The sequence below is a fragment of the Rhamphochromis sp. 'chilingali' genome (assembly GCF_963969265.1).
Source record: "Rhamphochromis sp. 'chilingali' genome assembly, chromosome: 5".
NCBI classification, from domain to species: Eukaryota; Metazoa; Chordata; class Actinopteri; order Cichliformes; family Cichlidae; genus Rhamphochromis; species Rhamphochromis sp. 'chilingali'.
In genome coordinates this window covers 32,150,077-32,222,165 of record NC_137932.1, presented here as the reverse complement: position 1 = coordinate 32,222,165, position 72,089 = coordinate 32,150,077, and the positions used below count along the sequence as shown (strand labels likewise).

General features: G+C 41.3%; 2 protein-coding genes across 2 annotated transcripts; both read right to left on the bottom strand.

Annotated features, from left to right (window-relative positions):
• Positions 1 to 25,257: 25,257 nt before the first annotated feature.
• slc5a6a (solute carrier family 5 member 6a) lies at positions 25,258 to 49,576 on the bottom strand. The gene is made up of 18 exons (XM_080882269.1): positions 49,470 to 49,576; positions 42,251 to 42,352; positions 40,611 to 40,853; positions 40,281 to 40,502; positions 39,581 to 39,646; positions 38,516 to 38,567; positions 38,348 to 38,415; positions 37,953 to 38,107; positions 37,498 to 37,638; positions 37,262 to 37,391; positions 37,053 to 37,141; positions 33,973 to 34,085; positions 33,190 to 33,257; positions 32,847 to 32,933; positions 32,462 to 32,631; positions 32,193 to 32,296; positions 30,409 to 30,530; positions 25,258 to 30,323 (listed from the first exon to the last, which is right to left on the bottom strand). The coding sequence occupies exons 3-18, from the start codon at positions 40,734 to 40,736 to the stop codon at positions 30,114 to 30,116; spliced, it is 1,923 nt and encodes a 640-aa protein (XP_080738395.1). The 5' UTR covers positions 40,737 to 40,853; positions 42,251 to 42,352; positions 49,470 to 49,576; the 3' UTR covers positions 25,258 to 30,113.
• Positions 49,577 to 52,796: 3,220 nt separating this feature from the next.
• Positions 52,797 to 56,783, bottom strand: rpl7l1 (ribosomal protein L7-like 1). The gene is made up of 6 exons (XM_080882040.1): positions 56,521 to 56,783; positions 55,801 to 55,909; positions 55,507 to 55,667; positions 55,292 to 55,429; positions 55,092 to 55,201; positions 52,797 to 53,442 (listed from the first exon to the last, which is right to left on the bottom strand). The coding sequence occupies exons 1-6, from the start codon at positions 56,643 to 56,645 to the stop codon at positions 53,234 to 53,236; spliced, it is 852 nt and encodes a 283-aa protein (XP_080738166.1). The 5' UTR covers positions 56,646 to 56,783; the 3' UTR covers positions 52,797 to 53,233.
• Positions 56,784 to 72,089: the final 15,306 nt, after the last annotated feature.

Genomic DNA, 72,089 nt, shown 5'->3' with positions numbered 1-72,089 from the left:
CACATGTGTGCCAAATTTCATACATGTAGCCCAAACGATGTGGTCGTAGGGCTGCATTTAACAAGGCATAGGTGGCGCTCTAGAGCCATTTCCCAGTGCTCATATGTAAAACCATTAAAAAACAAAATTTTTCACCAGACCTGGCATGTGTGCAAAATTTCATGAGTTTTTGAGCATGTTTAGGCCCTCAAAAAGGCCCTTGTTTGGGGTGAATAATAATAATAAAAAGAAACGGAGCAGATACAATAGGGCCTTCGCACTCTCAGTGCTCGGGCCCTAATAATAATAATAATAATAATAATAATAAACAGAGCAATTACAATAGGGCCTTCGCACTATCAGTGCTCGGGCCCTAATTAAAGCTGCAAGCAGCGTTATGAGGGCCCTCGCACCCCCGGCGCGTCGAGCCACGCCCAACACCTAAAACCAGCACCTCCGATCTGATGTCACATTGATGGAATTCATGCATTTAACCACCAGCTAACAATTCATCTCATTCAATCATGATTATAGTTGTCCCACTAGGTGGAGCTCTAACCATTACTGACAAATGGCATAACAAACATTTCCTAGCTCGAGTCTCATCACACCTGAGACGTTTGGGAGAGATTGGACATTGTGTTTTTGAGTGACAGCAGATTACTGCTTTTTGGCGAGTGATTCAAACTCTAAGTGCCACCATAACCACCCCGTTTCACTGAACGTAAAAAGCTTCGCAATTTAACATCACAAAGGTGTTTAGATTCCACACACTGGAGATTGGTTCAATATGATGAAATCCCTTGGAGGAGTTCGTCAAAGAACGGTGCCTGGAAAGAGGGGAAAATGTTGCCAAAATTACACATTAATTTTAAAATGGATGACTTCCTGTTGGATTTGGGATATTGCACCAAGAGACTTTTTTGTACATCTTGCTATCTCCTATAAGCTTACCAGGTTTCAGAATCATACATAGAACACAGAGCAGGGGCTGTGGTTTTGAAATTTTGTAGGGGGCGCTGTGGAGCAATTTTGCGCTATTCAATGAAAATGATCACATGCCAACAAAGCCTTCATCCATTTGGAGGTGTGTGCCAAATTTCAAGCCTCTATAAACTTGCCAAGACCCTCAAAAGCCACTTCATCTTTCATGTTGAACAGCGTTGCCACCAGGGTGCGCCGTTCAGTTTAAAGTCACAATTTTTGCACTGAAGCATCACGAGGGACTGATGGTGATATTCACCGCTTTTGAGGTGGCCAAGATGAACCTGTGAAAATCAGTACAACAAAATTAAAGCCATGACATTTCCTGTTGCCACTAGGTGGCGCTGTCCGTATTTCCGACAATGGGCACATCAATCTGTTCAGGGCGGGTCTGACATCATGCCTGTAAAGTCTGGTACTGATCAGACTGGATTTCATTGAGTTATACTAATTTGTTTCTTCATGGCGTGACATCAAAGTTCGCCACGCCGCTGGGGTCACACCCTTTTGCGAAAAGTCACAGTTTTCACTGTAACCCAAGACCAACTCCTTAAGGCTTTCCTGGAGAAATTTGAGGCTGCAGATGTCACCCATCACTATACTGTACCCCAAAGTGTAAAACATGACATTTCCTGTTCCCACTAGGTGGCGCTGTCCTTGATGTCAAATATGGCAGTTGAAATATGTTCAAGGGTGGAGCCTTATCATATGTGTGCTCTTTGGTCCAGATCGGAACATGTATGACAGAATGAGAGGCAATAAGATTTTCATGGCGAGTCATCAAAATTCGCCATGGCGCCACGGCCTCATACTATTGTGAAAACTCAAAAGCTCCGCAATTTAACATGGCACAAGGGTGTAGTTGACACTGTCCAAATTTGAAGTTTATAGGACCAAATCCCAAGGAGGAGTTCGTTAAAGTACAAGGCATGGAAACGGTAAAATCAGAGCCAAAATGTCACCTTCAATCCAAAATGGCGGACTTCCTGTTGGGTTTAGGACATTGCCATAATAGACTTTTTTGTTCGACTCTGAACGTTATATAGGTGTACCGACTTTCAAACATGTAGGTCATACCCATACCGGGGGCTCGCGTTTTTCATTTTTCTAGGTGGCGCTACTGAGCTAATTTTCCCTGGCCATGTCTGAGAACATTAAAATACGTAAATTTTCACCAGACCTGACGCGTGTGCAAAATTTCATGAGTTTTCGAGCATGTTTAGGCCCTCAAACGGCCAATTCATTTGCCGGAATAATAATAATAATAATAATAATAATAATTAAAGCTGCAAGCAGCGTTATGAGGGCCCTCGCACCCTGGCGTGTCAAGCCACGCCCAACACCTAAAACCAGCACGTCCGATGTGATGTCACATTGATGGAATTCATGCATTTAACCACCAGCTAACATTTCATTTGGTTCAACCATGAGTATAGTCGTCCCACTAGGTGGCGCTCTAACCATTATAGACAAAGGGCATAACAAACATTTCCGAGCTCGAGTCTCATCACGCCTGCGACCTTTGGGAGAGATTGGACTTTGTGTCTTTGAGTGACAGCATATTACTGCTTTTTGGCCAGTGATTGAAACTCCACGTGCCGCCATGACCACCCCGTTTCCTTGAACGTAAAAAGCTTCGCAATTTAACATCACAAAGGTCTTTAGATTCCACACACTGGAGAATGGTTCAATATGATGAAATCCCTTGGAGGAGTTCGTCAAAGTATGAAGCCTGAAAAGAGGGGAAAATGTCGCCAAAATTGCACATTAATTTTAAAATGGCTGACTTCCTGTTGGATTTGGGATATTGCTCCAAGAGACTTTTTTGTACATCTTGATATTTTCCATAAGCTTACCAGGTTTCAGACTCATAGATGAAACACAGAGCAGGGGCTGTTGTTTTGAAATTTTGTAGGGGGCGCTGTGGAGCAATTTCGCGCTATTCAATGAAAATGATCACATGACAACAAAGCCTTCATCCATTTGGAGGTGTGTGCCAAATTTCAAGCCTCTATAAACTTGCAAGCCCCTCAAAAGCCACTTCATCTTTCATGTTGAACAGCGTTGCCACCAGGGTGCGCCGTTCAGTTTAAAGTCACAATTTTTGCACTGAAGCATCACGAGGGACTGATGTTGATATTCACCGCTTTTGAGGTGGCCACGATGAACCTGTGAAAATCAGTACAACAAAATCAAAGCCATGACATTTCCTGTTGCCACTAGGTGGCGCTGTACGTATTCCCGACAATGGGCACATCAATCTGTTCAGGGCGGGTCTGACATCATGCCTGTAAAGTCTGGTACTGAACAGACTGGATTTCATTGAGTTATACTAATTTGTTTCTTCATGGCGTGACATCAAAGTTCGCCATGCTGCTGGGGTCACACCCTTTTGCGAAAAGTCACAGTTTTCACTGTAACCCAAGACCAACTCCTTAAGGCTTTCCTGGAGAAATTTGAGGCTGCAGGTGTCACCCATCACTATACTGTACCCCAAAGTGTAAAACATGACATTTCCTGTTCCCACTAGGTGGCGCTGTCCCTGGTGTCAAATATGGCAGTTGAAATATGTTCAGGGGTGGAGCCTTATCATATGTGTTCACTTTGGTCAAGGTCAGAAAATGTATGACAAAATGAGAGGCAATAAGATTTTCATGGCGAGTCATCGAAATTCGCCATGGCGCCACGGCCTCATAGTATTGTGAAAACTCAAAAGCTCCGCAATTTAACATGGCACAAGGGTGTAGTTGACACTGTCCAAATTTGAAGTTTATAGGACCAAATCCCAAGGAGGAGTTCGTTAAAGTACAAGGCATGGAAACGGTAAAATCAGAGCCAAAATGTCACCTTCAATCCAAAATGGCGGACTTCCTGTTGGGTTTAGGACATTGCCATAATAGACTTTTTTGTTCGACTCTGAACGTTATAACGGTGTACCGACTTTCAAACTTGTAGGCCATACCCATACCGGGGGCTCGCGTTTTTCAATTTTCTAGGTGGCGCTACTGAGCTAATTTTCCCTGGCCATGTCTGACAACATTAAAATACGTAAATTTTCACCAGACCTGACGCGTGTGCAAAATTTCATGAGTTTTCGAGCATGTTTAGGCCCTCAAACGGCCAATTCATTTGCCGAAATAATAATAATAATAATAATAATAATAATAATAATTAAAGCTGCAAGCAGCGTTATGAGGGCCCTCGCACCCCCGGCGCGTCGAACCACGCCCAACACCTAAAACCAGCACCTCCGATCTGATGTCACGTTGATGGAATTCATGCATTTAACCACCAGCTAATAATTCATCTCATTCAATCATGATTATAGTTGTCCCACTAGGTGGTGCTCTAACCATTACTGACAAATGGCATAACAAACATTTCCTAGCTCGAGTCTCATCACGCCTATGAGCTTTGGGAGAGATTGGACATTGTGTTTTTGAGTGACAGCAGATTACTGCTTTTTGGCGAGTGATTCAAACTCTAAGTGCCACCATAACCACCCCGTTTCACTGAACGTAAAAAGCTTCGCAATTTAACATCACAAAGGTCTTTAGATTCCACACACTGGAGATTGGTTCAATATGATGAAATCCCTTGGAGGAGTTCGTCAAAGAACGGTGCCTGGAAAGAGGGGAAAATGTTGCCAAAATTACACATTAATTTTAAAATGGCTGACTTCCTGTTGGATTTGGGATATTGCACCAAGAGACTTTTTTGTACATCTTGATATCTCCTATAAGCTTACCAGGTTTCAGAATCATACATAGAACACAGAGCAGGGGCTGTGGTTTTGAAATTTTGTAGGGGGCGCTGTGGAGCCACTTCGCGCTATTCAATGAAAATGATCACATGCCAACAAAGCGTTCATCCATTTGGAGGTGTGTGCCAAATTTCAAGCCTCTATAAACTTGCCAAGACCCTCAAAAGCCACTTCATCTTTCATGTTGAACAGCGTTGCCACCAGGGTGCGCCGTTCAGTTTAAAGTCACAATTTTTGCACTGAAGCATCACGAGGGACTGATGGTGATATTCACCGCTTTTGAGGTGGCCAAGATGAACCTGTGAAAATCAGTACAACAAAATTAAAGCCATGACATTTCCTGTTGCCACTAGGTGGCGCTGTCCGTATTTCCGACAATGGGCACATCAATCTGTTCAGGGCGGGTCTGACATCATGCCTGTAAAGTCTGGTACTGATCAGACTGGATTTCATTGAGTTATACTAATTTGTTTCTTCATGGCGTGACATCAAAGTTCGCCATGCCGCTGGTGTCACACCCTTTCGCGAAAACTCACAGTTTTCACTGTAACCCAAGACCAACTCCTTAAGGCTTTCCTGGAGAAATTTGAGGCTGCAGATGTCACCCATCACAATACTGTACCCCAAAGTGTAAAACATGACATTTCCTGTTCCCACTAGGTGGCGCTGTCCCTGATGTAAAATATGGCAGTTGAAATATGTTCAGGGATGGAGCCTTATCATATGTGTTCACTTTGGTCAAGGTCAGAAAATCTATGACAGAATGAGAGGCAATAAGATTTTCATGGCGAGTCATCGAAATTCGCCATGGCGCCACGGCCTCATAGTATTGTGAAAACTCAAAAGCTCCGCAATTTAACATGGCATAAGGGTGTAGTTGGCACTGACCAAATATGAAGGTTATGAAATCAAACCCCAAGGAGGAGTTCGTCAAAGTTCGAGGCATGGAAATGGTAAAATCAGAGCCAAAATGTCACCTTCAATCCAAAATGGCGGACTTCCTGTTGGGTTTAGGACATTGCCATAATAGACTTTTTTGTTCGACTCTGAACATTATATAGGTGTACCGACTTTCAAACATGTAGGTCATACCCATACCGGGGGCTCGCGTTTTTCATTTTTCTAGGTGGCGCTACTGAGCTAATTTTCCCTGGCCATGTCTGAGAACATTAAAATACGTAAATTTTCACCAGACCTGACGCGTGTGCAAAATTTCATGAGTTTTCGAGCATGTTTAGGCCCTCAAACGGCCAATTCATTTGCCGAAATAATAATAATAATAATAATAATAATAATAATAAACAGAGCAATTACAATAGGGCCTTCGCACTGTCAGTGCTCGGGCCCTAATAATAATAATAAACAGAGCAATTACAATAGGGCCTTCGCACTGTCAGTGCTCGGGCCCTAATTAAAGCTGCAAGCAGCGTTATGAGGGCCCTCGCACCCCCGGCGCGTCGAGCCACGCCCAACACCTAAAACCAGCACGTCCGATCTCATATCACATTGATGGAATTCATGCATTTAACCACCAGCTAACATTTCAACTCATTCATTCATGATTAGTTAGTCGTTCCACTAGGTGGCGCTCTAACCCTTATGCACAAATGACATAACAAACATTTCCGAGCTCGAGTCTCATCACGCCTATGAGCTTTGGGAGAGATTGGACATTGTGTTTTTGAGTGACAGCAGATTACTGCTTTTTGGCGAGTGATTCAAACTCCACGTGCCGCCATGACCACCCCGTTTCACTGAACGTAAAAAGCTTCGCAATTTAACATCACAAAGGTCTTTAGATTCCACACACTGGAGATTGGTTCAATATGATGAAATCCCTTGGAGGAGTTTGTCAAAGAACGGTGCCTGGAAAGAGGGGAAAATGTTGCCAAAATTGCACATTAATTTTAAAATGGCTGACTTCCTGTTGGATTTTGGATATTGCTCCAAGAGACTTTTTTGTACATCTTGATATCTCCTATAAGCTTACCAGGTTTCAGACTCATACATAAAACACAGAGCTGGGGCTGTGGTTTTGAAATTTTGTAGGGGGCGCTGTGGAGCCATTTCGCGCTATTCAATAAAAATGATCACATGACAACAAAGCCTTCATCCATTTGGAGGGGTGTGCTAAATTTAAAGCCTCTATATACTATCCAAGCCCCTCAAAAGCCACTTCATCTTTCATGGTGGACCGCGTTGCCACCAGGGTGCGCCGTTCAGTTTAAAGTCACAATTTTTGCACTGAAGCATCACGAGGGACTGATGTTGATATTCACCGCTTTTGAGGTGGCCACGATGAACCTGTGAAAATCAGTACAACAAAATTAAAGCCATGACATTTCCTGTTGCCACTAGGTGGCGCTGTACGTATTCCCGACAATGGGCACATCAATCTGTTCAGGGCGGGTCTGACATCATGCCTGTAAAGTCTGGTACTGATCAGACTGGATTTCATTGAGTTATACTAATTTGTTTCTTCATGGCGTGACATCAAAGTTCGCCATGCTGCTGGGGTCACACCCTTTTGCGAAAACTCACAGTTTTCACTGTAACCCAAGACCAACTCCTTAAGGCTTTCCTGGAGAAATTTGAGGCTGCAGGTGTCACCCATCACTATACTGTACCCCAAAGTGTAAAACATGACATTTCCTGTTCCCACTAGGTGGCGCTGTCCCTGGTGTCAAATATGGCAGTTGAAATATGTTCAGGGGTGGAGCCTTATCATATGTGTGCTCTTTGGTCCAGATCGGAACATGTATGACAAAATGAGAGGCAATAAGATTTTCATGGCGAGTCATCGAAATTCGCCATGGCGCCACGGCCTCATAGTATTGTGAAAACTCAAAAGCTCCGCAATTTAACATGGCACAAGGGTGTAGTTGGCACTGACCAAATATGAAGGTTATGAAATCAAACCCCAAGGAGGAGTTCGTCAAAGTTCGAGGCATGGAAATGGTAAAATCAGAGCCAAAATGTCACCTTCAATCCAAAATGGCGGACTTCCTGTTGGGTTTAGGACATTGCCATAATAGACTTTTTTGTTCGACTCTGAACATTATATAGGTGTACCGACTTTCAAACATGTAGGTCATACCCATACCGGGGGCTCGCGTTTTTCATTTTTCTAGGTGGCGCTACTGAGCTAATTTTCCCTGGCCATGTCTGAGAACATTAAAATACGTAAATTTTCACCAGACCTGACGCGTGTGCAAAATTTCATGAGTTTTCGAGCATGTTTAGGCCCTCAAACGGCCAATTCATTTGCCGAAATAATAATAATAATAATAATTAAAGCTGCAAGCAGCGTTATGAGGGCCCTCGCACCCCCGGCGCGTCGAGCCACGCCCAACACCTAAAACCAGCACGTCCGATCTGATGTCACATTGATGGAATTCATGCATTTAACCACCAGCTAACATTTCAACTCATTCATTCATGATTAGTTAGTCGTTCCACTAGGTGGCGCTCTAACCATTATGTACAAATGGCATAACAAACACTTCCAAGCTCGAGTCTCATCACACCTGAGACGTTTGGGAGAGATTGGACATGGTGTTTTTGAGTGACAGCAGATTACTGCGTTTTGGCGAGTGATTCAAACTCTAAGTGCCGCCATAACCACCCCGTTTCCCTGGACGTAAAAAGCTTCGCAATTTAACATCACAAAGGTCTTTAGATTCCACAAACTTCAGATCGGTCCAATCTGATGAAATCTCTTGGAGGAGTTCGTCAAAGTATGAAGCCTGAAAAGAGGGGAAAATGTCGCCAAAATTACACATTAATTTTAAAATGGCTGACTTCCTGTTGGATTTGGGATATTGCTCCAAGAGACTTTTTTGTACATCTTAATATCTTCCATGAGCTTACCAAGTTTCAGACTCATAGATAAAACACAGAGCAGGGGCTGATATTTTGGAATTTTGTAGGGGGCGCTGTGGAGCCATTTTGCGCTATTCAAGGAAAATGGTCACATAACTAGAAAGCCTTCATCACATTGGGAGGTGTGGGCCAAATTTAAAGCCTCTATAAACTTTCCAAGCCCCTCAAAAGCCACTTCATCTTTCATGGTGAACAGCGTTGCCACCAGGGTGCGCCGTTCAGTTTAAAGTCACAATTTTTTCACTGAAGCATCACGAGGTACTGATGGTGATATTCACCGCTTTTGAGGTGGCCACGATGAACCTGTGAAAATCAGTACAACAAAATTAAAGCCATGACATTTCCTGTTGCCACTAGGTGGCGCTGTCCGTATTCCCGACAATGGGCACATCAATCTGTTCAGGGCGGGTCTGACATCATGCCTGTAAAGTCTGGTACTGTTCAGACTGGATTTCATTGAGTTATACTAATTTGTTTCTTCATGGCGAGACATCAAAGTTCGCCATGCTGCTGGGGTCACACCCTTTGGCGAAAAGTCACAGTTTTCACTGTAACCCAAGACCAACTCCTTAAGGCTTTCCTGGAGAAATTTGAGGCTGCAGATGTCACCCATCACAATACTGTACCCCAAAGTGTAAAACATGACATTTCCTGTTCCCACTAGGTGGCGCTGTCGCTGATGTCAAATATGGCAGTTGAAATATGTTCAGGGGTGGAGCCTTATCATATGTGTTCACTTTGGTCAAGGTCAGAAAATGTATGACAAAATGAGAGGCAATAAGATTTTCATGGCGAGTCATCGAAATTCGCCATGGCGCCACGGCCTCACCGTATTGTGAAAACTCAAAAGCTCCGCAATTTAACATGGCATAAGGGTGTAGTTGGCACTGACCAAATATGAAGGTTATGAAATCAAACCCCAAGGAGGAGTTCGTCAAAGTTCGAGGCATGGAAATGGTAAAATCAGAGCCAAAATGTCACCTTCAATCCAAAATGGCGGACTTCCTGTTGGGTTTAGGACATTGCCATAATAGACTTTTTTGTTCGACTCTGAACATTATATAGGTGTACCGACTTTCAAACATGTAGGTCATACCCATACCGGGGGCTCGCGTTTTTCATTTTTCTAGGTGGCGCTACTGAGCTAATTTTCCCTGGCCATGTCTGAGAACATTAAAATACGTAAATTTTCACCAGACCTGACGCGTGTGCAAAATTTCATGAGTTTTCGAGCATGTTTAGGCTCTCAAACGGCCAATTCATTTGCCGAAATAATAATAATAATAATAATAATAATAATAATAATAATAAACAGAGCAATTACAATAGGGCCTTCGCACTGTCAGTGCTCGGGCCCTAATAATAATAATTAAAGCTGCAAGCAGCGTTATGAGGGCCCTCGCACCCCCGGCGCGTCGAGCCACGCCCAACACCTAAAACCAGCACGTCCGATCTGATGTCACATTGATGGAATTCATGCATTTAACCACCAGCTAACATTTCAACTCATTCATTCATGATTAGTTAGTCGTTCCACTAGGTGGCGCTCTAACCATTATGTACAAATTGCATAACAAACACTTCCAAGCTCGAGTCTCATCACACCTGAGACGTTTGGGAGAGATTGGACATTGTGTTTTTGAGTGACAGCAGATTACTGCTTTTTGGCCAGTGATTGAAACTCCACGTGCCGCCATAACCACCCCGTTTCCTTGAACGTAAAAAGCTTCGCAATTTAACATCACAAAGGTCTTTAGATTCCACACACTGGAGATTGGTTCAATATGATGAAATCCCTTGGAGGAGTTCGTCAAAGAACGGTGCCTGGAAAGAGGGGAAAATGTTGCCAAAATTACACATTAATATTAAAATGGCTGACTTCCTGTTGGATTTGGGATATTGCACCAGGAGACTTTTTTGTACATCTTGATATCTCCTATAAGCTTACCAGGTTTCAGAATCATACATAGAACACAGAGCAGGGGCTGTGGTTTTGAAATTTTGTAGGGGGCGCTGTGGAGCAATTTCGCGCTATTCAATGAAAATGATCACATGCCAACAAAGCCTTCATCCATTTGGAGGTGTGTGCCAAATTTCAAGCCTCTATAAACTTGCCAAGACCCTCAAAAGCCACTTCATCTTTCATGTTGAACAGCGTTGCCACCAGGGTGCGCCGTTCAGTTTAAACTCACAATTTTTGCACTGAAGCATCACGAGGGACTGATGGTGATATTCACCGCTTTTGAGGTGACCAAGATGAACCTGGAAAAATCAGTACAACAAAATTAAAGCCATGACATTTCCTGTTGCCACTAGGTGGCGCTGTCCGTATTTCCGACAATGGGCACATCAATCTGTTCAGGGCGGGTCTGACATCATGCCTGTAAAGTCTGGTACTGATCAGACTGGATTTCATTGAGTTATACTAATTTGTTTCTTCATGGCGTGACATCAAAGTTCGCCACGCCGCTGGGGTCACACCCTTTTGCGAAAAGTCACAGTTTTCACTGTAACCCAAGACCAACTCCTTAAGGCTTTCCTGGAGAAATTTGAGGCTGCAGATGTCACCCATCACTATACTGTACCCCAAAGTGTAAAACATGACATTTCCTGTTCCCACTAGGTGGCGCTGTCCTTGATGTCAAATATGGCAGTTGAAATATGTTCAGGGGTGGAGCCTTATCATATGTGTGCTCTTTGGTCCAGATCGGAACATGTATGACAGAATGAGAGGCAATAAGATTTTCATGGCGAGTCATCAAAATTCGCCATGGCGCCACGGCCTCATACTATTGTGAAAACTCAAAAGCTCCGCAATTTAACATGGCACAAGGGTGTAGTTGACACTGTCCAAATTTGAAGTTTATAGGACCAAATCCCAAGGAGGAGTTCGTTAAAGTACAAGGCATGGAAACGGTAAAATCAGACCCAAAATGTCACCTTCAATCCAAAATGGCGGACTTCCTGTTGGGTTTAGGACATTGCCATAATAGACTTTTTTGTTCGACTCTGTACGTTATATAGGTGTACCGACTTTCAAACATGTAGGTCATACCCATACCGGGGGCTCGCGTTTTTCATTTTTCTAGGTGGCGCTACTGAGCTAATTTTCCCTGGCCATGTCTGAGAACATTAAAATACGTAAATTTTCACCAGACCTGACGCGTGTGCAAAATTTCATGAGTTTTCGAGCATGTTTAGGCCCTCAAACGGCCAATTCATTTGCCGAAATAATAATAATTAAAGCTGCAAGCAGCGTTATGAGGGCCCTCGCACCCCCGGCGCGTCGAGCCACGCCCAACACCTACAACCAGCACCTCCAATCTGATGTCACATTGATGAAATTCATGCATTTAACCACCAGCTAACATTTCAACTCATTCATTCATGATTAGCTAGTCGTTCCACTAGGTGGCACTCTAACCATTATGTACAAATGGCATAACAAACACTTCCGAACTCGAGTCTCATTATGCCTGCGACCTTTGGGTGAGATTGGACATTGTGTTTTTGAGTAACAGCAGATTATTGCGTTTTGGCGAGTGATTGAGAGTCTACGTGCCGCCATAACCACCCCGTTTCCTTGAACGTAAAAAGCTTCGCAATTTAACATCACAAAGGTCTTTAGATTCCACACACTGGAGAATGGTTCAATATGATGAAATCCCTTGGAGGAGTTCGTCAAAGTATGAAGCCTGAAAAGAGGGGAAAATGTCGCCAAAATTACACATTAATTTTAAAATGGCTGACTTCCTGTTGGATTTGGGATATTGCTCCAAGAGACTTTTTTGTACATCTTGATATTTTCCATAAGCTTACCAGGTTTCAGACTCATAGATGAAACACAGAGCTGGGGCTGACTTTTTGAAATTTTGTAGGGGGCGCTGTGGAGCAATTTCGCGCTATTCAATGAAAATGATCACATAACAACAAAGCCTACATCCATTTGGAGGTGTGTGCCAAATTTCAAGCCTCTATAAACTTTCCAAGCCCCTCAAAAGCCACTTCATCTTTCATGGTGAACCGCGTTGCCACCAGGGTGCGCCGTTCAGTTTAAAGTCACAATTTTTGCACTGAAGCATCACGAGGGACTGATGTTGATATTCACCGCTTTTGAGGTGGCCACGATGAACCTGTGAAAATCAGTACAACAAAATTAAAGCCATGACATTTCCTGTTGCCACTAGGTGGCGCTGTCCGTATTTCCGACAATGGGCACATCAATCTGTTCAGGGCGGGTCTGACATCATGCCTGTAAAGTCTGGTACTGATCAGACTGGATTTCATTGAGTTATACTAATTTGTTTCTTCATGGCATGACATCAAAGTTCGCCATGCTGCTGGGGTCACACCCTTTCGCGAAAACTCACAGTTTTCACTGTAACCCAAGACCAACTCCTTAAGGCTTTCCTGGAGAAATTTGAGGCTGCAGATGTCACCCATCACTATACTGTACCCCAAAGTGTAAAACATGACATTTCCTGTTCCCACTAGGTGGCGCTGTCCTTGATGTTAAATATGGCAGTTGAAATATGTTCAGGGGTGGAGCCTTATCATATGTGTTCACTTTGGTCAAGGTCAGAAAATGTATGACAAAATGAGAGGCAATAAGATTTTCATGGCGAGTCATCGAAATTCGCCGTGGCGCCACGGCCTCATGGTATTGTGAAAACTCAAAAGCTCCGCAATTTAACATGGCACAAGGGTGTAGTTGGCACTGACCAAATATGAAGGTTATGAAATCAAACCCCAAGGAGGAGTTCGTTAAAGTTCGAGGCATGGAAACGGTAAAATCAGAGCCAAAATGTCACATTCAATCCAAAATGGCGGACTTCCTGTTGGGTTTAGGACATTGCCATAATAGACTTTTTTGTTCGACTCTGAACGTTATATAGGTGTACCGACTTTCAAACATGTAGGTCATACCCATATCGGGGGCTCGCGTTTTTCATTTTTCTAGGTGGCGCTACTGAGCTAATTTTCCCTGGCCATGTCTGGGAACATTAAAATACGTAAATTTTCACCAGACCTGACGCGTGTGCAAAATTTCATGAGTTTTCGAGCATGTTTAGGCCCTCAAACGGCCAATTCATTTGCCGAAATAATAATAATAATAATAATAATAAACAGAGCAATTACAATAGGGCCTTCGCACTGTCAGTGCTCGGGCCCTAATAATAATAATTAAAGCTGCAAGCAGCGTTATGAGGGCCCTCGCACCCCCGGCGCGTCGAGCCACGCCCAACACCTAAAACCAGCACGTCCGATCTGATGTCACATTGATGGAATTCATGCATTTAACCACCAGCTAACATTTCAACTCATTCATGATTAGTTAGTCGTTCCACTAGGTGGCGCTCTAACCATTATGTACAAATGGCATAACAAACACTTCCAAGCTCGAGTCTCATCACACCTGAGACGTTTGGGAGAGATTGGACATTGTGTTTTTGAGTGACAGCAGATTACTGCTTTTTGGCGAGTGATTGAAACTCCACGTGCCGCCATAACCACCCCGTTTCCCTGGACGTAAAAAGCTTCGCAATTTAACATCACAAAGGTCTTTAGATTCCACAAACTGCAGATCGGTCCAATCTGATGAAATCCCTTGGAGGAGTTCGTCAAAGAACGATGCCTGAAAAGAGGGGAAAATGTTGCCAAAATTGCACATTAATTTTAAAATGGCTGACTTCCTGTTGGATTTGGGATATTGCTCCAAGAGACTTTTTTGTACATCTTGATATCTCCTATAAGCTTACCAGGTTTCAGACTCATACATAAAACACAGAGCAGGGGCTGTGATTTTGAAATTTTGTAGGGGGCGCTGTGGAGCCATTTTGGGATATTCAATGAAAATGATCACATAACAACAAAGCCTTAACCACATTGGAGGTGTGTGCCAAATTTCAAGACTTTTTAAACTTTCCAAGCCCCTCAAAAGCCACTTCATCTTTCACATGGTGAACCGCGTTGCCACCAGGGTGCGGCGTTCAGTTTAAAGTCACAATTTTTGCACTGAAGCATCACAAGGGACTGATGGTGATATTCACCGCTTTTGAGGTGGCCACAATGAACCTGTGAAAATCAGTACAACAAAATTAAAGCCATGACATTTCCTGTTCCCACTAGGTGGCGCTGTCCGTATTCCCGACAATGGGCACATCAATCTGTTCAGGGCGGGTCTGTCATCATGCCTGTAAAGTCTGGTACTGATCAGACTGGATTTCATTGAGTTATACTAATTTGTTTCTTCATGGCGTGACATCAAAGTTCGCCATGCTGCTGGGGTCACACCCTTTTGCGAAAAGTCACAGTTTTCACTGTAACCCAAGACCAACTCCTTAAGGCTTTTCTGGAGAAATTTGAGGCTGCAGATGTCACCCATCACTATACTGTACCCCAAAGTGTAAAACATGACATTTCCTGTTCCCACTAGGTGGCACTGTCCTTGATGTCAAATATGGCAGTTGAAATATGTTTAGGGGTGGAGCCTTATCATATGTGTTCACTTTGGTCAAGGTCAGAAAATGTATGACAAAATGAGAGGCAATAAGATTTTCATGGCGAGTCATCGAAATTCGCCATGGCGCCACGGCCTCATAGTATTGTGAAAACTCAAAAGCTCCGCAATTTAACATGGCACAAGGGTGTAGTTGACACTGACCAAATATGAAGGTTATGAAATCAAACCCCAAGGAGGAGTTCGCAAAAGTTCGAGGCATGGAAATGGCAAAATTAGAGCCAAAATGTCACATTCTCTTCCAAATGGCGGACTTCCTGTTGGGTTTGCGTCAATGGGCCCACAGACTTTTTTGTTCGTCTTGGCATGATACACATGTGTGCCAAATTTCATACATGTAGCTCAAACGATGTGGTCGTAGGGCTGCATTTAACAAGGCATAGGTGGCGCTCTAGAGCCATTTCCCAGTGCTCATATGTAAAACCATTAAAATACAAAATTTTTCACCAGACCTGGCATGTGTGCAAAATTTCATGAGTTTTTGAGCATGTTTAGGCCCTCAAAAAGGCCCTTGTTTCGCCTGAATAATAATAATAATAATAATAATAATAATAATAATAAGAAACGGAGCAGATACAATAGGGCCTTCGCACTCTCGGTGCTCGGGCCCTAATTAAAGCTGCAAGCAGCGTTATGAGGGCCCTCGCACCCCATCGCGTCGAGCTACGCCCAACACCTACAACCAGCACCTCCGATCTGATGTCACATTGATGAAATTCATGCATTCAACCACCAGCTAACATTTCATCTCATTCAATCATGATTATAGTCGTCCCACTAGGTGGCGCTCTAACCATTACTGACAAATGACATAACAAACATTTCCGAGCTCGAGTCTCATCACACCTGCGACCTTTGGGACATATTGGACATAAAACACAGAGCTGGGGCTGATGTTTTGAAATTTTGTAGGGGGCGCTGTGGAGCCATTTTGCGCTATTTAATGAAAATGATCACATAACAACAAAGCCTTCATCACAATGGAGGTGTGCGCCAAATTTCAAGCCTCTATAAACTTTCCAAGCCCCTCAAAAGCCACTTCATTTTTCATGGTGAACAGCGTTGCCACCAGGGTGCGCCGTTCAGTTTAAAGTCACAATTTTTGCACTAAAGCATCATCAAGGACTGATGGTGATATTCACCGCTTTTGAGGTGGCCACTATGAACCTGTGAAAATCAGTACAACAAAGTGTAAGACATGACATTTCCTGTTCCCACTAGGTGGCGCTCTTCATATTCCTGACAATGGGCACATCAATCTGTTCAGGGCGGGTGTGACATCATGCCTGTAAAGTCTGGTACTAATCAGACTGGATTTCATGGAGTTATACTAATTTGTTTCTTCATGGCGAGATATCAAAGTTCGCCATGCTGCTGAGGTCACACCCTTTCGTGAAAAGCCACAGTTTTCACTGTACCCCAAGACCAACTCCTTAAGGCTTTCCTGGAGAAATTTGAGGCTGCAGATGTCACTCATCACTATACTGTACCCCAAAGTGTAAAACATGACATTTCCTGTTCCCACTAGGTGGCGCTGTCCTTGATGTCAAATATGGCAGTTGAAGTATGTTCAGGGGTGGAGCCTTATCATATGTGTTCACTTTGGTCAAGGTCAGAAAATGTATGACAAAATGAGAGGCAATAAGATTTTCATGGCGAGTCATCGAAATTCGCCGTGGCGCCACGGCCTCATGGTATTGTGAAAACTCAAAAGCTCCGCAATTTAACATGGCACAAGGGTGTAGTTGGCATTGACCAAATATGAAGGTTATGAAATCAAACCCCAAGGAGGAGTTCGTTAAAGTTCGAGGCATGGAAACGGTAAAATCAGAGCCAAAATGTCACCTTCAATCCAAAATGGCGGACTTCCTGTTGGGTTTAGGACATTGCCATAATAGACTTTTTTGTTCGACTCTGAACGTTATATAGGTGTACCGACTTTCAAACATGTAGGTCATACCCATATCGGGGGCTCGCGTTTTTCATTTTTCTAGGTGGCGCTACTGAGCTAATTTTCCCTGGCCATGTCTGAGAACATTAAAATACGTAAATTTTCACCAGACCTGACGCGTGTGCAAAATTTCATGAGTTTTCGAGCATGTTTAGGCCCTCAAACGGCCAATTCATTTGCCGAAATAATAATAATAATAATAATAATAATTAAAGCTGCAAGCAGCGTTATGAGGGCCCTCGCACCCCATCGCGTCGAGCCACGCCCAACACCTACAACCAGCACCTCCGATCTGATGTCACATTGATGGAATTCATGCATTTAACCACCAGCTAACATTTCATCTCATTCAATCATCATTATAGTCGTCCCACTAGGTGGCGCTCTAACCATTACTGACAAATGGCATAACAAACATTTCCTAGCTCGAGTCTCATCACGCCTGTGACCTTTGGGAGAGTTTGGACATTTTGATTTTGAGTGACAGCAGATTACTGCTTTTTGGCGAGTGATTGAAACTCCACGTGCCGCCATGACAACCCCGTTTCCCTGAACGTAAAAAGCTTCGCAATTTAACATCACAAAGGTCTTTAGATTCCACACACTGGAGATTGGTTCAATATGATGAAATCCCTTGGAGGAGTTCGTCAAAGAACGGTGCCTGGAAAGAGGGGAAAATGTTGCCAAAATTGCACATTAATTTTAAAATGGCTGACTTCCTGTTGTATTTGGGATATTGCTCCAAGAGACTTTTTTGTACATCTTGATATCTCCTATAAGCTTACCAGGTTTCAGACTCATACATAAAACACAGAGCTGGGGCTGTGGTTTTGAAATTTTGTAGGGGGCGCTGTGGAGCCATTTTGGGATATTCAATGAAAATGATCACATAACAACAAAGCCTTAAGCGCATTGGAGGTGTGGGCCAAATTTCAAGACTTTTTAAACTTTCCAAGCCCCTCAAAAACCACTTCATTTTTCATGGTGAACAGCGTTGCCACCAGGGTGCACCGTTCAGTATAAAGTCACAATTTTCGCACTGCAGCATCATGAAGGACTGACGGTGACTTTCACCGCTTTTGAGGTATCCACAATGAACCTGTGAAAATCAGTACAACAAAGTGTAAGACATGACATTTCCTGTTCCCACTAGGTGGCGCTCTTCATATTCCTGACAATGGGCACATCAATTTGTTCAGGGCGGGTCTGATATCATGCCTGTAAAGTCTGGTACTAATCAGACTGGATTTCATGGAGTTATACTAATTTCTTTCTTCATGGCGAGATATCAAAGTTCGCCATGCTGCTGAAGTCACACCCTTTCGTGAAAAGTCACAGTTTTCACTGTACCCCAAGACCAACTCCTTACCCCTTTCCTGGAGAAATTTGAGGCTGCAGATGTCACCCATCACAATACTGTACCCCAAAGTGTAAAACATGACATTTCCTGTTCCCACTAGGTGGCGCTGTCGCTGACGTCAAATATGGCAGTTGAAATATGTTCAGGGCTGGAGCCTTATCATATGTGTGCTCTTTGGTCCAGATCGGACAATGTATGACAGAATGAGAGGCAATAAGATTTTCATGGCGAGTCATCGAAATTCGCCGTGGCGCCACGGCCTCATGGTATTGTGAAAACTCAAAAGCTCCGCAATTTAACATGGCACAAGGGTGTAGTTGGCACTGACCAAATATGAAGCTTATACGACCAATTTCCAAGGAGGAGTTCGTTAAAGTTCGAGGCATGGAAACGACAAAATTAGAGCCAAAATGTCACCTTCACTTCTAAATTGCGGACTTCCTGTTGGGTTTGCATCAATGGGCCCACTGACTTTTTTGTTTGGCTCGTCATGATACACATGTGTGCCAAATTTCATACATGTAGCTCAAACTATGTGGTCGTAGGGCTGCATTTAACAAGCCATAGGTGGCGCTCTAGAGCCATTTCCCAGTGCTCATAAGTAAAACCATTAAAATACAAAATTTTTCACCAGACCTGGCATGTCTGCAAAATTTCATGAGTTTTTGAGCATGTTTAGGCCCTCAAAAAGGCCCTTGTTTGGGGTGAATAATAATAATAATAAGAAACGGAGCAGATACAATAGGGCCTTCGCACAGTCAGTGCTCGGGCCCTAATTAAAGCTGCAAGCAGCGTTATGAGGGCCCTCGCACCCCCGGCGTGTCGAGCCATGCCCAACACCTGAAACCAGCATGTCCGATCTGATGTCACATTGATGGAATTCATGCATTTAACCACCAGTTAACATTTCATTTGGTTCAACCATGAGTATAGTCGTCCCACTAGGTGGCTCTCTAACCATTATAGACAAAGGGCATAACAAACATTTCCGAGCTCGAGTCTCATCACGCCTGTGACCTTTGGGAGAGATTGGACTTTGTGTCTTTGAGTGACAGCATATTACTGCTTTTTGGCGAGTGATTGAAACTCCACGTGCCGCCATGACCACCCCGTTTCCTTGAACGTAAAAAGCTTCGCAATTTAACATCACAAAGGTCTTTAGATTCCACACACTGGAGAATGGTTCAATATGATGAAATCCCTTGGAGGAGTTCGTCAAAGTATGAAGCCTGAAAAGAGGGGAAAATGTTGCCAAAATTACACATTAATTTTAAAATGGCTGACTTCCTGTTGGATTTGGGATATTGCTCCAAGAGACTTTTTTGTACATCTTGATATCTCCTATAAGCCTACCAGGTTTCAGATTCATACATAAAACACAGAGCAGGGGCTGTGGTTTTGAAATTTTGTAGGGGGCGCTGTGGAGCAATTTCGCGCTATTCAATGAAAATGATCACATGCCAACAAAGCCTTCATCCATTTGGAGGTGTGTGCCAAATTTCAAGCCTCTATAAACTTGCCAAGACCCTCAAAAGCCACTTCATCTTTCATGTTGAACAGCGTTGCCACCAGGGTGCGCCGTTCAGTTTAAACTCACAATTTTTGCACTGAAGCATCACGAGGGACTGATGGTGATATTCACCGCTTTTGAGGTGGCCAAGATGAACCTGTGAAAATCAGTACAACAAAATTAAAGCCATGACATTTCCTGTTGCCACTAGGTGGCGCTGTCCGTATTTCCGACAATGGGCACATCAATCTGTTCAGGGCGGGTCTGACATCATGCCTGTAAAGTCTGGTACTGATCAGACTGGATTTCATTGAGTTATACTAATTTGTTTCTTCATGGCGTGACATCAAAGTTCGCCATGCTGCTGGGGTCACACCCTTTCGCGAAAACTCACAGTTTTCACTGTTACCCAAGACCAACTCCTTAAGGCTTTCCTGGAGAAATTTGAGGCTGCAGATGTCACCCTTCACTATACTGTACCCCAAAGTGTAAAACATGACATTTCCTGTTCCCACTAGGTGGCGCTGTCCTTGAGGTCAAATATGGCAGTTGAAATATGTTCAGGGGTGGAGCCTTATCATATGTGTGCTCTTTGGTCCAGATTGGAACATGTATGACAGAATGAGAGGCAATAAGATTTTCATGGCGAGTCATCGAAATTCGCCATGGCGCCACGGCCTCATAGTATTGTGAAAACTCAAAAGCTCCGCAATTTAACATGGCACAAGGGTGTAGTTGACACTGTCCAAATTTGAAGCTTATACGACCAAATCCCAAGGAGGAGTTCGTTAAAGTACAAGGCATGGAAACGGTAAAATCAGAGCCAAAATGTCACCTTCAATCCAAAATGGCGGACTTCCTGTTGGGTTTGCGTCAATGGGCCCACAGACTTTTTTGTTCGTCTTGGCATGATACACATGTGTGCCAAATTTCATACATGTAGCTGAAACGATGTGGTCGTAGGGCTGCATTTAACAAGGCATAGGTGGCGCTCTAGAGCCATTTCCCAGTGCTCATATGTAAAACCATTAAAATACGTAAATTTTCACCAGACCTGACGCGTGCGCAAAATTTCCAGAGTTTTCGAGCATGTTTAGGCCCTCAAAAGGCCGATTCATTTGCCGAAATAATAATAATAATAATAATAAACAGAGCAATTACAATAGGGCCTTCGCACTGTCAGTGCTCGGGCCCTAATAATAAACAGAGCAATTACAATAGGGCCTTCGCACTGTCAGTGCTCGGGCCCTAATAATAATAATAAACAGAGCAATTACAATAGGGCCTTCGCACTGTCAGTGCTCGGGCCCTAATTAAAGCTGCAAGCAGCGTTATGAGGGCCCTCGCACCCCCGGCGCGTCGAGCCACGCCCAACACCTAAAACCAGCACGTCCGATCTGATGTCACATTGATGGAATTCATGCATTTAACCACCAGCTAACATTTCAACTCATTCATTCATGATTAGTTAGTCGTTCCACTAGGTGGCGCTCTAACCATTATGTACAAATGGCATAACAAACACTTCCAAGCTCGAGTCTCATCACACCTGAGACGTTTGGGAGAGATTGGACATTGTGTTTTTGAGTGACAGCAGATTACTGCTTTTTGGCGAGTGATTGAAACTCCACGTGCCGCCATAACCACCCCGTTTCCCTGGACGTAAAAAGCTTCGCAATTTAACATCACAAAGGTCTTTAGATTCCACAAACTGCAGATCGGTCCAATCTGATGAAATCCCTTGGAGGAGTTCGTCAAAGAACGATGCCTGAAAAGAGGGGAAAATGTTGCCAAAATTGCACATTAATTTTAAAATGGCTGACTTCCTGTTGGATTTGGGATATTGCTCCAAGAGACTTTTTTGTACATCTTGATATCTCCTATAAGCTTACCAGGTTTCAGACTCATACATAAAACACAGAGCAGGGGCTGTGATTTTGAAATTTTGTAGGGGGCGCTGTGGAGCCATTTTGGGATATTCAATGAAAATGATCACATAACAACAAAGCCTTAACCACATTGGAGGTGTGTGCCAAATTTCAAGACTTTTTAAACTTTCCAAGCCCCTCAAAAGCCACTTCATCTTTCATGGTGAACCGCGTTGCCACCAGGGTGCGGCGTTCAGTTTAAAGTCACAATTTTTGCACTGAAGCATCACAAGGGACTGATGGTGATATTCACCGCTTTTGAGGTGGCCACAATGAACCTGTGAAAATCAGTACAACAAAATTAAAGCCATGACATTTCCTGTTCCCACTAGGTGGCGCTGTCCGTATTCCCGACAATGGGCACATCAATCTGTTCAGGGCGGGTCTGTCATCATGCCTGTAAAGTCTGGTACTGATCAGACTGGATTTCATTGAGTTATACTAATTTGTTTCTTCATGGCGTGACATCAAAGTTCGCCATGCTGCTGGGGTCACACCCTTTTGCGAAAAGTCACAGTTTTCACTGTAACCCAAGACCAACTCCTTAAGGCTTTTCTGGAGAAATTTGAGGCTGCAGATGTCACCCATCACTATACTGTACCCCAAAGTGTAAAACATGACATTTCCTGTTCCCACTAGGTGGCGCTGTCCTTGATGTCAAATATGGCAGTTGAAATATGTTTAGGGGTGGAGCCTTATCATATGTGTTCACTTTGGTCAAGGTCAGAAAATGTATGACAAAATGAGAGGCAATAAGATTTTCATGGCGAGTCATCGAAATTCGCCATGGCGCCACGGCCTCATAGTATTGTGAAAACTCAAAAGCTCCGCAATTTAACATGGCACAAGGGTGTAGTTGACACTGACCAAATATGAAGGTTATGAAATCAAACCCCAAGGAGGAGTTCGCAAAAGTTCGAGGCATGGAAATGGCAAAATTAGAGCCAAAATGTCACATTCTCTTCCAAATGGCGGACTTCCTGTTGGGTTTGCGTCAATGGGCCCACAGACTTTTTTGTTCGTCTTGGCATGATACACATGTGTGCCAAATTTCATACATGTAGCTCAAACGATGTGGTCGTAGGGCTGCATTTAACAAGGCATAGGTGGCGCACTAGAGCCATTTCCCAGTGCTCATATGTAAAACCATTAAAATACAAAATTTTTCACCAGACCTGGCATGTGTGCAAAATTTCATGAGTTTTTGAGCATGTTTAGGCCCTCAAAAAGGCCCTTGTTTCGCCTGAATAATAATAATAATAATAATAATAATAATAATTAAAGCTGCAAGCAGCGTTATGAGGGCCCTCGCACCCCCGGCGCGTCGAGCCACGCCCAACACCTAAAACCAGCACGTCCGATCTGATGTCACATTGATGGAATTCATGCATTTAACCACCAGCTAACATTTCAACTCATTCATTCATGATTAGTTAGTCGTTCCACTAGGTGGCGCTCTAACCATTATGTACAAATGGCATAACAAACACTTCCAAGCTCGAGTCTCATCACACCTGAGACGTTTGGGAGAGATTGGACATTGTGTTTTTGAGTGACAGCAGATTACTGCTTTTTGGCGAGTGATTCAAACTCTAAGTGCCGCCATAACCACCCCGTTTCCCTGGACGTAAAAAGCTTCGCAATTTAACATCACAAAGGTCTTTAGATTCCACAAACTGCAGATCGGTCCAATCTGATGAAATCCCTTGGAGGAGTTCGTCAAAGTACGGTGCCTGAAAAGATGGGAAAATGTCGCCAAAATTACACATTAACTTTAAAATGGCTGACTTCCTGTTGGATTTGGGATATTGCTCCAAGAGACTTTTTTGTACATCTTGATATCTCCTATAAGCTTACCAGGTTTCAGAATCATACATAGAACACAGAGCAGGGGCTGTGGTTTTGAAATTTTGTAGGGGGCGCTGTGGAGCAATTTCGCGCTATTCAATGAAAATGATCACATGCCAACAAAGCCTTCGTCACATTGGAGGTGTGTGCCAAATTTCAAGCCTCTATAAACTTGCCAAGCCCCTCAAAAGCCACTTCATCTTTCATGGTGAACAGCGTTGCCACCAGGGTGCGCCGTTCAGTTTAAAGTCACAATTTTTGCACTAAAGCATCACGAGGGACTGATGGTGATATTCACCGCTTTTGAGGTGGCCACTATGAACCTGTGAAAATCAGTACAACAAAGTGTAAGACATGACATTTCCTGTTCCCACTAGGTGGCGCTCTTCATATTCCTGACAATGGGCACATCAATCTGTTCAGGGCGGGTGTGACATCATGCCTGTAAAGTCTGGTACTAATCAGACTGGATTTCATAGAGTTATACTAATTTGTTTCTTCATGGCGAGATATCAAAGTTCGCCATGCTGCTGAGGTCACACCCTTTCGTGAAAAGCCACAGTTTTCACTGTACCCCAAGACCAACTCCTTAAGGCTTTCCTGGAGAAATTTGAGGCTGCAGATGTTACCCATCACAATACTGTATCCCAAAGTGTAAAACATGACATTTCCTGTTCCCACTAGGTGGCGCTGTCCTTGATTTTAAATATGGCAGTTGAAATATGTTCAGGGGTGGAGCCTTAACATATGTGTTCACTTTGGTCAAGGTCAGAAAATGTATGACAAAATGAGAGGCAATAAGATTTTCATGGCGAGTCATCGAAATTCGCCATGGCGCCACGGCCTCATAGTATTGTGAAAACTCAAAAGCTCCGCAATTTAACATGGCACAAGGGTGTAGTTGACACTGTCCAAATTTGAAGTTTATAGGACCAAATCCCAAGGAGGAGTTCGTTAAAGTTCGAGGCATGGAAATGGTAAAATCATAGCCAAAATGTCACCTTCAATCCAAAATGGCGGACTTCCTGTTGGGTTTAGGACATTGCCATAATAGACTTTTTTGTTCGACTCTGAACATTTTATAGGTGTACCGACTTTCAAACATGTAGGTCATACCCATACCGGGGGCTCGCGTTTTTCATTTTTCTAGGTGGCGCTACTGAGCTAATTTTCCCTGGCCATGTCTGAGAACATTAAAATACGTAAATTTTCACCAGACCTGACGCGTGTGCAAAATTTCATGAGTTTTCGAGCATGTTTAGGCCCTCAAACGGCCAATTCATTTGCCGGAATAATAATAATAATAATAATAATAATAATAATAATAATAATAATAATAATAATAATAAACAGAGCAATTACAATAGGGCCTTCGCACTATCAGTGCTCGGGCCCTAATAATAATAATAATAAGAAACGGAGCAGATACAATAGGGCCTTCGCACTCTCGGTGCTCGGGCCCTAATAATAATAATAATAAACAGAGCAATTACAATAGGGCCTTCGCACTCTCAGTGCTCGGGCCCTAATAATAAAAAAGTCTGTTTAGCATCACACTCCTGCTGTTGACAGCAGCCGTCTGTTCTTCGATCAAATTCACTTCTGCAATACGCAGACTTTGGTCCACTCCTGGACAGATGTTTGAGTACAGACTGCAATATGGTAGAATCCTGCTAAATTCATGAAGAATACATTGAGTTGGAAAAAAAAACTTTATCACAAATGAAGGCACAGCCAAAGCAGAGGAGTTATGTGGGCTCCAGTGCTTATGGAGGTTCTCTCTTTTTTGGAATACACAAGAGGAAGAATTCTTGTTGATGGGAAAACAAATGTAATAAATATTGTTCCAAACAATATTTATTGTTTCAGGAAATTACTAAGTGCCATTGCCGTTTCACTGGAAAAAGGCCAGAGAGGAGCGCGCATCGACATTTTCAGTTTTAAACTCAATCTCCAGAACTACAAACGCTGCCTCCAACCCGTTTCACGTGGCTTGATAGCTGCAGGCTCACATTTCAAGTAGCAGAACTACTGACTTCTTGTGCTTTATTAGACATGTTAGTATTTATTATAATCACAGTGCTGCACCCTGTCCAGGCCTAGAAATGACACATTTAACAGCATTAATAATAATAATAATACAGCACACCAACACTTGAACTTTGATCCCTCACATCATAAAGGGCGTTTATTACTCCAGGCACACACTTCAAGTAATTTCAGGTATGAAGGAGGATTTGATACTACGCAATCATAAAGAAACTATACGTCATCAAGTAGTTCTACAATTATAGGAACCATTAAAAAAGTTTTAAATTGTTGCGAATCTGGCAGAATTTGGGAAGCAGTGCACACAAACACATGCAGAAACACACACACCAACAACAAACAGCGTGACAAACATCATTTGTTCCCATAAAACAAACCAACATGTATTTTACATCCCACTTCTGCCGAACATTCACAAAAACCTTTTTATGGTTCTTGCATATAGAATTCCACATTTCACGTCAAGAAATGTGGATAGGCTTTGTGTGAAATTACAAAAATATACAAACATGACCTCAAATACATGTTCTGGTAAAAAACAACAACAAACAAAACGGAAAACAAATCAGAAAGAATGAATTCATATTCTATATGCTTTGGATAAATCGAGGTATTCAAGTCTCGGGATGATGGTACAAACATGCTGGTTCTGTAAACAGACAGCTGCTTACAAGGGGCCAGAGTTCCATCAGACAGGAGTTACGGTGGTCTTGAGTCTCTAACCTTTGTCTAATCATTTGTTGGACTAACTCCAGGATTTTCTAAGGCAACCAAGACATCCAAGTCTTAGTTCTGGACTACTGAAATGGGATGTGGGTAAACAGTGTAGACATGCTTCAAGTGAACTCTCTGGAAACATGCCAGACTACTTTGGCCGAGCAAACATGGCAAATAAATGAACTTGTGTCCATTTGGAAGAGCACAGACGGTACTGACTGAGAATCATTGGACACGCAAAGACATCTAACACCAGGACATGACTTCAAACACTTAAATGATGATGGCCAAGAATTCTGGGATTCCAAAAAGTTTCATCGATAATGAAAATATTCAACTATACACAATATTACTCATGTTAATCACACACTGTCAACGACAGCAACCTGAATTTAAAAGAACGGGCACTTAAAAGAAGCTCGACACAAAGTTCTAAGCAGCGACCCCATCAGTTTTAAATACATTACGTTACTCTCTTGTGGTCCATGATGGCTTTGGAGCGATACTGCCATCAGATGGGGGCAGAGGTGAATCTATAAGCAACTGTGAGAACTGTCCACAGTTCCTGTAATGGACTACACTGAGCTACTTGTGCTTAAACATGCAAAGCTCATGGAAACACAGCTAACAGGAGTTCAGCTAAAACATTCGCTCAGTGAGGCACTTTAGCAGGACTCCAACAGATCCTGACAGATAAACCTGGATATGTGCAATCACACTCACCGGAAAACTACACAAAATGAAACCAAACCAAGTTACCATCATAGCAGCTCAGCAGGATACGAAATAGTCTGTCGTTTTTTTGTTAGCTCTGCAACAAACTGACAACATGTCCAGGGTGTGCTCTGCCTCTAGCCCTATGGCAACTAGGCTCCAGTCCCTCCACAGTAATTGGAGAAAATGGATGGATAACTGTGAGGTGTTCTGCTAGAGGTGTGCGTGTTTGTGTTTTTCTTCACGCATCACACAAGCTTTCCAGTCTTTTGTCAGTTGGTTGCTGGCATCAAATTCAAAACATTAAAATTTTTAAATTTAAAGTCTTCTCTGGACAAGATTAAAGTTCATATTAAAACTGTGGAAAAAAAACTGAACTACTGTTTATATTTATCAGCATCTCTTCAAGCAGCTCATCAGAAAAGGATGCTGGGAGTGTTTGTGCAGTTTTGTGTATCTGACGCAGCAGAGCACAACGACTACTTACTACAATTAGTATTCAGTGCATTTACTGACTGGGATTTTAAACTGGAACATAAAAGTAGTGCTAAATGTGTGAAGGTTATGGATGATATTGGGCTCTTTTAAATACGCTGAGCAGGTTATATTGTCCCAGTGTAGGAACACTGGAGTAAAGTTAAGGATTTACTGAGCTCCATCCAATTTCACTGCCAGCTGGAGACTCCCTCTCTGCCCTCATCAGAGTTCGCAGCTCTACTTTAACGGACTTATATTTAGACATCTACATTAGCAGCTAGAAGGTGACTATTCAAACAGAGGTCCTGTTAAGACACTACACTATCATAGAAGCACAAACCTGTCATGCCCTCCAGGGCTCTAGACTAACTTTTTGACATGGGCGCACCGGTACGCCTAACTTTAAAAATTTAGGCGTACCGGCACAAAAGTTAGGCGCACTCAAATTTTTCAACCGCATCGCTTAACACCGCAGTTTTACATGTGCACTTTCTTTGGGGGGGGGGAAGTCCATACAGACAATATTAATTTCTAAATTATTAACTAACAAACTTGTGCTTAAAGTGCTTTGTCAATATTGTAGAAAATGTTAAACTTAATCATCATCTTGGCCTCCTCTGACGACCTGTTTGCTGCTGTCTGCTGCTGAAAGGCCGTGGGGAGAGGGGACACTTGGGCAGTGCATTTATTGCAGCATATAATGTGTTTTCTGGATACACTGTGCTTTTTCAGCATTCAAATATTGATGGCACCGTGTCAGAGCACTGGCTATGAATTTCAGACAGATCAGGCCTTAACTTAACAAAAAAGTTATCAATAGTTCTTTTCATCTTTTCTTATTACCCACAGCTACATCCACTTCTCTCAGGCCTAGGCTGCTCACTAGGGCTGAGTATCATCACTGATTTCTATAATCCATTCAATTCCGGTTCTCAAAGTCCTGATTTGATTCAATTTAGCCTCAGACAGTCAGAAATATTATAATTCTGATCATTTATCAGTACTGATACACATGAGACTTCATCAGAATTGTGAAAATCACAGCAGATGCCTTTGTGTGAAAGTAACTGAGAATAAAACACAGGAAAACATGAAGGAGATTTTCCTGGTCTGGCTTTTTATAGCAGATAACCTTAAAAATATTCTGCAATTTTGCATAATTTTAAGAAATTTACATTTCTTCAGTATTGAACAGCAGAAATTAGGCTTTCTTGTCCGAGGTCATTTAAGTGAAAAAAGAAAAAGCGCTGTAAACAACGCTAGACTGGTGGGTAATAAGCGAATGAATAATGCAGAAAACAGATTTGAGACGGGAAACTGTTCCTGAAGTACAGAGAGAGAGAGAGAGAGCTGTGCAGGAAGTGTGATTTTTATCGTGGTGGAAGCAAAACAGCAAACGTCAGAGGGAATTCATGACGACATTGATCAAATGTGAAGCGCAGTTTGCTGCTTCTTTTGCTGCAGGCTCGGTGAATTTTGGTTGGAGAGAGGCAAAACCTGCAGCTCAGAATCAGCGCAAAAAGACGTAAACACAGCGCGGACCCGAAGAATCGCTAAGCTCCGACAGCGTGTCCGTGTTCGGGCTGTCGGGTGAGAAAGACGAGAAAGACGAAGCTGATTCTGATGTGTCAGGTCCGCTCCGTGTTTAGGTCTTTGTGTGGAATCCGTTAATGAATTGATATCGCTTTATTCAAGCTACTCACCTCTCTCTTCCACCTGCACTTTCAACTGGACCACGGCCAATCAGAGAAGTCCCGCCCCTGACTATCTCTGATTGGTTTAGTCCACGATAGGGGCATAATGTGTGTCTGTTGTTGACCACACGGAGAGTTGCAGAGATTTTTTTTTTTCGTTACCGGAACAGTTGGTCGCACCTGTGCGACCAAATATTTATTTTTAGTCGCACCACTGAAAAATTTGGTCGCATTTGCGACCAAATTGGTCGCACTCTAGAGCCCTGCCCTCTGTTAAAGTTCAGTCTGTTTTACTTTTATTATTTTCTCTTGTACATGTTCTAGAATTTGTGCTTCCAGCATCTCTATAAAAATAACACATTTTATATTAAGTATCTGTTAACTAGCTGATTCTCTGTTTTTTGTCGAGCACAAACATGAAAGCCGCCCAGTCTGTTACTTCAGACTGAACCTGTGGGGACATGTCTAAAAAGCCTGTTACAAATGGAGAATAACCGGTGGAGTTCTGCTGATGCCTGTGCTTCCAAAGCTCAGTTCCAGCCTGGCAGAAGCTCATTTGAAGTTGTTTAAGAAAAATAATTGTGAGTAGCAACACTCAAATTTAGTGCCACAGAATCATTGCTGATTTTTTTTTTTTTTTTTTTTAAATCTGTTGCACTTCTCACCAAGAGAGAGAGACTGCACAGAGTAGCAGTTGGTCTGAAAGTGTATTTGTGCATCAAAAAAGAAAAAGAGGATCACAAGGCTGTCTCCTGAACCGTGTGAACCGTGTGAGCCGTCAGCCGGCACGAGGGCCAAGCCCTCGAATCCTCCGAGTCGTCCTCCTCCGTCTGTGCTCTGTCGCTCTCCATCTCCTTCTCCTCTGTGACAGTGTCTTCTTTGGAATAAGCTTCTCCGTTGCGGTCCTTTTGGGCCATTTGATAAGGCTGTGTCTTGCTTTGTGTGGGCTGGCCAACAAGGGTAAACACACTATTGAAAGCACAAATACTGAAAGACGAACAAAAGTGGAAACAAGTGGAAATATGAGGTTACCTTCTGAGCCAGAGGAGTGATACAGCAAAGCTTTTCTCTGTAGCGGTCGGGCAGAAAAAAGAGCAGCGTGCCCAGGACGGGGTACACTGTGCCCGGGGTCAGCTCCTTCTCTTTCATAGGCCCTAGTATGATGACAGTAACAGGGTGATATGTGCAGAAGAGGCTGACTGGACCTTATCAGAAGAAATCACACAGTTTCTGTAACCCATAAACAATGTTGGGGAGTAATGGAATAAATGTACTGGTGTTAGGTATTTAAAATACAAAATATGAGTAACTCCATTACAGTTACCATTTAAAAAGGTGGTATTCAGAATACAGTTACTTTGCTGAAATAAAGGGATTACACGGCTGTATTTTCCTGTTTCATATGTTCGACTATGCCCTCTCTATTTTTGGTTTCCACGCCCCAAACAAAACATGCATTAAGAGGCTCTAATGCCTGTGTCTCAATCTCGTGGCCCATGTCACCCCTACTTGCGGCATATTACTTGAAATATTTTAAAGAATTATTCACAAAAATGATTTAATATGAAGGCAATAGAAGCTGCATTCTTTAGGGCTATCTAAAGAATGGGCAGTGTAGTCCGTGCTGCAGGGAGAATGGACTGCCATACTCGTTATGTGTTTGTGAGCGCGAGGAGGGAGAAAAAGGAGAGTCGAAAAGTACGAGTTGTCATCGACCAGAAGCGGGAGATGGAAGTATGCAAATATAATAATAACCACTGCAGCCAAAAAGAGTGCCTGACGAGCCCAGTTGTAAGTAAGCTATTAAGACTCGACTGTACACTTTTTTTTGGTGTTTTTCTCTGAAACAATAAGTTTTGTTGAAGCAGCCTTTCAACACCTCTCTCTGTCTCTCGCTAGCAAAGTTGACCCAGAAAAAAAAGTAAAGCTAGTTTTCGGCTACGAGCCCAACGTATTAGCCAGAGGTCCCTTTACTACGGACATGTTTTATATACGCGTGAAACAGTTTTCTATACGAGAGCGCTGCAAAAAGTGCAGCCTTACTGTAGCCGTCCACCCTACTGTTACTCATTTTATATTAAGATTTAAAAATCTAGTCGGTGTTGGTATGGCGAGTAACCTTCAGTAAAAGTAATAATTCACACAGCAATAGTACGTTCACGTAGTTTAAAAAAAAATGGATTACCTATTATATTATCAAAGTATTCAGAATACGTTACTCTCATTGAGTAACATAACGGAATAAGTTACAAAATACATTTTGGGGCATGTATTCTGTAATCTGTAGTGTTGAAAGTAACCTTTCCAACACTAGCATCCATATGCTTTATGGGCAAAGGTTCTTATAGTGTACACATTAGCTATATGACCAGAATGCCAACATGGTGCAATGAATACGCAATTCCATTATGCTACGCTAGCTAAGACAACATTTAGTCAACAGCACATCACACCTATATGTGGGAGTTATGAGTGTATTGGTCATTTCACAGGTCAAAAAAAATCCCAAAGTTAATGTTAAATTATTAATTAGTACTGGTCAAAATCAGTTTTTGGTTTAAATATAATGACGCAGAATAATAATTTATGATTAGAGTTGTAACACAAAAGTGGCTAATGCTAAAGTTTTCCTAGCTAGTCATATCCTGTAAATGGAGCCAATTCTCTAACATTAATGGCAGAGTCATTATATTGGCCAAGTTGGCTGGGGAATCAAGGTGTCCACTGGGTTAGTGGAAAAGAGGAAAGAAACAATAAGGTTATATAACAGACGATGTAAACCATTTGTGACACAGACTACAGCTACATGTGTATACCTGTTAGCAGGCTAACTATCAGTCCCACCACCACCACAGTGGCTGAGTTATGAGCGCTGTACCACATGTAGGACAATGAGTAGAGTGCCTTCACACCAGCTGACCTGAGAGAGGGAATAAAGAGACACACAAAAAAACAACAGTTTAAATGACCTCCCTCTTGCTGGCCCTACTGTCCATGCTGACTGATATTTATAACACCAATCAACCAGCACTCAACACTACTAAACCATATTTAAAGTGGTTTATCTTGAGATGAAATGTGTTACCCTGACTTGGCTGTGGTGTTCATGACAGTGGTAGTTATGTTATCAAACAGTGGCAGAGCAGTGGCGTTGAGTGCAGGTGCTGGCGTGGGAACAGACATGCGCATCACAAAGCTCCCGATGCCGATCCAGAAAGCCATGACAAGGCCTGATACCAACCCAACCACTGCACCCTGACAGGAGGACAGAAGCAGTGTCAATTTATGTGTGACCACAAAAATAACAACAAAAGCCGTTTCAAACACTGACTTATTAGTAGTCTTTTCAAGCAACCAAAAGAAGTCCAGACACTTTTCTTTCCAAGCTCCTTAGACTACGATGACCTGGATGACTGAGAACCTTCACAGACACTGAATTATTAGTAGCCCCAAGTTAAAACAGGACTCACAATGGGGTTTGCCCAGGGGAAGAACATTCCCAAACAGAAGAGTCCCAGCAGGGGTCCGCCAACCATGCCAAAGATACTGAAAGCTGCCTGAGGACACACAAGAAGAACTAATTAAAAACAAACAAACAAACTGTAGGTCAAATCACAATAATGAATACTAAATACTTAGTGTCTCTGTGTTGTTGCTTTTAATATTCTGCAGAAAGTTGACAACTGTCTTGTATGAATAGTCTTTTTTTTTTTTTTTTAAACCAGTGCCATGATTACCACCATTCACTTTCCAAAACTTCTCAATTCACTTAAATGTAATAAAGCATTTTCAAACTTTTTGATGAACAGTTACCTGCAGCATAGATCCCATTATAGAAGCAATGTAGGCCATAGCCAGACACACCAGACCATAACCCAGGGCTGTGGAGCAGATGAAAAACAAGCACACAGTGGTTACACCTCCAACTTCAAGTATTTAGAACCACAAGTAAAAAGCAAAGCATGGACTGTATGGCATCTTTACTCTGGTAAAGACACACACACATACTTATGTGAATTGCTAGATCAGACTTCAGATTGCTGCAGACTGAGTCTGTTCTCTGCTATGATTTTTATTGTTTGATAGCACAATTCTGGCTATGAGCACAGCAGCTTTGTCTAGAACAGGGAAAGACTTGATACTCGTTTTAGACCGTGAATGAGGGCCTACACCAAACCCTAGTTAAGAATAAATAAGGATTTCTTGACCTAGATACCCTACTCTAAAAATATGGAGTAGAATACGCCGACATTAAGATAATAAAACAACACCAGTACACTCAAGTAAAATGAAAACATCTACTACTAATACCAGAATAAAAGCATTTGGCTCAGAAGGTAGTGGGGGGGTCAGACCTGATGTGTCCACGGGAGTGTCAATGTTAGATAAAAGCACTTGAATGAACGAGGCTTGCAGTAGAGTAGAAAAGGGCTATATTCGCTCGAATCCATTAAGCATGCAAGTAAAATGTGAATTATTCTTTACCCCAAACAAAAACACAATCCCAGATTAAAGTCACACAACAGTACTTGAACTCCAACATAACTGCATGTTTAGAGCAAAGATGAGAAAACAAAACTCCACCACTTGTCTCACCGAGTCCTTTGGACAGCAGCGTGGCCTTGCTTTCAGTCATATTTGGAAAATGAGGTTTAATCAGGTCCTCCATAGTTACCGTTGCTAAGGAATTGAAGGCTGACGAAATAGTGCTAGAAGAAGAAAACAAACAATCAAACAAACAAACCGGTTTAAGTGAAAGTTAAGGGTGGCTTAAACACATCTGCACTGCACAAGCCTCCAGGAACCAGAACGCCATCATCTCATACGCCTGACTTTTACAGTGAGATCTATTCAGGTGAGAGTTGCTGATACTCATTTTTTTGGGCTGCACATCAAAGTAAAGCTGATAACTATGCATGTAAAAGTGTTAACATGGACTCAATATGTTTTTATATACTAGATTTTATTGTTTAATAACCAACTTAAAAGGGTAATGACATGCCTTGTGATTGAGTGCTACAAGTCACACACACACACACACACACACACACACACACACACACACACACACACACACACACAATGAATAACAGCTGCTTGACATTTTGATAAAGCAGCATAGCCTTTGCCAGCCTGACTTGTTATTGCCAAAACTCGTAATTAAAAAAAAAAAAAAGTACTGGGTTCAGCCCGAGGGTTACAGTGGGGCAAAAAAGTATTTAGTCAGCCACCGATTGTGCAAGTTCCCCCACTTAAAATGATGACAGAGGTCAGTAATTTGCACCAGAGGTACACTTCAACTGTGAGAGACAGAATGTGAAAAAAAATCCATGAATTCACATGGTAGGATTTGTAAAGAATTTATTCGTAAATCAGGGTGGAAAATAAGTATTTGGTCACCTCAAACAAGGAAAATCTCTGGCTCTCACAGACCTGTAACGTCTTCTGTAAGAAGCTTTTCTGTCCCCCACTCGTTACCTGTATGAATGGCACCTGTTTGAACTCATCATCTGTATAAAAGACACCTGTCCACAGCCTCAAACAGTCAGACTCCAAAATCCGCCATGGCCAAGACCAAAGAGCTTTCGAAGGACACCAGGAAAAGTATTGTAGACATGCACCAGACTGGGAAGAGTGAATCTACAATAGGCAAGCAGCTTGGTGTGAAAAAAATCAACTGTGGGAGCAATCATCAGAAAATGGAAGACATAAAAGACCACTGATAATCTCCCTCGATGTGGGGCTCCACGCAAGATCTCATCCCGTGGGGTCAAAATGATCATGAGAACGGTGAGCAAAGATCCCAGAACCACATGGGGGGACCTGGTGAATGGCCTGCAGAGAGCTGGGACCAAAGTAACAAAGGTCACCATCAGTAACACACTACAACGGCAGGGAATCAAATCCCGCAGTGCCAGACGTGTTCCGCTGCTGAAGCCAGTGCATGTCCAGGCCCGTCTGAAGTTTGCCAGAGAGCACATGGATGATACAGCAGAGGATTGGGAGAATGTCATGTGGTCAGATGAAACCAAAGTAGAACTTTTTGGTATAAACTCAACTCGTCGTGTTTGGAGGAAGAAGAATACTGAGTTGCATCCCAAGAACACCATACCTACTGTGAAGCATGGGGGTGGAAACATCATGCTATGGGGCTGTTTTTCTGCCAAGGGGACAGGACGACTGATCCGTGTTAAGGACAGAGTGAATGGGGCCATGTATCGTGAGATTTTGAGCCAAAACCTCCTTCCATCAGTGAGAACTTTGAAGATGAAACGAGGCTGGGTCTTCCAACATGACAATGATCCAAAACACACCGCCCAGGCAACAAAGGAGTGGCTCCGTAAGAAGCATTTGAAAGTCCTGGAGTGGCCTAGCCAGTCTCCAGACCTCAACCCCATAGAAAATCTGTGGCGGGAGTTGAAAGTCCGTGTTGCTCGGCGACAGCCCCAAAACATCACTGCTCTCGAGAAGATCTGCATGGAGGACTGGGCCAAAATACCAGCAACTGTGTGTGCAAACCTGGTAAAGACCTATAGTAAACGTTTGACCTCTGTAACATAACCTTTGTTGGCAATAACAAAGTATTGAGTTGTATTTTTGTTATGACCAAATACTTATTTTCCACCCTGATTTACGAATAAATTCTTTACAAATCCTACCATGTGGATTCATGGATTTTTTTTTTTTCACATTCTGTCTCTCACAGTTGAAGTGTACCTCTGGTGCAAATTACTGACCTCTGTCATCATTTTAAGTGGGGGAACTTGCACAGTCGGTGGCTGACTAAATACTTTTTTGCCCCACTGTATAAATAACATGAATAAGTTAAAACACCATTTGTAGTTCTGCCTGGGTGGTAAGGTAGTAACCAGCTATAAAAGCTGATACAGGAAGGATTGCGACCAAGTTTTCAGCGGTCATCTACTTTTAAGTTTGCAGAACACTTTTTAAAAACACAATTTAAGACTTAAAAAAATAAATACATTTATACCATTTTCACAGCAGAATGCCACAAAAATCTAGCCCTGTATGCAGTGTCATCAGTGCCACGAATAAATAGACGAATCCAAGAAACACGACCTCTATTTAAAGTGCTCTGAAAAACTTCCAGGAAACAACTGTTAATAATGACACCAGTGCAATTAATAACATAGTGAACTGCAGTCAATATACCTTTGTACATCATATATAGTTAATCTCAAGGATCACACTATTCTAGTAGTTTAGCCAACTAGAATTTCCACAGACACATGATTTTGCTATGGATGTTAGCAAGTAAGATTAGGTTAGCCAGCTTGCTGTACTATGGCTATTCTGCACCCATCTGGTAGTGGTTAATCTCGATTTTTGTGAGTAGTCTCATGAACATAGTCAAAAAGGCTACCAAATTAGTTTGAATAAACATCTGGTAAACACCAGGGACAGATAGCTGAAGTTCTGATTTAATCCCAGAAACCAAACAATCTCTCCATGAATCAAATGTCCTGTTATATATTCTGTTAGCTTAATTGCTAAAGTGAATACAACGTGGATTCACACAACATGTGATGTGCTCTGTAACCTATGATTTTTAACATTAAGAGATAATAGATGACAATACCTTAAATCAGTCATAACACAGAGTGTGTAAGGGTGTGTGAATCCCGACCATCAGTCGTGGTTCTTGGGTTAATCACCTGAGTGCTCCACTGAAGAGGCAGGCCACAAACAGCCCCGGAAGCCCAGGCAGATCTCTGAACACATCCATCACAAAGTACAGCACCATCTAAAAAAAGGAAAAAAAAAAAAAAAAAGAAGAAGAAAAAAAAAAAAAAGAAACTTAACATTAGATCTAAAACATTAATAATAATTTACTGATACTTTTAAAGATGAAATAAGAGCTCACCTGATCATTAGTCGTGACGTAACCCTTATCCAGAGGGCTGTCTTCTCCATAGCGAGCAAACATGACCAGACCCATGAGACATCCTAAACACAGGACAACCTGCTGGCATGGAAAGACTACGTAGCAGGACCTGGAAAGGCACGATGGGTGACAAACAGATGGTTATCAATAGGGTTTAGTGGTTTTTAAACAGAAGGCGTTAGCAAAGCTTTTTCTGACAACTTCATGTTACTCACATGACAGCTTCTTTCTCTGTGCGGGAACTGAGGTATCTCTGGACCTGGGCTTGGTTCACACCGTACAGAGCCAACATCAGGAAGACCCCCCCAACACCAAGTGTCCAGAAGGTGTGGCGCTCCAGAGGGTTGGGGTTCAGGCTACAAAGGTAGAGAGTGAAAGAGCTCCTTTGCAAGAAGTAGTTCCAAAATATGTAAAGGCAGTACTTTTGGCAGATTGGTGAACCTCTGAGAAACTCTGCCTCTCTAAGAAGCTCTTTTTATACCCGATCATGCGATTATTGACTCCAGCTCATTCTTTTTTGTCTTTCTATGTTCCGCTGTAAATAAAATATGGACTTGTGACATTTGCGAATCAGTGAATTCCATTTTTACCTCCTGTTTTCTACCTGGTGTCATTGAGTGAAGCAGAACTCCTTTAATTTAGTTGCCTTTCAAATATGCAAACTACTTACTCTAGTCCAGAAATACGGCTACCGTTGATGGCTTTCCTCCAGACCTCTGCTATTCCTCCTGCCTGACTAGTCCCCACCACGATGACTGCCAGTTGGCCCGCAAACATGACCACCGTCTGGAACACGTCGGTCCACATCACTGCTTTCAGCCCCCCCTGGGAGACAGGAACAGTAGCAGATTAACATCGGACCATAATGTTCATCATTACAAGTAATCTCATCTGAACTTCCTAAGTTTGCCTAAGCTTTTTCCAGTGTTTTTCACTCCCTTGCTTAGTAAGGATTTGTTCTTATGAAATATATAAGCTGCAGCTGGAGAAAATCTTTTAAAAGACTTGTTTTGTCAAAATGACAAACTGATAAATGTGTCTTAAGATTGGTGAATTTAGACTTACCAAAGCAGTATACAGAGTGCACACCAATCCCATAGCCAGCACTGCCCCCCATAGGTCAAATCCTGTCACTGCATTTGAACAGAACGAAAACATTGAACACGGCAACAGGTTGTCCAACCTTCTAGGTGTGACCTAACATGAAAAATGAAGTAATGGCCCATGCATTACCTGCATTAAGAGCTAGTGCTGGAGCATATAAGACTACTCCCATATAAATGACCTGCAGAGGAAGAAACCAACAATATAGAAGAGTAAGGCTCCCAGAAAAAGAACACAGTTCAGAGGTCATATTTTGGAGTTCACTGATAAAGCTCTTTTAAATACACTGTACAGGGCAGGCTTATCAGCCTGGGTCATCTTTTAAAAGATAAACGATATGGTCTTACACTCTAAAGGTCTGTACATGATCTGAAGAAAAGACAAAGAAAACTATTCTTCATGTATTCTGTTCTTATGCGTTTTGTTTATTTGGAAAAATTGTTGGGGAAAAAAACGATTGGAAAAGTAAAGTATCAAGGTGTTGCAATGAGCCAGTCAAATTCACAAATCAATATCTAATATTACGCCGCCTAGAGAGTGAGCTGCCTCGGTGGAGGTTTGAACTCTTGGAGTGGTTCTTGTTTATTTTGGTCCGCTTTTCATTTATTGTTTTACTAACAAATTCCATTATCAGAGATCTATTCTTGAATTTTGTTAGATTATACAAAGTTAGGAAAACAATGTTTTATGTGGAGCCTGATGTTGCCGTACACAGAGACTAATGATTATCTCACAGTACAGCGAGCACTGGTGTCACAACCACAACACCTTTACTCTAACGCATCCCCAGACTCAACTAACTCACCATGGGTCTGTTGGGAGTTTTTAGAATTTTTATTTCTTTTTTCCTTATTAATTGTTGGCACAAGCTACCGGTGTTAAATAGCACATAAAGTTGAACTGTGAAGCCCAGTGTTAACTGATTGTGCTGTGTGATCCAGTGCAGTGGGTGGGTAAAGATTTTGCATTGCATCTGGAAATTCTCATGATGATGTGACTAAAAACAGCTCAAAGCAATAAGACTGATTTAAAGACAACTGTAATACCGGTTTACTAGTTACTGTAGATATATAAATGTAGAATAATCTGCAATATATGATCTCTGTTTCAGATGATTTAAGCTTTCACTGGGTATCTATTGCACATTAAAACATCACTTATTCATAAGGATTCACAAATAAACCATAAAAATACCATCTGAAAGATGAAGGTCGCAGTCCCACATATGCGAACAGTCTTGTTAAATCGCAGTTCCAGATACTGTCGAAGAAAGAATGTAAAAGAAAAAAAAAAAAAAAAAAAAAGAGCAAAATCAAAAATCTAACCACATATCATCTCAGAGACAGCCTGTAATATGCATTCAGCACATTAGATGTTTACTGAGGATCAGAAATGGTTGTTTAAGTTCTGATCTTCGGCTTAGACATCAGTCATTTGTCCAGTTAATTTGTAGTGAAGCACCAGAAGCCTCAATAGAGGAACAGTGAGTGGAGTTTAGATAAAGAGAGACGTAGATTCTTGAGGCAAGGACATTTGTTTCTCTGATGTGAATGTGTCAGGGGTAACACAGATAAGACAGATAAGAATGTTAAGCTCTGAGATCATACTTGAGAAAGGCAAAAATAGAAAAAAAAAAAGTGTGCTGAGAGAGTGCAAAACTGAAAAATGCAGAGGAAAAAAAAGATTACAATTAATAATCATTTTAGAAAACAGAGACCAAGTCAGGTCAAACTACAAGTGCCTGATGGTTGTTCATTGTCTTGTTTACGGTGTGTGTGAGAGATAAGAGATTAACCCAAGGAAACTTACGACAATGACAAAGCAAAAACAAGACAACACAAACAGTAAAGGCCAGATACAGGTGTGTAATCATGTTAACTGTTCTTGTGAATACCTCGTAAGCACTGGACAGTCGCAGTCTGTAAAAGACTGGTATGAATACATGAGCTGGAATGAGAAGACCCAGGAAATAGGAGCATCCCAGAAACCAGTACTCTGTCCCAAATGTGTACACCTCAGATGGAGCACCCAGGATGGCCACAGCTGACTGAAACGTGGCCAGCAGGGAGAGGGACACAGGCAGGCAGCTCATCGAGCGGTCAGCCATCAGGAACTCCTGTGGCAAACAGCACAGGCGTCACAAATCTTTATTAACATTTAAAAAGGAAAATTGACTTTGTACTCTTTCAATTAAAAAAAAAAAAAAAAAAAAAAAAAATCATACTTGTGTTGTGCGCTGGCGTCCCCCAGAGAAGGCATAAAAGAGGCCAATGCCAGCTGAGGCCACCAGCAGCAAGGCAAAAATGACATAGTCCACCGTGGTGAAGTGCATCTGCACCACCTCCCCCATGATGAGCACAGACGTGGAGGGGCTGAGAGAGTGAAGGCCTTTGGAAGCACAGCCTCTGAGAGGCTGAGATGACAATGTCAGAGAGAACACCTCACCCAAAGGGAGACCTGCTGAGAGCTGGAGAAAACAAGAGGAAGTAGGAAAGGATGTAAAGTTATTTATCCAACTTGAAACCTGGAGGAAGCATGGGCAGCAGCTCAGAAATATACTGAGGCCGCAGAGGCATCGAGATGTTGTATGCAAAAATAACAAATCTGAAGGGACAGTTTTTGTGAGTTTGGTAACAAAGAGTTGGGGTTTGAACAGAAACAGGAGTGCGTGGTTTGTAAAAATTTTGCAAAAACCGTGTATACAGATGTTTCGCTTTGGTGCGACTAACAAATCTCAAAATAAGACTCCAGCATTACTGCCAGCTCTAACACTCATCCATGCTGATACAGAGATGATCCACTGCCTATAATTACCATTCAAATTTCCAGATGCTCTGCTGTCTGGTGCTTTTACATTTTTATTTTTTATTTATTTATTTATTATTATAATTATTATTATTATTATTTTATTTTTTTTACAAACAAACTTTTTGGAGAATCTGGTCTGGAAAGTTTCCATTAAGACACAGTTCAGGTTAGTCATTCAATAACTAGTTGCTCTTGCTAGTGAAAGGATACTGTCTCATCTAGTGTGTAATACTTATTCCACTGAGTCCCCACACTCTCCCTCACTCAAAGTTGTTATTAGCTTTCTGGAATTTAAAGGATTGAAATTCATTAACATTTCTTCAGTTTTCTTTGAATCATAATCTTCTGCACAGAAGCCTGAGTAGGGCCGGCTTTGGGCTTGCTGGAATTTCTTATGAGATCTCCTCACATATCTCTCAAGCACTTCTCCAGAAACATTTTGGCCTCTCCGTCGAGGGTGTGCATCAACCATAAATAAAAAAAAAGATGGATGTAAGACCACACTCACTGGCAACTAATTAATCACAAGTTATTCACCAATGAGCATATGGTACCTCAATATGCTCCTTTATGACACTAAGAAATAGCAAAATTTATAAAATGCACCTAATATTTTATTCAACAGGAGCAGAAATGTGTGACTGAGCCCATGATAAACTCAACAGTGAGATATTTACAGAGGTCAGGACAGAGGCCCATTTTCCCATAAATCCATTTGCATCAACAGTAATCATCTCCTGGTGCCCACTAAGAACAGCAGGTTTTAGGCAATTGTGCTTTGGTTTAACTTTTCAGATCTGGAAGTTATATAGCTATCTTTTTATACCATCTATGGTGCAAATAAATGCCTGATATATACTCATTATGACAGTTTAACCTGCTGAGTTACATATGACACGAGTGGTTTCTATTCGTCTGCTAAGATTTAATATCTATGCATCATGATGTAACCGTTTCTGTGTCAGTCTTAATGCAATTCTTAGGTATCAAAAAAACAAACAAACAAACAAACAAATACCACAAACAAAATTATGGGAAAAGAAGAAATGACTGTACCTATTGAGACTGAGCTGCTGCAGGCTGACAGACACTCAACACCCTCACTTAAGGTTTACTGGAGGACGTATCCTGCCTTGTCACAGCAGTCAAACATGAGAACTGTGAAGACAGAGGAGAAACTCTGTATGTTTTTAAAAAAGCAGCCCCTGTGAAGCAAGTAAGACAAATGATCTCGCACAATATTATTACAAAGGATTCAATATATAAGGATTAATTTCACCAAATAAAATCCAACATGTTATTATGCTTTAACAAGACACACAATCGTGTTCCCTGTACTTTGTTTAATGCTGAAAAAATGATTCTCCCATTGTTCCTCCCCCTGCATTTTCACTCCATGCAGCGCTCAACTGAAAATATTCCTCCCTCTCCTCTACATATTAAACCAGCTTTTCTTTCTTGCTGTTGCTTTCTCACAGCGTGTTGAGCTGCACTATCCCACACTTCTTATGACAAGAAAAAGCTGAAAGGCAGCTGATTGCAAAAAGGTCGGGCTAAGAACACAGAGCAAAGAGCGAGACTTTGTCAGTCTCAATTACTTAGTTTAACCATGAGGTCCTGCTGTGTGGAAACATCAGTTTTTGTTTGTGTCTAATGTGTCACCCAACAGCTGATCAAAGGTTAACTGTCTGATCAGATAGTAAAGAATGTGTGAGAGCAACTTACTAAAAGAAAAAAAAAAAAAAAAGGAGAAGAAAAAGTGGTGCTTTAGGAAACTGCCAGCATTGTTGACACCGACTGCTTTTCAAGGATTATGAGATTTCCATCTGGAATGTCACTGTCTGCCTTTACACAAATACCACTTTCACATGGACACCTGCTCAGCTGCTCTTCAGAAAGCTACTTGATACATCTTCATATGTTGGCAGCAGTAAATGGCACCTGAAGTTCAAATGTTTCAAATGACAAGTAGTGAAAGATCTAGATGGGGCTACTGAGTTTTTCATGGCTGGAGCGCTTGTTTGTTTCCATTCTAGCAACTTTTAAAAGACAAGCTCGGGAAGGATTAGCCGGAGTGACACTAGATGTGTGAGAATGTCTTTAAAGATCAAGTCAAGTCAAGTGGCTTTATTGTCATTCCAACCATGTGCAGTGGTACAGTACACAATGAAAATAAACAACATTCCTCCAAGACTGTGGTGTTACATATAACATAACAGACAATCAACACAGGTTTATATAAAGTGCAATGTGCAAAAATTGCAAACAAAACAAAGACAGTGCAGACACATAAGTGCAATAGAAATGTGCAAAAGACTGAGCATTGTGCAGAAAGCATCTTGGTGTATGAAGGTGTGTGTGTGTCAGTCCAGTCTCTCTCTCACTCACTCACTCACTCACTCACACTCACACACACACTCACACGTCTGTGTAATAGTCTCAGCTGGTTTGATCAAACACTGGCCAATAAAACATGTTCTTAAATCCCACTTATATCCCAGTGGCTCATTATGTCTAATATACACAGCTGTGACAGGTTGGGAACAGAAGCAGCTGCCAGTGTAGCTGGTTTCATTCAAAAGGCCTCATAACGCAGAGCAGAGTTACAGTGCTGCTGTTTAATGTCACAACACAAAATGGGTCACTTTTATATCAGTGTTGCCCACATGCAGGCCACCCAAGAATATTTTTTTATTTTTATTTCTTCATCTGCTCAGGACAGTAACATGATTAGCTCACTATTGCGCTCTTGTTTTTAAGTAGCTTGTAAACAGCTACCTTTGTTCTTCTGTTTCCCTATGGGAAGGCTGGACAGGTTTCTATTGTGCTTGTTATTCCATTGTCTCCAATCTCTCACACTGCAGTCAAACTCCAACTCTACTGTCTGGCACAACAGCTGGTGACAGCAGCCCTTGCTCTGCTCTGGAGATCTGCTGCAAGCTTGAGGGCAACTCTGAGCAAATGAAGAACTGATAAAGCTATACTGTTCCTCAGCAATCTGCACAGCAAGAAAGAAAGCTGCAGTCATGATATCACAGAAAGCAAATATTGCTTATATGCTCATCTCAGCTGCACAGCTCTTCTGATTGCAAGAGGCAAAACGAGGGCAACAACCTTGTTGACGGCTTGTTCAAATCAGTGAATGAGGGGTTTCAAGAAGGCTCAGTATAACGAGGATCATTTTGAACTGGAATCATGCAAAGCTACTCACCAAAGGTACAAGTATAAAAACAGAGCAGAATAACTCATGACAGCAATAAAGATCTGTCGTAACAGTTCATCCTGGTTTGCAAATTCAAATGCCCACCAGGCAGTTAGTAGATGCAGTTTTAAAAGGTTTTAAGTAGTGATTCTATTGATACAGTAGAAACGATATTTTATATGAGATAGAGAGATAGATAGATAGAGAGAGATAGAGATAGAGAGATAGATAGATCTCTCTCTACCTCTTTTCCATATGGGACATGAGCAGGGGCTATCCAAATGTCTCACATCAGAGTACCCGAATCCACATGAAATGACCTTTACGGCACAGATTTAGTGCTTGCTATCAACTGAGCTTACAATGTGCAAAATACCAGGCTTTTCCCATACATGATCCAATCCAGTTTTATTTTGCATGACAAAGCATAACACAAAAATACCAAATGGCAAAACACTAAAACAATAAAAACAAAAACTACAAGGTAGTAACCAGTGCTGTCATTCTGAGTTAGAAGCCAAAGAGTGAAAATGAGTTTTAAGAGTGAGGCACTCCAACATGGGCAGGAAGATGGTTATAAAGTTTAAAGGCTACACCTGAAAAAGCCTGGTCAGCTTGTTTGTTTTTTTGTTTTTTTTAAATCAAGCTTTTGGGAATTACCAGGAGCTGCTGGTCTATGGACCTCTGCAACCTCAAGGGGATGTACAGAGTCAACAGCTCAGAAATGCAAGTTGTAACTGAGCCTTTAAAAGTTTTAAAACCAAATGAAATCTTAAAATGGACCCTAAAAAAATGAAGAGCCAGTGGCAGGAGGCCAGGATGTGGGAAATGACTGAGGCATGTGAGTGAAGCATTGGTACGGCCCATGCAAAGTGGTTCAAGCAAGTTGTGATAAAAGCATGAATAAGATATTCAAAAAACTGTAAAAGATAAGACATATTTGATCTTGAATAAAAATGATTAAAAAAAACCCTGAAAGATAAAAAAACAAAAACAAAACAGCTTTAAGAACAGCTAATCTGCTGATTTAGTTTAAAAATCACATTTAAGTTTGACAAACAGTAGCCAAGGTTAGTTACTCCGGGGTTGTTATTCAGCCACAGTAGGCCCAAGTCCAAGAGAGGAGCAGCACAGCTATCACTAGGTCTGAATACAGACCTAGTGGGAGAAGAAATCAGAGGGAGAAGACGAAGAGAAAAGACAATGGAGAGTCACCAAAGGAAACCAGGAAGGAATCTCTGTGATAAACACCAGCTGAACCACCGCAAAGCCTAAATTACACAGTAATGTGCAAAGTTTAAAGCCACCCCTCAGGTCTTTATATTAGGCTCTTCTTTGAATGTTGGCGGTCTTTTGTTCTGTACATTGTCGAGATGATCCCACACAGCTTCAACTCAATTTTCAGCATTTCTCCAGTCCTTAAGTCATGTCTTTAGGATATGACTATCAGATGCTGTGGATAGTTTTTCTAGGCCTGGTGCTACTTTTATCCTCAGCTCTCTCTCCATTTTTTCTTTTTTTGGGCTGAGATTACCAAATTTTGGACTAATAGTTTTTCAGAATCGTCTTATTGGTCCAAGACTACTTTATGCTCATCTGTTATCTGTGGGATTTTTCAACCAAAGAAATTGGAATAAATTATGTCCTTTTGTAGCAGACTGCTAATAAAAAGCCGAAAGATACTATTTAAAATTGGTTCTTTGCCAATGCTGGTTCATTCTTTGAGTGGTTTGAAAATGACTGAAAAAGCAGCCAATGTCCAAAGAAAAAGCTCGAAAGACCGAAGAATTATTGTCCACACCAGTGCTTAAAAAAAATGAAAATACAAGAAGGTCTAGGTCCTTGGAAGTAAAATATAAAGAAATGAGGGCTGGTTCAAGAGTTTTGCACAGTACTGTACTTTTCCTGTCCGTGAGTTCACTAGAAATTGATGACTACACTTGTGCACACTTTTTGAGTTACGCAAGTTCTGCGTGGACAACCATTTGCATGTCCATCTGCAATTATGCTGTGTGGGTCTCAGAACGTTCACTTTATGTGGCCTCTAACCGGACACTTGACAGCAACCCCACATGCTACTCCAGTCTGAATAGTGTACAGTTAATGGCTTGCTCAATAGGAAGGAAGACTCATGGCAAGAAATTTACTTCTGCACCAGTTGGCTAACGCCTATTTCACCTACTTACTTCAAAATGGGAAAATTCCTTTATATGGTGTACACGGTTTCAGTGAACTTATCTCGCAAACTTATTTATTTAGCCATGCTTTAGGGACTAGTAAAGCGCTTTATAAATACAGGCCATTTACAGACCATGCTCTGTGTGCCTGTGCGTTTTCAGCGGTGGCTGTGCCATCTTACGCAAAACACCACAACGAGGTCATGGAGGTCGTGGTTGCCTAGCAACAATGGGACAACGATTGTACATTACGTGAGGTAGTCTAAGCAGAGCTGGTGGCATCATCCTTGTGTAGTGTGTGAATTGTAGAGAAAAAAAAAGGAAACCTGCTTTTTGGTGGTGCGAGGAAGGGTGAGCCTGGGAAGGTTTGCATCTGTACAGGAGCAACGCCTGAATAGGGCCAATGCTTTGTACAATCCGTTTAAAAGCAACCCACGCGCTTTCATTCTCCTCATCAGACAGAGTTCAACACAAACATTCCTCTTAAAGCAACTTAGGTTTCACAGGATATTAAGAATAGGGACTACAGGGCAAATGGGAAGAATACTACCAATGTCCTATTATCCTTTGTAGTGTAATTCACTAGCTGGGCCCACGTCCTCATTTTAGGATTGACAGTGTTTTAGTAGGTAAAGGTGAATGCTTGGACATGAATTGAGCTGCGGTTTGGGGAAGGCCTCGAAGGGGACTGGCAACGGCTCCCGGGCCTGGCAAATCCAAATCTACTAAATAGAAGTGAAGAAGTTAAAGAATTGAGAACAAGGACAGAGGAAGGATGGGGTACGTAAACGAGAATCAACAGTTTGCAGAACTGGGGGGAACCTATATAGATGGCAACTGGAAGGAGCGTGTTTGGAGGTGTGGTCCCGCTCCTGAAATTCAGATACATAATCTCCAATAGAAAAATCCGACTGATTGTTCATCCAACAGATTTTTTTTTTTTTTTTTTAAATTTGATTTCAGGCAATTCCAAGGACAGTCTGACCAAACTCAGTGCAACTTGTCCTTTCCAAGTGACTTTCTAAATTTATACTTATCTGGACAGTGAGGACCATTTCAGTGAAGAGAAAACACCAATTTCCATTTCCTGACATGTTCCAAGACCTCTGCCCCTATTAAATGAAATGCTGGAGGTGGTGAAACCAGCATCAAGACACCAGCATACAAAAGATCAACATTTATTAAATCGGACACAGGACAAAAAGGACGAACTGTGGAGCAGAAATGGGTTGCAAAGTGGCTTGTATAGGAGTAGCAACTGCGGACAGGCTAAATAAGATTTGGGTATGTTAGTTTTAATCATCAGATTGCTGGGGCTTTCTTTGTAGTATCATTGGGTTTTTACAATCTACAATCTTACAATATAAAGTACCTTGAGGCAACTGTTGTTGTGATTTGACGCAATATAAATTTGAAATTGAAAATTCAGTGAACGCAAAGGGAGCAACTCGAGGTTAAGTATATTGCCCAAGTCACCATCCAAATCACCATTGCTGTTAGTGATCAAACCTAGTTTGAGTGTGTCACTTGATATAAAAGTCAGTTGTAAAAGTGGCACAAAGGTCACAGGATTCCTCAACTTAATAAGAAAAATGACTCGTGGATAAAAATGGCGTGTTCTGGTAAATATATTTAACTTCTTTTGTCTACTGGACCATGAGTTATATGAGGTTATGACAATAAGAAATTAGGTAATCCACAACTACTGCATATACTGACCATTAAAAAAAATACATCACTTTCAGAGACACTGTACATGTTCAAGCTCCATGTTTACACACAGGCACAGCTGGTCTACTGTCATCATCTCTGGAATTTGTGCAGCCACAGTCTCCAGCTGAGTTTGTATCTCAGTTACCCTAAAAGCCCAATAATGTGAGTAATCATTAAACCTTGAGCCACAGCCTGATCTGCTCTGTAAAAGAATCACCACGAGCACAGATATCAAGGTAAGAGGGGGTGGGCGGAGACTGGAGACAGTGGATTTGTTTTTTTATAAGCAACAAAGATAAAGTGCATAGTGCAATGCAGAACAGATAAGCTGAGAAAACCGGACCCTTAGATTGGACGACACTTTAAATGTGGCAGCAAAAGAAGAATGTCCTTAAATAAATACGTTACAAATGAACTTTATTTATACAGCGTCAAATCACAACGGTTGTCACACATCCATTACCCTAGACCCAACAAAAATGCAGAGTTATCAAATTCCAGTTCAGGGATCTCTTGTAATGTAATATTTTATGATGTTGTAGTTGACTTATAAAAATTGTGATTAAGAGACAGGCTCCGTTAACACAATTATTCGCCGTACTTATCTCTGAGTACCTGAGAGCGGACAATTTTCAGAATACGTTAATAGTGACGTGAACGTCACAGGGTAATTAAGCCACCGTAAGCAGTACATTGAGTGGAATTGCTGGTTGCTGTATTGTTATGCTAAGTGTGAAACATAAAAACACACGTAAAACCTTCCACTTAATGCTGCTCCCAGCAGAGTAAGGAACATTAACCTGGAAACGCAAACACGGACACATTAGCAGGCTACAGACTCCCCACGCGCTTATTCATTCCAGCTGCCTGCCACACAGCTAGCCAAATCGGCTCACCTTTGCTACGTAGCTGCAGTTCTGTTTTCAGGATAGCTATAAGAGACATTACTTAACCCTAAAGAAGCACGAGCAGACGAAGCCAGGTAAATATTGATCAGTGCGCCCACATGGTCTTGTTTCCCAGTCACCCTGACCTAAACTTCACATTGGTACCGCGTGCACCAACGTGAAACTAATCTGATAGCCGGCTCTGTCAGAGCCCTCGGCGACAGCTAAACAAGCGAATACCAGTCCCCCTTGATAATATTTCCTCTTGAGTGAATTTATTAGCTCAGCATGCTTACCTGTGGACGAGTCTTCGCTGGCAACCTGCTCTAATTGCAACACATCACTGGGTTGAAGCCACTTCATGAGTAGGACCTCCCATTATCCTTGACACTAGATGCCTTCACGTGCTCCCCGTAAACTAAAATTAAACCTAACCACCTCCATATATTTCATTGGGTTTAAATTACTGCCGGGTATCTACTAAATATGTTACACAAGTAGTTTCATAAAATTGAAATACTCCATCATGTCAACTTTGTACTTAACGGTACTTAAATACAAGATCCTGCTAATTTGTTGACGCCGCTCTTATAAAGATCTTTGGCAGTGGCAACTTTATTTAAACCACTGAGACACAACCCAAAGAATTCTTTAATAATGTGAAGAATAAATCAGAATGCTAATGAATGGTTTGCAATTATTTGAAATACGTTCACAGCCCATTCTTTCCCTTTCCCAAATCCAATACAACTAGTCTTTCTAAAATCTGTGAAGGGAATAGATTGCTCTGGCACTCTAGAAATCTTTAAATATTAGACTATGATTTGAGAGCTCTAGTTTTCCACCTGGAATGAATTGAGGCAACAGAACATGGGAGCACTGTAACTGTTGCAGTCATTTCGGGCATGATGACGATGTTTGTCGTGATGCCAGTGAGCAGCCGCAACAGTACCGGGGAACCGGGGCACGTCATCATCGCTGGTAATTGATCACCATGGCAATGGCAGCTGATTGATTTTGCCGACTCATTGACATATCCCTCGTTCACCCCACAGAGCACACGCACACGGTTGTATCCTACCTGTCTTTTTCCATATCCAAAGCTAGTATGAAGACATTTTCTCAGTATTCATACCCCCGATGACACACGCTCGCTCCGAGTTCAGACAATGCATTATTGACATTCATCAAAACGGACCCCATGACATCCTTCACTGCTCCCAGTGCGCATTGGTAAATACGCAGCTGCACACATCTCTGTCCCCTCTTCCGGCTGGTGACTCATGCGCCTCACTGAATTAACGGTGGCACTACAGAGGAGGGATGATACTGTAGAAAGTCAGGGTACATAACATCAACTGATTGCTTTATTCCCTTGGCTTCAAACACAGGCACGAAAAGATAAACTTAGCACAAAAATTTAAAAGCAAGGAAATTTGTGTTTGGTTCATTATGTTTTAGCCTGTTTATTTCCTCTTAAATGGTGCCCCACATGTAAGGAAAACACATTTGTAGGTTGCTCCCATGCAAAAGTAGCCAAGTCTTTTCTGCCAATGCCAAACAGCTTATTCTGATATTGACTCTTGTTCTGAGCTTCGGGTATCCCAGGTGATGACAATCAGGTTAGCCGAGCTGGCAACACCTGTGAACATGGACCCTGCTACAGGGTCAGTGTCTGCTACAGGGTCAGTGTCTGCTCCAAGAATACCACATCTGACTGACCTGGATAGGGACTGTACCATAGGAAAACTTAAAGCTGGTGTTCTGCAAAACAAAGTTGCAGGGTTATTAGGAGTGAGCCAGTACATTCGACAAACTGCTGTTGCTCTGGTGTCGGCAACATAACAATGCTGACCTCAATCCCACTGAACACATGTGAGATCAGCTTGAGTGTGCTGTTCATGTCAGTGTGACCTACACAATCAGTAGCAGATGAAGCTGTTTTTCATTGGCAGAGAAGATTTGGCAAGTTTGTCACAGGTGCAACCCACAAATGTAATTTTTCTTACATATGTGGCAGCATTTAAGGAGAAATAAACAACTTTAAACAGTATGCGATTTATTACCAGGAACATTTCTGCCACTTTCTAATAGTGCTGTAACTAACTTTAAGAATACATTTCACCCACTGTTATCATCATGTCTTGTACCAACACAGAGCACAGCAGCTACCTGGGAGAGTTCTACCAAGAACTACTCCAAGAAAAGTCGATTATGTTCTTAATAATTTTACCTCTTCTCTATGTATGACTCTGGATACTGTAGCTCCTGTGAAAAAGACAGCCTCAAATCAGAAGTACTTGACTCCCTAGTATAACTCTCAAATGCATACCTAAAGCAGATAACTCGTAAGCTGGAGAGGAAATGGCGTATCACAAATTTAGAAGATTATCATTTAGCCTGGAGAAATAGTTTGCTGCTTTATAAAAAAAAGCCCTTCATAAAGCTAGAAGTTCTTACTATTCATCATCACCCAGGTTTCTCCTCAGCACTGTAGCCAGGCTCACAAAAAGTCAGAACACTGTTGAGCCACCCATTCCTTTAAAGTTAACTAGTAATGATTTCATGAACTTCTTCACAAATAAAAATTGAACCATTAGAGAAAAAATACTCATTATCTCACAGATGTAACATTATGTACAGCTACTTTCAATACCATTGATATTCATTTACTCTTTTTCTCCAATTGATCTTTCTGAGTTAACTTCAGTAATTACTTCTTCCAAACTGTCAACGTGTCTTTTAGACCCCATTCCTCTGTTTACATTATACATGGTTCCCTTAGGCAGTATCATCAGAAGGTATAGCAGACATTTTCACTGCTATGCAGATGACACCCAACTTTATTTATGTATGAATCCAGACAACACACACCAGTTAGTTAAACTGCAGGGATGTCTTAAAGACATAAAGACCTGGGGGAACTCTAACTTTCTGCTTCTAAATTCAGATAAAAATGAGGTTATTGTACTAACATATTGTACTTTGCCCTAAAGTTCCTAGAAATATGGTATCTAAACAGATACTTATGGTGCCTTGAGGCGACTGTTGTTGTGATTTGGTGCTGTATAAATAAAACTGAATTGAAACACTGTTACAACAAAGGAATAATTGGTTTTTTCCTTGTTGTAAATTTTCCTTATTGTGTTAAGCTTATTTTTTTTCTTTTATTCAAAATGCTCAGATTTGACCTGAATGCATTTATATAAACCCCCAAAAATATAAAAATTCATCTCAGACCATGAGTTTGCACAAATGATGGTCAAGCTGTCTAGAAAAACTACTATATCTGGAGAAATTGCAATATGATTGTAGCTAATGATGGTTTACAGTATGCTGGCTTTAAAAGGTTGAAGGTATACGACGGTATAAGTTTATGAAGACACTGAAAAGTGGAAAGGCAGTTAGTCCAGATGACATATCTGGACTAACTGGGGTGGTTGAGCCTCTAAATTGTTCGCCACTTGTTAGAAAACACTGCAAAAAAAATGTTCCTCCTCAGACACCTTTTCAGTTTCGTCACACAAAAACTTGTCTTTTTCTTTTCCCTTGTGTGGTACAAGCTTCTGTTTAACGTTTAACGTGTGCGTTAAACACCTCAACAAACATCACACGAACAGTCATTTAGTTTAGTTTTTTTAATTGTAAAACAAAGTATTATAACATAAATCAATACCATCCATCACCCTCTTCAATAACAGCAATCAGTTTTGTGAGCATGCTGCACACATTAAACCTATTGACACTGGAGGTTACAGACCCCATAAGAGTTTATAGCAGGTGGGCTGCTGGCTTCAGCATGGAGAACAGCCCTCCTAGATCATTTCATTAATAACCTTGCGTAAGTAGCAAGTATTGACTGTTCCTCAGAGAACCTGAGGAATCTTAATGTATGTGTTAACTTTAATATTTTAACATAATTCATACAGGATAAGGCAAGAGCCTCCACAGAACGAGTAATAAGACCTTCTCTGCCAAAGAAGTGACAACTGCTCCTCAACAGGTACAGTGTCTCTGAAACTGATGTCCAACCCAGTGTCCATCCTGCACGTGCTCCCCCTCAGTTCAGCTGTCTGATGATTACATTGATATCTGTGCCACGGTACCCTGGGTTTCCCAGGTCCTTCAGGAGCCCAGCTTTGTCTTTGATGGAGTGACGAGCCACTGACAGCCTGAACGGCAATAGGAAGTTATTGGCAGCTCGAAAGTTCTTCCCAACAGAGTAGATCTCGTGAATCAGGTCCTCCAAGCAGATAATTCCGTGTTTACCTGTGGGCCGAGAGGAGCAGAGAAAGCTCATTAAAGCCGATTCCTGCAGAATTTGAACTCATATTCAGCCAACATGAACAAAAAAAACAAAAAAAACAAAAAAAACCAAAACAGCCTGTGTAGCAGCTATATCCCACAGACTGTACCTAAAAGAGAGACGTAGCCGCTAGCTATAATCTTTCATCCATAATATCTGTATTTTGCAAATTCTGATTACCATTAGAGTCAAAAGCAGAAAAAGGTTGTGTGCTTTATTGTTAGCACAATAAAAACAATATCTGTGAATAAAAACAATGAGCAGTGGGCAAAATGGGCCCGGCTTCAAGAAAGGGTAACTAATAAAAAATAAGCAACTTTCCATTGAGATGGGCAGGAACGAAATGAGTGGGCAATTATGTGTATCGTGATAAAAGGCTGCGGCTACACACTTTTTTAATTGCAAAGCCAATTACATACAGCTTTTTGACAACTCACGTCCTTGCATGACAGTACTACAGACAGCCACTGTTGCTGGGTGAAATCAGTTACAAACATGGTGCGGCACCAAGAACCTTGTACTAATTTCTCCGGTTGCTAGGAGAATGCCATGGTTGCCAGTAATATCTCATGTTTGTCAGCAAATACTTCCCAATTCCAAGCATGGTAGTAGTAAAATTTGAAAAAGTGGAATGCAAACCAGAAATAGACATGGTTCATCTCAAAGTGAAAGCTGTGTCTCAGTGTTACAGTAAACATGTTTCTAAGGACCTTCTCCATTTCCGGAGCTGTTTCACTACAGCTAGATGCTGTTTGTAGACAAGTCCACCACTTCTATTCAAACTGCGATCAGAGCAATATGCTGCCAACCAAAGCAATCACAAGATCACAAGGAGATTTTCCCTAACTGGACCTGAAGTACCCATTTATTATATAGACACAGATGGTTTCCAGGGAGTCACTGACCATATGTAGGCATGTGTGACTGGGGCTTTAGCCATTATCTCCCCAGCAACTTCCATCAACCACTCAAAACTGGTTGGGATATACTCACCTGGTGGTTACCAGATGGTCATGGACCTTTCTAATTATCACATGTGATAGTAGGAAAGCTAACATTACGTTGTTATTGATCATGAGTGCAAAACCTTGATACACACAACTATGTTCATCTGCCCTCTAGAGGACATCATAGCCCCTTTTCTGTTAGTACCTAATTGGATCAACTCAGCACGGTTTGCCACCTGCTTGCCCGGGGTTCCAAGCGATCTGACCAGGTACTAAAATGTGATGCTGTCAGACTGCATACAGCCCACTGGCTGGTCAGTGGCGTCACTCGATGAGTCCTGAGAGCGTCTTATTCATGAAAATTAAAACCGCCACGAAACCCGGCATTGAGGGAAATGGCTACAAAAAACAATCTTAAAGATAATTTAAGAAGTAAAAATAGAACCATGTATTTTATTTTACATAACACTTGAAAGAAAGATGGAGTATGACAGAGGGAGTGGGAGGAGGAAGAGACAGGGAGATAAAAAAGAAAACATGAGAGAGAGGGAGAAAGAGAGGAAGAGAAAGAGGAAGGGATGGAAAGAGAGAGAGAGTGCACAGCTGAAATGAAGTGCACTGCGACTGCAGGTGAGTGGGGAGGGAGTGTAGTGTGAGTGACTCACCCATGTGCTCCTCGATGAAGGTGTTATCTGTGAGGGGAACTCTCCTTCTGCCTATCCTGGTCTGACCTCTCTTCAGAATGAGCTCACGAACCGACTTCAGGTTGGGAAATCTGTCCGACACACAGCCCAGTATGTAGATGATTGAACACAAATTCAAGCCAGCATTACCCTCTAAAGCACACTGTGTTTCACGCACTCACCCCCACGCCACATAAGGCTCCACCATCTTCATCATGGCGATGGAGGTCTTGTTAACTTTGACAAAGCTCCCACTGAAGATCTTCCTCAGCCTCATCATCTGGATCACTTTCATCACTTTAGGGCTGACACCTTTAGTCCTAACAGGAGAGAACCAGTCGGGTTAAACAAACTGTCGGCCGGTTCTGGAAGCCTGTGTCTGCTTTCCAGTACTTACTGTCTAATGCGGACGGCGAAGGCAAGCTTGTTCTTGGCTGGAGGCAGTGGTTCAGCTGGTCTCTGTTTGACCCTTTGGATGCGGGTGTCATCCCGATGCTGTGTGTGGCTTTCCTTTAAGAAATCTTCCAAACGCTTGAACTTGATTTTCCCTTTAGTCACCTACAGCATTACAGAAATACACACATGAATGCACAACAGTACATAAATTCCATACAGCTTTTAACTACAAAGCACGGTCATGACGTTTGGATATATTGTATTGTATATATGTAATATGGGCATCAGTGCTTACCCTTCTCTTCTCGAGCAGTGCGAGTTTGGCTTGCGTGGCTTTGATTGCCTGGTATGCCTTCCTCTTTTTCAGAAGATACTCTGGAACCAACTTGATTGCCTTTTTTGTCCTGAAGAGAACAAAAAGTAAGAGAAGAAAGCTTTGGACAAACTAAATAAACGTGGCTCAGTCACAGGATTGTGCTGTGGAGAACTGGAGGCTTTGAGTAGCTTCAGGTGTAACCCTAAAACTTGTTAGGAATCACCTAAAACTTGGTTTTTCAGTGTTACCACGGTAGGTTACTTGTTACTGGGGTATGACAGGTATAATAGGTCTGTTTAAGACTGATTCGCCAAAAACACATAGTGTTTATGAGGACCTAGTTAGCCTGAGGTCCCAAGGCTTTTCTTGCGTCCTTGTATTAGGACAGCCGGGAGAACAGAATTGTCTGACACAAATTCAAATAGCTTGACCCAGAAATTTTAGGGGTGACGCCAGGTCGGGAGGCCATGGGTATACTTATTCAGTTCGGAGCTACCTTCGAGTCACCGACGGTATACACTTAGCTCCATGTGAAAGTAAGCTCCTCAAGATACGCCTTTTTCACCCATCATCCTTCTAAATAGATACCTTAATCGAATCTTTAAGATTCGTACTTAAAGGAAAAAGCACAATCAGCACATCTACACATAGGAAACCGAACGGATGGACTTAGATACGATTATAAAATCAAACACATACTCTGATTCGGCCATCGTAGATTCCTCGTCGCGGACAAATGACGTCAGCAGATGGTGCCTCGACCTGCCACAGCGTTTCCCACTGCCGATGTTTGGGGGTGATGGCATCATGTGTAGATCTGACATTTTTAAGGTGATGCCACAAGATGGCACAAGCCACACTTTGGGGGTGATGACGACGCCACGGCCGTTTGCACAGACATGCCTCAAAATACGAAGCTAAAGCATCCATTCCATCATGCTAGTATCGATGCTGTCGGCATTTCGATCGATCCGCCCACATCTTACTCTTTTCCGGGTTTAATTTTTGTAACTTGGCGTGTTGTGCCGCTGCAGATTGGTTGCAAGAAGGAAGGCACCCGCCTCCAAATGGGACAATCCCCACTAGGGTTTAAATTCCCGGGACTCTCCACCTTTTGTTTTTAGAACCGAAGAAGCCTCTTGGATGAGATAAGTCTTCTTATAAGTCCAGTTTCCTTCGTCAAGATCTCTCTCAATGCTGCCATCACCTGGATGGCTGAGAACCCACACAAACATTTGTCTCACTTTGCATCTATGCAAATCTGACAGTAAAAGATTTTTTTAACACCAAGCATGACCTAGGGTTACACAAATATTTTTATCAGGACCACTTAAGGTTTGCCTTCCTTGCATGAAAGTCTAAAATAAAGTTCTTTTGAATTTTCATATATTAATCGTTTGAGTTATTTAGTCAGTGTGAATAAAGCATACACTGTCTCTTATTCAGCCATGCCTCTCTGTTCCCACACACCATTTTGGTTTCAGTGTTTTATACACTGCTCAAAAAAAAGAGAAGGATATCTATACTGATATGGACCTGGTAATGTCTTAGGAACAAAAGGATATCACGTGGAAATGAGAATAATTAACCTACATAGGTTGAATTCAAAGACACTCTAAAAAGAGGATATTCTCTTTATATCACTTGTAAAGAGACATACAGTACATCTTTCCAAATGCCTTGATATCAGTTTGAATAATCAGTTTTCAGAAAATATTTTAACCCTGGAGAACCTATGGGGTCAGATCCGACCCCATTGGTTTACTAGGGAAACCATGGGGTCAAATTTGACCCCATGGGTTCTCCAGGGTTAAACTGTTCAGAAAAACTGCTTCAGACCTAGGACAAGACAGAGCTGTGGTGTAGGCATCCAAAACACGTGCTTTAAGATGCATTTTAGCACTACGTGTCACATTTTCGGGCTTTAAACTCTAAAGCTGCTATACTGTGGAAAGGTTGTACAAATACTCTAAGAAGGATGAACACTTAACACATAACACATCACATAAAATCAAATGAAAAGATGACACAAATTATTTTCCTAATTCTTTCACTGTAGCAAAGTCCATGAAATCACTTAAAAAATATGGCATAAGTATAAACGGCATTCAGGACCTGAATGGGAAATGGGAAATGACCCTATTGTCGAATGATGAAAACTCCAAAATATAGGCGTCAGGCCAAGGGGATACAAGGATACCCACCCCAGCCCACCACCTCTCAGCATGGCCAACTTCAGACTGGAACAGAGTCCAGCCCCTCTCCGGGGGACTGGTTCCAGAGCCCAAGTCGTGCACTGAGTCGAGCTTGACTATAGTCAGTTTCGCTCAACCTCACATACTAGCTCAGGCTATTCCCATTCAGAGAGGTGACATTCCATATCCCAAGAACCATTCTGGGTAGCTGGAGATCTGTCTGGCAGAGTCACTGCTCTTGGCTGCTACCTGGCATACATTGCAACAGACTCCTACTATGCCTCCTGTGGGCGATGGGTCTACAGTAGGGCCTACATTTTTTTTTTACCAAAAATGTCTTTGAATAAAATATTTTTTTATTCTGTATCAGTAAGTCTGCAGGATCTTAGCCTGGTCATTGTCAACCACCCTGTGGGGTATATCCCATTTTGTCCATGTATATCCCATACTCAACATAGATGTTCCTGTATTTTATACAGTGTGCCAGCCACTTGTATATGGTCTTCCATGTATGCCGTGCATGTTAGAATCTTGTACCCTGCTGTTATGTGCTGGACAGTCCCTGTACAGGTAGAGTAACTATGGTAGCAGAGAGACTCACTGTGTCTCAAAGTGACATCAAGAAGATGATAGAGGTTACTTTATTATGTTCTGTATTGACTGTGGATCAATTAGTTAACCAAACCTTTTTATATAGGTTCAAAAGTGAACTTCTTTAAGTTTGATTGAACTAAAATAAAAATAAAAACTAAATGTTTTTATTTAGTTTAAGTTAACTATAATAACCTTGGCTCACACATTAAGACACACTTTTTTGTGTTCAAAACTCGTATGACTGTGTCAGCACTGTGATTTCCTTCAGTTTAATTTCTCCCTGATAATTGACTGAAATAACTGAACTGAACTACTTTTTGAATATGTGCAGTTTCAGGTCTGAGCGTGTTGCTCCATCTAGTGAGCCATCTTAAGCATTGCTTAAAGTGACCTGAATAGGGGAGACCGGGGATAGTTGCAACATGGGTCAGTTGTAACACTTTCAATTTCTCCAATCAGGGCTAAGTTTCAAATGATGTGACTCATCCTGTGCATGCCCAACTCAGTTCTGCTATCACATGTGGAAAATCAGCACATTTTGTCAAACACAGACAATTTAACACGAAAAAAAGTAATTTGTATGCCAAAAAGTACGTTTTTCCCATTTATTTCAATTTCTAATAGCATTATCTGCTTTGCAGCGAAACTCATCAAACTTAAATTATGTTATTTGTATGTCTATGGGGATATATTCTGTGTAGGTCTTTAGTGCTAATGTTTTAGCCGTTGGCTGTAATGTTAGCTAGTTCATGGCTATAGGAGTCTGGGTCAGTTGTAACAGCAACAGTCTGGGTCAGTTGTAACAATAACGCAGATGTTAAAACTTACCACACTATTACTTTAACTTATATTAAACAAGTTGGGGCAACGACATCAGCAGAGAGAGGTTCACTGGTCGCATTTGTATATGTGGTTAATGCCATTGGCAACACAATTCCTCCACTGTTTGTGTTCCCACACATACATTATGTAGACCTCTGTGTCAGAGATGGACCAGTAGGAAGTACTGGTAGTGGAAATGGGTGCAAGAAACAGATTTCCTCATCTTTCTGAAGCACTTTGAAAACCACACCAAGGTAAGCCATGATAAAAAGTAATGGAATTGCGATGCTGGTGAACAACTACATTTTTTCAGCTTCATTGTTATGTTCAAAATTGGTGCAAGAGTTGTAGGTTATAATGCCCACTGAGCCAATGAGGCCAAACTCAAGGAAGACCAACCAAAATTAATGAAATATTCAGTTGCAGAAAATTCCATAATTTGTCTTTTTTGGGGGGTTGGAATATGTTCAAAAGCTAGATTTCGGCATTCTGTCACACACACACAGAGCTACATAAATGGCTCTAAGTGCATTCATGTGTTGAATAAACAAAGATTACATGTTAATGTTTTGTTAGTACCCTTATTTCATTGTGTTACATTTCACCCCAAGATATGTTACAACTAACCCAGACTATGGGGTTAATTGTAACATTTCACTCTTTGTGTTTGAGACCATACCATGCAATGGGTAATTGTGCTGCAGAGAAAATAGCTGCACTATTTAATAGCAGAGACATGTAAATACTTTGCATTACATTTTGAATCCACTACCTTAACAGAGCTCCAATTTACAGACAGAAATGTCAAAAATGTTACAACTATCCCCGGTCTCCCCTACTGCTTAGTTTTTTTTTAAATTTTTTTTTTATAAAGTACAGCAACAACAGAGATATTCTGCACACATCTGTATCAGCTTTATTGGGCAAGTATGAGTAACACAACACCTTCTCTCTGGCACTGCTCAGAAAGTTTGATGCGGCTATAACCTGATCACGGAGGTCATTCCTCTTTATTTATTTATTTTCTTCGACAAAAGACACTTACTTACTTTTAAAAAAATCTACATAAAATTTACAAAGTTCTGCCTGCCCTACAATGCTTTTGATTCAGATCAGCATCAGAATTTGCTTTGCTACATACACTGAATTAAATTATAAATATGAAAGATAGAAAAATAAAAATAAGGTACTCTGTTGAAGATGCAACATGTTAAATATGTACTCTAAAGTTATGCTGTATACAATGTAAACAAGATATGTGAAAGTGAAAATAGTGAAAATAGTCCAAGTGTCACAGGGAGAGTTTGAGGCTGAAAGTGTTCCGACTATCCAGCGTGTCATGGAGAGGGTATGAAGGATTGTGTCATAGTCCATGTGAGTGGCTGTTTTTCTATTAGCTCTCGGTTTCCACCTCTAGGTGGAGCCTCATCAGCCTTTAAGACCAGTGCTCTCAACAAATCTTTGCCAGAACGCCTGCTAACCTCTGATAGTGCTGGAGGAGCAGGGAAGCGAATGACAGACCTTCTGATTGGTAGATAACCCAGTCTGTTGCCTGAGCCACGGCTCCGTAAACTGGAATTGGGATTTTGGCATTGTATTATTCAATGGAAAAACAATAGCAATATTAGCAACAACTGCTTTTTCCACGAGGTGTTGTGTAAGTCAGTATCCATGCTGGAGTTGTATTGTGTTCACATACAGAGACATGCTCAGAAGATGTTGGTTCTTTTCTGTCTCTGGTATCTTTCTGTTCTTAAGGTGGTTGATTGTTTTTCTGATCTTCACTTTTGCTGGTTTGCACAGTTAATTTTGAAAGTTATTTTTCATCCTATACACACTCAAAAACTAATTGCTGATATATGCTGTTAATACACCAACATTTTTTATTTTTTGCCTTAATCTGATGAGAATAATGAAGAAGAAGGAATTCAAGGGAAGCCACACAACAAAGAGACTCAGGTTGGAATTGAACCCAGGCTACTACACTTAATCTTATGTATGATCTCTTGGGCAACTGGTGAGCTAAAGCAATACACAACATAACCACATATATACATAAAATTTGGTTGCATTGATTCACCTTTAAAATTCAGTCAGTCCAAATTTTTTTTGGACTGTCCCTTTGAAAAATCAGAGTCAGATGTATACAGCAATGGTGTATTATTACAAAAAAAATAAATAAATAAATTCCAGTCACTTAAGGGAATGCCACCAACCCTTAAGTGACTGGCATTGTGGTAGATTGGTAATCTGTAGGTGTTAAACACTCTGTTCTTTAATCAGAACGCAGAAATGCATATGGCTCATCTGATGATGTGGATTGCTACTGCCTGAGTTTGTGCTGCGTAGCAGCAGTCACAGAGAAGACAAAAGTAGTTCTTTGTACTTCTTAGGTTCTTAGGCCTTCTTTGCTTTAGCTGACTTGATCAAACCTAGAACCCCAGCTGGAGATAAAGGGTAAAAACCTGAGTAGTCATCAACATTCTCTGCTAAGCTGGGATTTCTGCACGAACTGTGGCAGTTCATGCAGTATATGCAATAAAAAGGTAAAACTGTAGTGAGATGCTTAGTTTTTTACTTTCATGCTTTTTGGCCCACTTCACTTTTTTGATGTGGACGTGTGCACATTTTTCTAACTTGTATTTGCCACTAAAGCTCATATGATTGAGATTAAGACGGAATACAAGAAAAAATATTTTTTAACAGCAGCAATTAGTCATTTTAGCATGCTTCATCGTTATGTATGCACAGCTCTTTGCAAAAACACTGAGCTAAAAGTCACTAAGGGGACATGAAGATGTGATACTATAATGCTCTGTGGGTCTGTGCGCACACATTTATCTTTTTTTAGCAGGAACATTTTGACTACTCCAGCTTTGAAAGAGAGTAATCACCAATATTTGTTGACCAGGAATAAGGAGTTTTTTCAAATTATGAACTATGATGTGTCGCACATCACATATTCTGAATATGTCAAGTAAATGGGACAGTTTGAAATGGTTGGACAAATGGAGTGCAGTCCCACCGTATCATATTACCTTTTGTAAGGACAGAGAAGCTGCCCTAGGTAAACTGTCAGATGGTTCCCATGGCAATATGCATTTACTGTGTTATTCAAATCCCAGACACACTATGTATGCACACCCCCTACACACACTACAAAGTCTCAGATAATTTTTGTTTTTGAATTAATAAAGCCAAATTATTCCACAAAGGTCAGCGCAAGTCTCATTATGCAGCACAATAGTCACTTTAATCAGACTTCAAAGAGAAGCGGCTCTACCACTGCTGAGCCTGCATCTGGCTGTGTTTGTACTTTATCACAATATTCAGGTTAAGGTCTGTGCATATATTCAGAGTGGTTTGGGGTGGGGGTTCTAGGGTGGGGGACAGAGAGCGATAGATGGGAGGCGGAGGTGGTTATGACAAGGCTAATTGATTTTAAAGTCCCTTTGAAGTCAGGAGTGTGTGAAGCATAACACATTATTTTTTATTGATTATTTTTTGTGCTCTCCCTCTCACAGGCATAGATGCACATGCATTACTGTGTGAAAGTCTCGAGCCACCCTCAGTTTGTAATTTGCTTCAAAGGAACCAGACTTTGTTGTATTTTTAAAGTGGTCTTGAGCAAAGAATGCAAAGAACCCATTTTAAATAGTGTCTTTAGGCACTTTTAAACTAACAGCTTGTCACAAAGATATATAATTAAGTAGAGTTTGAATGGCATATAAAAATCTACTCCAGGTGATTCCTAAGCTAAAAACTGGCTATATATCTGCATGGTGTGCTGAGTGTCCCTAAAAAGTTGTGGTAAATGGAATTATTATTGTATAGTTTTCTATTTCAGCACTCAAAGTGCTTCATACAACATGTCTTATTCACCCATTCATGTGTTTCTACACCTAAGTGGTTTGCAGTGAAAGAACTGGAGAACTTGGGAGTTCTGTATCTTGGCCAAGGATACTTTGGGATACAGACTAGAACAACCAGAGTCTGAAACACCAGTAGATGACCTGCTCTACCTCCTGAGCCAAAGCCACAAAGCTGTCCATAAGTGTCAGGCCTAGAAAGCTCTCTAAAGTAGATGAACCTTATCTGAAAATTATATCTTTGGGCTATAGGATATAATATAACAAAGAGATGACCCAGGACCTAAGATGTATTTGACCCTTGTGTCACATCTGCAGAGGCAGACGGGGTGGAGTGAGGATAATATGGACCCAAAAGCAGACAATGGAGGCAGAGTGAGGTGATGAACAAATAATAAGCCTTTTATTTGGCTGAGCAAAAGTACAAACAAAAAGCAAAGAAAGACTAGAATGGAGCTAATGAAACCTATACTGGAAAAACTAAATACAAAACACTGCATAAAACTAGAAACCTGGAAACACGGGGTGAAAAACGCAGACAAGCCGACAACAGACAGAGGAAGACAGAGAACTAAATACACAAGAGGGTAACGCGGGAATGAGGAACAGGAGGGAAACACAGCTGGGACTAATCACACACACGAGACAGGGAGGAAGCAAAACAGAATACTCTAACACAGGACATGGGACTGTCAAAGTAAAACAGGAAATACACGAACATAGAAACCAGGATAACTAGATGCAACACAAGGAACACAGGGGAGGCGCAGTAACAAACCCTAAAGACTAGAAATCACCAAAATACTAATGAATAACTAATGGACCTAGAAATACAAAAGACTAAACCATGAAAAACCACTAAATCACAGAATATTAATCATCAAAAATATAAAGACTGGGACACCATGACACCTTGGGTTGATCCATGTACTGCTCGCTGAAGCCTGAGAGCAACTGGAAGTCAATCTTAAGGAAGGAAACCAAGCGAAAAGGCTGAGCTAAGCCAAATTACACATTAACTCGATTGACAATCAGTGGCAACATGACTTATGGAACAATGAATGAAAATGTGAAGTTTGAATGACATTGTACGGACAATAGGTGCTGTTAACAGTGGTTTATGAAGTCCTGCTTAATAACTGATAATACAATTCTCACCACTTAACATTTAAAACAGTTATATTCAATATAATCCATATGAAAAGTACCCCATATTTATATGTGCAGAATAAATTTTCAAAACAATATAGAGCAGATATTTTGACTTGTGATAAAAAGAAAATCACAGTTGCTACTGTTCACATTAACAGTGGTTTTGTTCTATTTAAACATCTTTTTAAGCCATGACAATGTGAACAGGCGCAATTCAGCCACCTGGTCAGGTGACCTTGATTTCTTGTTATACTCTTTGTCTTTTTTCTTGTCCAAATTCAGTTCATCTCAATGGGCTTTATACTGTTATATAAAGATAACAGAGAGAAAACCTCAACAATCAGATGACATCCATCAGCAAGAACTTGGCAACAGTGGGAAGGAAAAACCTTTTCACAGGAAGAAACCTCTGGCAGAACCAGGCTTAGGGAGGGGCAGCCATCTCCTGAAAATATGTTTGAGAAGTTGTTAGCCAATAGGATGCTGTTAAACAACAGTTGTCCGTTGTCACTCTTGCGTACACGATGGTTTCTTTGTGTGCGTGGCTTCTGAGTTCTACGTGCGTGGGTTTTTAAAATTATGCAAGAGAAATTTAATTTAATTTAATTGTTGAATTTTCAACATAGATGTAATTCCATAGTGCTGCACCAAAAACCTGCTTGTAATTGCTTTGCCCATTCCCAGATTGTTGTATCACCTGTGGTTTCCATGGAAGATACCGACTTGTCAGCAAATACTTGCTAGATACTAGAGAAATGGTACTAAAAATTGCCCATTCAAAATTGGGCAACCAAAGCCATTGTAAAGATATCTATAGGTCTGCCATTTATGTGATGTCACACATTCAAAATGGCAGGTAAGTTAACATCAAATGGTTTTATCCTGAATAGAGACTAAATAAATAAATACATTTGTGGTGGTAAATGTGTTTTTTCTATGCTAAAGTATCTTAAAATAGGAGCCTATAGGGACTCACTCACTTTTAGAGCCAACTTAAAAAAAGGATATTGAAAATATGATCTTTTCCATTTCTTGGCAGTAGGATGAGTCACTGAGCTCAGAGATGTTTGTGTATGACTGCCAGAGACAGCACAGTGACAGGCGGTGCAAGCAAACAGCTTTGACACGATGCAAAAAGGCCTTCCCTGGTGTTAAATCACATACACACAGGTACAGCACGTTTTGTGTATGTGCACACGCACTTGCACATACACACACAGCTATATACATTCGGGCTCTCTTTTTGCATATTTCCTTCATGCACACGCAGCAGATGGGACAATCAGGCTGTTCGTCACATGTGCCTTTTGAAGATATGAGGCGTCAGCATGGTGGATAGCACTGAATGATTTCACAAGAATGAGTCAAACTATAATGAGGTATTTGATGGACACATTTATTACATAATATGCAGCATGGCCTGATTTTCCTTTTTATTTATGCAGCAATCTGTGCTAACGGCTGTGTAAGCAAGCACCAACCACACAGAAGCTTGCTAATCTGTTACTGGAATAGTTTTTAAGAAATAATGATAATAAGCTTTATGATATAACAATAGTGTTCAGGTAAGTTAACTGTAATTACAAAATGTAAGTAAAACGTTCACAACTATGGCCACATTTTGAGATGTTGAATGTATGACTAATTACCATGAGCCAGACTGATCTACAGTTTCGTTTTACTCTTGGCTATATATGATGTCAGTGAGAATGGATATCACTATTGTAGTCATCACAGGTACACTTTTCTGCCTGTGAGCAGAGCAGCTGCAGCCATCTGATGTTCAAACCGTCAGTTTCTAAAATAATATATATTATATTAATGAAGGGGTAACAGGAAATAATAAATAAAAAACAACAAGTAATGCAGGGTGTCAAAATAAGACTAGCTCAGGTAAGCCGGTTTTAAAAAATATTTTTTATTAATGGAGATTCAAAAGAGCAGGAGTTAAAACGTTTTAAATGCTAATTTGTTAACCTCTTACATTAGGTTAAAATTTGTACCTATTTGGACCAAATGTTACAACTTTTCACAACAAAAAATAAACTATAATGCCAAAATGAATCTATGAGACCTTATTTGAAATGTATTATCTATTGAAAATTCCTGGAGTTGCCAGTATCAGCAGGGTTAGTAAAATCTTAAACTGAAATGCTCCTGTTTTGCACATGTACGGAAACCTTTCTGCTCACAAAACAAGGCACAAAGCTGAAACTCAGACTGCAGTGCAAAAGGCCGCCAGGTGCTTCTGCCATGGTCACAGCATCTCATTTTACAACCTATGAAAAGTGTTCAAATCCCCTGAAACCAGGGTGTGAAGCACTAAACACCAACTTCCAGTAGGGGATGCTGGAGACCCACGTTGAACACAGGGCTTCCCATTACCTTGGTGATGATATGTATTCATTACTGTGCCCCGCAGACTCAGTGGTCCCAGACTTTTAACCTGGGAGGTAGCAGAGCTCAGGAGTCTAATGTGTGATGAGCCATTAGCCTGCAGGGAACAATTAGGGTCCTTGTTTAAATAGGCAATGGTTGATTCGACTCATCATTTGAGCCGGTGTTCAATAGGGGAATAGGCAATTAGGTTGACCATGCTTGCTCGAGTGTCATTATGGTCAACATCTGTCCATATGAAACCTGCCCAGAAGACCTGGTGTTAGCACCCAAATCATCTTATCAGAGAATGCATGCGCTGACATCTTAGGAGTTTAAGTCCGAACTGCAGTTAGAAGAGAATAAGAATGAAAAAGCACCAATGATTTAAGACACATTAATTTTTAGCAAATATACATGCATCTTTTCCACCCCCCACTGCCAGTTCAAGCAGAAAACTACAAATTTTAACATCCAAGAATTTAAGAAAAACTAGAAATACTAAGCTTAATTACAGCAATCTGTTTACCTGCTACAACCTCATCCACACATCAACATTTCTGTTGTACGTTTTAATATACGAAGCTTGCTAACTTGGTAGCTAGCGTGGTAGGGTATATTGCCTACAAATGCAATCATATGCAACCTTTCTATCATGCTAATGCTAATAAATTCACTTGTGAGCTTTCTCATTGATGTCTAGATTAGAAATTCCATACCAATGACTATAATAAGCATCCAAAAATATACGTCAATACAACTTTTCAGGTTTTTGTCACAGTGTGATGTGTCAATCAACAGTATCCTCCGCTCTCAGTAATCCAGTTGATTCAGACACTCCACTTTGTGTTAACAGAAGTTTTTTCATTCACTGACTTTCCGTGGTTACCGCTAGTCACCTAACCCAGACACCCCTTTGTAATATACCTGCTTTTACATGACACTTTTTTAGTGTCACTGACCACTCAAAGCACTTTAAACTACAAGTCAGTGCTGTTTATCTTTGCATTCATATAGTGTATCTTTTTCAAATACTTTATGTTTATGTCACATTGTTGGTCAATTCAGAATCACCAGTTAACCTAACATGCACATCTTTTGATTTGAGGGCCACGCCTTTGTCTTATAATGTGTCTGGTTACATGATCATTTTTAATTCCTTAAACTGCAAAACAGCACATTAAAAAACATGGCTTCCTTTTCCTTTCCTTTCCATGTTGCTTGTCATTTTTCTGTGTGTCTTCATATCCATGTTGTGTTTAGCTGCGGGTAAAAAAAGGAAGTCGGAGCTTCGGAGCTCTGGCTGTTTTTCACATTATCTGCCTTTCTCAGCGCCAGTCCTGACCTTGCTGCAGTGTCCCTGAAGATCTTTGTTCAAATTCTGACATTCACTGAATGGTGCTACCTAAATATATGAAAAAGAGATGATAGCGTAGGGCAGAATATTAATATTGCTACATATTTCATATATGTGTATAAGAGCTGCATTCCTTCACTCCTCTTTTAGTGATAGCGACACAAACCAAATGCACTGTTGGAGTAATTTTTCCCTTGGCGCTTGCTTTCAGTGCAAGTTATTTTAAACCTCATACGTTGCAGTGGTGACATTTGACTCTGACTGTAGACCTCATTTGAAGCTTTTACTAACAAGATACTATCCTCAGAGTTTCTCCCGTTGGTGCAGTCATAGCCCCTTCTGGCATTTTCCTGCAATAATGATGTTTAGCGTGGTTTTAGACTACAAATTAAAAACTTTACTGCTCCCTTATGACCTGCCTCCCGACACGGGGAGAGCATCATTCATGTTCATGTATGTTGGGCGGTTTGTCAGAAACCTGAGCACTACCTTATAAATTCATGAGCTCCATGGCTTTGATGTTGAGGGAGTGTGCTCCAGAAGGCAATTACTTACTGTCGCCATTTGTAGCGTATTGACTCTGTAAAGTCAAGTCGTTTCATCAATAAGCACTCGGTGCATCCATTCCTCTTTCAGCAGCCAGTTATTGACAGCGATGCTTTCGGAAGCCACCTCAAATGATGGGCTCCTCCATAAAAATGCCATCTGATCACTGTTAGGTTTAATCTGATGGCATTGGGCCATTGTTAAGAAACGCTTCGACTGGAAGCTCGCCATACAAAACGAATGGCCATGTGCTGTGGGTTGAGTGGCTGTAAACAGCTTCAGATGGCTGCGTGGAGAGAGAGGGAGGCATTTACCAGCCAGCCATCATCAGCACTGTGTGTTTGCTCTTCCCTCAACCCTTCCTTCCAGCTTCTCTTTAATTGTTTTCCTTGGTCTGTCACTTCTTTTCCAACTTTACAGTGTTCCATTTTTATATTTTTACAGTAGCCATTTTGGGCATGTTTTTTCCCCCATTGATTTGTGTCGATAAACGAGAACAACAGCTGAATTTTGCAGTTATGGAAAGTACTGCCAAAATTATACTAATTATTTGGAATTTGAAGAAGAAGGCTGCTGCTACTCTTTACTTTCTTTATTGACTCTATTATTTATCTATTTTTCACTCTGACTTACCCAGACTGTCCTTGGACTTTACCTTTGTGACCAATGCTGTTTAGAGTGGACCCATCATGCGTCTTTGTAGATCCATAAATTCATTTTTGTATTTACTTGAGTCACTTAAAGTGAGATGTCTCTAAGTGGTAACAAATAATGGATAGCCACGTTCTTTGACATCATACACAGAGTTGAACAAAGTGTATGAGATTTTGGCTCACAGGGATTTGCACAAATAGTAGCACATTTTTAAAAACTGTTTGCCATGTTTAATATCAATATCCCCTGCTGCACTGCTGTAACATTATATATAAAGCAGAAAGAAAAGCTACTATTTAAATTACTAGATTGCAGTTTAAGGAATTGCAAGTGGCTGATGTATGTTGATTATTTTTAGCAGTAATTGGGCCATCACGTTTTCCACACTTAATCATCTTGACAAATACTATATGGATAGCTACTGTATCTAGCACCCTTGCAGTATTATTAGTCATCAACCTAATGAAGCCTAATATCTGAATGTAAAAGATTTTATTTTTAGCTCAAGGTCCGGTGAGCTCACGCCGTGGCGACACATTTGGCCTTCCACAATTCACAAGAATCACTTTTCCTCCTAGAGTGTACACCTAATGCAGTGGTTCCCAAACCTTTTTCGCTAGGCCCCCCTTTGTTTTACAGGAAAAATGTTCGCGCCCCCCCCCCCCCCCCCCCTCGCGCGCACACACGCACGCACTAACACATCCTCCAACCACACACACCCATATTTTGCTCCATTGCGGTTTATTTCACACCTCAAACATTTAGTAAACAATTAAGCAAATACAAGTAATCTGCAGGTAGTAATAAAATAAACTACTAACTCTTTTACGCTGCGTCCGCACCTACACGGGTATTTTTGAAAACGCAGCTGTTTCGTCCACACGTAAACGGCGTTTCGAATCACTGAAAACGGAGATTTTTTAAACCTTCTTTGCGTTTATGTGTGGACGAGGAATACAGAGTTCTTCATGCAATGTTAAAGCTATGTGCACTGTTAGACTTTTCATCGCCACTTTACGGTAACATACTGGCGTCACTGTTGCCAGCTCATACCGTGACGCTGTGTTACGGTAGCTTACCGTTCTGCAGGATGATACCGTTTTTTGCTGGTATGGTATAATACTCTTGGACAAATTATGGTAACGCACTGTAGCCTTTTTTACGGTATCTCACTGGCGACAGTGACGCCAGTGAGATACCGTTATGTCATAAATTACGTCAACAAAGTAACATCATACTGTGATTAAGAAATTGGTATACTACCGTTTATTCACGATATGTCACTGTAAGCCCGCTGCAAGGTAATAAACTGCAATATATTAACCAGTAACTTACCGTTATCACGCATCATCAGTACCAAAAATATTCATCTCTGCTAGAGGATACGCGGTCATTTACTGTTTAACAGGTCGTAATTTACTGTAATTTTAATTAACAGTAACATACTGTAAGAGACTGGAGGGTTCCAAAAAAATTGGATGGCTAGATGGATGCATGGATGGATGGATAGGTAGATAGACACACACACAAAATATAATTCATGTGCTTTACACCACTTTATTTCAATTCTGATTTTTCCCTGCTGAAATACACATTTCCAAAATCAAAAACTGAAAAGAACTGAAAACATATTTTCATTGAGGAAGCACTTGTTTTTACTAAACCATGTAATCCATTATTTTCTCATATGGTTGTACAAACAATAATGATATTATGTCATATCCATATCATGGCAGACAACATGCTCAAGTGTTGGGTTTTCTTAGTTATATTTTGTAGGGTCTTAAACCTACAATGTGAAGTGCCTTGGCATTCATTTCGTTGGCACCATACAAATAAATTGAATTGTAATGAATACAATATCAAGCCCCACACTTCTGCCTTTATATACACTTTGTCCAAAATACTGGCTCACACCACCAAATCAATGCACAAAACAGGGTCCACAAGGACATGGATGAGCGTGTGTGGTGTGAAGGAACTTGACTGACCTGCACTGAACCCTGATCTTGCTTTGTGAACTGAGTTCATTGATTTGTAGGGTGAGCCAATACATGTGACAATTAAAGTGTAAGTAGCTGAAATAATTTTTAACAAACGGGTAAAAGAAGGGAAAAAAATCAAAACTGTTGCACTCAAAAAACCTATTGGACAGAGACAGCGTCTTGCAAGATGGCAAGAGAGCTTGTCTTCATTGTTGCTCGTCTTGTGTAAATGTCCAGAAAGCATGAGCCATGGATCATCTGTGGAGACATGGGTAACAACACATTGGTCACTTAAATTATACAAGAAATTCACTAAAAATGGCAAAAACAGTTACCTAATTTGAAGTTCTCCACTCAAATTCAGTAAGCCACTGGAGGAAAGTTGTGACATGAGGGTTAATGTGAACAACCTTTCGCTTCACAGTGGTCCCATGTGAAGCGAAAGGTTCTAAAATATGTGGTTCAATTGCGTGCTGCGTACATAACCTAATGTCAGCTAGACCGAAATTAAAATGTAATATATTGTTAAAGTCACTAAAATGGCGCCTGAAGCCTGTTGTGATGTGAGCTCTGTGTCTGCTCTAGAAACTCTGAAATTCTGTAGATCTGAGCCGTACATTAAATACTCACATGAACCTGTACTTTGAATTCTGTATGAGCTGTATAAAATACAGCTATGCATAAGTGTTTTGAATGAATAATTAGATTAGATAACTCT

Excerpts from the sequence above, each read along its gene's own strand:
- slc5a6a (XM_080882269.1), bottom strand. The coding sequence starts at position 40,736 with ATGGGGGAGGTGGTGCAGATGCACTTCACCACGGTGGACTATGTCATT. Across the intron at positions 38,416-38,515 it reads AGCACTAGCTCTTAATGCAG|TGACAGGATTTGACCTATGG; the intron begins GTAATGCATGGG and ends GTTCAAATGCAG. Across the intron at positions 32,632-32,846 it reads TCCCCTGGGCAAACCCCATT|GGTGCAGTGGTTGGGTTGGT; the intron begins GTGAGTCCTGTT and ends TCCTCCTGTCAG.
- rpl7l1 (XM_080882040.1), bottom strand. The coding sequence starts at position 56,645 with ATGTCAGATCTACACATGATGCCATCACCCCCAAACATCGGCAGTGGG. Across the intron at positions 55,910-56,520 it reads TCTACGATGGCCGAATCAGA|GACAAAAAAGGCAATCAAGT; the intron begins GTATGTGTTTGA and ends TGTTCTCTTCAG. Across the intron at positions 55,668-55,800 it reads CACTGCTCGAGAAGAGAAGG|GTGACTAAAGGGAAAATCAA; the intron begins GTAAGCACTGAT and ends GTAATGCTGTAG.